Source organism: Mustela nivalis (genome assembly GCF_964662115.1).
Source record: "Mustela nivalis genome assembly, chromosome: 2".
In the NCBI taxonomy this organism is placed as follows: Eukaryota; Metazoa; Chordata; class Mammalia; order Carnivora; family Mustelidae; genus Mustela; species Mustela nivalis.
Window position 1 is genome coordinate 80,928,007 of NC_139021.1, and position 72,089 is coordinate 81,000,095.

The 72,089-nt window shown below is 39.5% G+C and overlaps 1 long non-coding RNA gene across 2 annotated transcripts; it reads left to right on the plus strand.

Moving 5' to 3' along the window:
- Positions 1–13,412: 13,412 nt before the first annotated feature.
- Positions 13,413–56,937, plus strand: LOC309858883. 2 transcript variants are annotated; one of them, XR_014308413.1, is made up of 8 exons: positions 13,413–13,509; positions 18,466–18,498; positions 18,998–19,298; positions 24,686–24,775; positions 24,863–24,938; positions 32,457–32,645; positions 56,024–56,163; positions 56,880–56,937. It is a non-coding gene; the product is annotated as an uncharacterized lncRNA (long non-coding RNA). The 2 variants fall into 2 exon arrangements; XR_014308414.1 differs by having other exon boundaries at positions 32,457–32,618.
- Positions 56,938–72,089: the final 15,152 nt, after the last annotated feature.

Consider the following 72,089-nt stretch of genomic DNA (forward strand, 5'->3'; position numbering starts at 1 on the left):
GCTGATCTCTTGCTACCTGATGTCAGCTCAGCCTGGTATTTCACCATCTTGACTCCTCCCTCTGCACATGATACTTTCTTAAAGAGAGAGGTATATATGTATATACAGTGATTATTTTAGTGAATCAGCCTGCTAATTTTTTTCCCTTTTTAAAAGATTTTATTTATTTATTTGACAGAGAGAGAGAGAAAGAGCACAAGCAGGGACAGTGGCAGGCAGAAAACGAGGGGGCAGCAAGCTCCCCACAGAGCAGGTGAACCCTGATATGGGACTCAATCCCAGGACTCCTAGACCATGACCTGAGCCCAAGGCAGTTGCTTACCCAACTGAGCCACCCAGGTGCCCTGCCTGCTAATTTTTTCTAACTGAGCATTGCATTTCACTTAATAAAAACAACTTTTTTTATACCTAGTTTGTTAAAAATAATTCTACAATCTACTCTAATTATTGGAAGGTTTCTAATTGCTTTAAACTTCTCACACATCCCCAGTAATATTTAATAATCCTTTGGTAAATTTCATCTGGTTCTGCTTTTATGTTTTGCAAATGGGTTTTACTTTGCTTTGCTACACTTCTAAAAGGTAATTCTCTCTAGATAATCAAGTTAAGTAGATGAATTTTGGTATAAAATACAACCAGAATTCTTATATAGAGAACTGGGCAAGTATAATGAATTATTTTTTATGGAGCTATACAACTAATCAAATGTTTATAAAAATATGAATCTAGAAAATACTGGGGGCAGATAATTTTGAGGTTAACATTTCATATTACTGTAACTATTCATTCTTAAATGATAATTCCTGATAAATATGAACACTGCTCTTTAAAGTCTTTCTTCAAAGCTGCAAGATCTTCTACACAGATCTTTGCTTTTCAATCAGAGGAAAGAGTTTGAGAGAAGGGGAGGGAAGGCTAGTGGCTAGGCAGCCCCAGAGAAGGCATGGTGTGCCCTGACTCAGCAGAGTTGAAGAAAACGAGGAAGTTTGTTTGCTTGTTTGCTCTTTGGAGGAGTACATACACAAATATACGAATACACGTTTATAAAAGGAAACATGGCTCTGTTGTGGAGGAAATTGGGAAATTTTCATTACCTGAATTCTGAACTAACTAACTAACTAAATAAATGGGAATAAAAATCTCAGGGCTAAAAGAAGGAAGTTTTTTCTTTTTGATAAACTGGGGGTTAGAGAATGATCCGCCTGGACCACTCCAAAGCATTTATTTATATGTGAGGCACTTGTAAAGAGAGTCTAAGATGAGAAGGAATGTGTTATAAATGAGAATCTTTTTAAACCTGAGTAATTTTTTTTAAAGATTTTATTTATTTATTTGACAGAGAGAGAGACAGTGAGAGAGGGAACACAAGCAGGGGGAGTGGGAGAGGGAGAAGCAGGCTTCCTGCTGAGCAGGGAGCCCAAGGCAGGGCTTGATCCCAGGATGCTGGGATCATGACCTGAGCTGAAGGCAGATGCTTAATGGCTGAGTCACCCAGATGCCCATAAACCTGAGTATTTTTAACCCATAAAATGGGGTAACAAAATCTTCTCACCTTTTTCCTAGAAGATACAAATAAATAAAATTTGTAAAGAATCCCTACCTCCCAGAGCTCCATTGACGTTCCTTCCCTCTGTCTATTCCACATCCATGTGCCCTTGAACACCACTTTGTGAGTCAAAGAGTTCTTGCAATTTGGGATAGCATACTAGATCACCACATGTAATGAAAAACTTCACCTCTGTGAAACAGGAGTGTGTGTGTGTTACCTGTGGTTGAATATCCAGGTATATCATCATGGAGTTCATGAATTTGAAGGCAGCGATTGAGAGTTTGCACTGGGTTGATATCAATTCAGTACACTAGAGCTAACAGCTGCCAGAGGACCTGCTTTTTGAATATTTCATGATGATGAAACTTTATTTGCAAGAGAAATTAATGTTTATCCCCCCTCACTCTCCACTTGCCCCCACCAAATTCTGTTTGCATAAGCTTCCAAGTATTGAGGCCTTGGGCTTGCTCTCCAACAGTGTTTCCTGACGGTGGTCACTTCCTCTGCTAATTTATGTGTTATAATTACTCTCTGATCACTGGAGACAATTTCTCAAAGCTGCTGCTTTACTGAGATTAGGGCTCCTATATATTCCAGGAACAGAAATTCTTTTAGAAAAGTTTATTTAAAAAATATTAGATAGAGAACAGCTCTAGCTTGAAAGTAGATTTTAGGCTTGAAATGTATTCCATAAAGGCACACAGAAGCAATTCAGAAGGAGGCAATCCAGAAGAAGCCACTGGAATGGTTCATTAAAATATCTCTGCATTGCTTTAAATCACTGAATTTGTGAATATTTCCTACTGTAGAATTTTAAAACTCTATCTACATTTTACTCTGTCAGTATGAAATCAGTATGTTGAATCCATCATAATCAAAACCAAGGAAAAGACAAAATAGGTATGAGGTAAGTCAGTTTCTCTTCCTCGTGGCCAGGGGCCATGATGGTATTTATATTCTCTGTTGAACAGAGAATTCCAAATATCCTTTCTTAAGTGAAAACTCAATGTGAAGCCTTCTGTTTTATATTAAGAGTTCATGTGAAAATGAAAATTAGGTGCTAATTTGTGTTAGCAAATTTCTTTCCTTAAAAATAAAGCAATTAGAATCTCTGTCTCTTCCTTTCACCCATTTCTCAAATATACCACATCTGTACATGGACTCTCACCTTTTGCTTGCCACTGTGGACAGAGACTCTGGCCACTTCCCTAATAACTATATATTTTAATGCTTGTCTTCTCACAATTGGTTCTGGAAGCCAGAAGCCAGAGAGATCTTTTAAAAAATAATTCTAAATTAGATGAATTCACTTACATCCTTAAATTGCTTCCAAGGCTACCAACCTCAGTTAGAATAATATCCAAATCCTTGCCTTGACTTACGATTCTCACCATGAGTTGCCTTTGGCCTCCACTTAACCTGCCATTCTTCCTACCTTGGCCATCTTCTGTGTCCTTATCTCGAATTTACTTACCTAGTTATCTGCCCACAGCGGCTTTAGCTTCTGTCTGCCTGGAACATTTTTTCCCCTTATCTTTAGGTGGCCATGTCCTCATGGTTCAGATCTGACCTTAACATCTTCTTCAAAGAAAATGTTCCTGACCTCTCTAAACTAGACACCCTCTTTATGTTTATCATGTTAGCCTGTTTTAATTCTTGGCATAGTGTATAGATATTTTCTTGTTTGTTTATTTATTGTCTGCCTCTCCCTCATTTCATTGGGGATATTGTTTGGTTAATTCAAGCTGTATCACCAGCATCGAGAACAGAGCACAGAAATCACACATGTTCAGTAAATCTTTGTTGAATAAATGACTGAATGGAAGTCTAACTATAACAATCTAAATATTGAAATTCTTACAGATTGATTATTATTTTCTTTCAAAATGTAGTTGCTCAAAAATAAAGCCAGTTTTGATAAATAGTATAAAATTAGAATGCTATTGGGAATGCATTTTAGTTATATAAATGGGAGCATTTTTCCTCATTTTTTTTCTTGTGTATATTCATGAACATTATTTTTTACTGATCCCAACTGAGAATTCCACATCAAGTCTATTTTCATTTTCTTGTTTTTGGAGATGTAAGTGCCAAGTAAACTTGTTCAAATCAGTAAGTAAAAGGTCACAGAAGTTGTTTTAAGAGTAGTGTCACAGTCTTTGATTATAAGACAAAAATTTCTGTGCTCTACCATCAAATACATTTTTTTGATGATTGATCATCTAAAATTATAAAGTGTCCTTCTGTTTCATTGAAGGGAGATATTTGGAGGCCACCAGACTAGCAACAGAGTCATTTACTTTCTCAGTCCAGACTCTATCATGAGGACCTGCCACCCTTGGGTTCGATCTAAGGTAGGTTCTTTGTGCAAATCACAGGCACAGGTGAAAGGTAGGCCTCTTGTCTGTAAGGTGGGTGAAAGAGGGTTGTGAAGAAGGGGCTCACAAAATGGAGCTGATATGGCCTCAAGGATATTCTTTAAAGGGGCAGAGTACATCTGGGAATAGTAACAGAGCAGGTGGAGGTGGACCTATGATGCTCTTGCAGTCTGGGGCCAGCACACCCAGTTAGAAGCTCACAGGCTTATAGCACAGGGAACTGAGGTCCAGAAAGGCAGGTGCCAAGACGCAGTTGTTAAAGGGGGAGCTAGGAGGATGCTGAAGGCAAGGTTTGATATTCCCTCTTTGTGCTTGTTACTAGTCCTGCATGCCTTCACAGGCACAAACCGCCTCCCCTCTTTAGCATTTCTCTCCCATTTGCCCTATTCCCTCCCTACAACTCCAGATTTCCTTACCATAGAAACGTTTTTAGTATGCTGTATCTCAAAAACACTATGGGATAATTAATCACAGACTTTGGTCAGGGGAGCCATCACTGTTTTTCTCTCAAAAACAACAGGAACAAAAAAGGAACTTAACTTTCAAAACATGTTTGAAGGAAGGCTTCTTTTCCCCTACAATTTTTTTTTTTAAGACTTGCAAGAGAAAAGAGGATTGTTTGGGCAAAGAAATGAGATAGCTTTTCTGACAGCCTTGGAATAAATTGGTAGCTTCCTTCATAACCTTTGAAAATAATTCACAAACTCCACGCCTGCTCAGAGTTCCCAGGACAAACCATGTAATAACCGGGGGCCCTGCAGCGGTCTGTAGCAGGCCAATGTCAGCTCAGATGCTCTGACAAACCACAGTTCACCACATTCTGTCTACTGGCAGATGATCCCCAACAGATAACCACAGTGAATACTTCCCCGTGTCACCGCGATCAACCCCCATGGTCTCAGAGATAAATCACAGAAGAAAGGCAGGCTGAAAGCAATGTCAGCCAGCCTAAAGAAAAGCACCATTAAGGGTTTTCCCCTGGCCTTTTGGATGCTGACAAGTATTTTTCTGGGATTGAACACAAGAACATGTTCATTATGAGAAAGTACCAGCATCTTTAAGGACCTAATAGCTTCCAGGAGCAGTATGGTTATATGTTGCATGTCCTTTGAAAAATGTCTCTTTGTCTTTCTGGAGGTCATTTGAATTAGCTTTTTGTGTTAGTAATGATAATTACTACAGAGTTGTCAAATTCTGCATCGCTCAAGAAGATCAGAATGACGTGTTCTCCAGGCTTTTTCCCCTGACCTTGCTGCTGACCTGTGTTCCCTCCAGCACCCAGGCACCCTGTTTTCCTCCTGAGTCCAGAGTATAACTTCCTGCAAGTAGGCTCCCCCAGGCGCTCTACAAAGACTGACTTCATTGTAGACTCTTCCTTCAGTGATTTCTGGTTTTGTTTGCTTTTTTCATGGTGTTTCCTTACTGAGTTTGAATACCCTCCAGATTGTCTTGCCTGAGAGGGAAAAAACAACACCTGCTGTATTGAATTATACTCTTCACCAGCAGCTGGCTTCTCTCCCCTTTTCTCCAAGCATGTTGCCTTCAGCCCCTGTCCTTTTTAATTCAAATAGGCTCTCCTGGAAAATAGCCCTCCCATGAGTCTGCATTCCCCTGGCTGTCCTGGGGTCCCAGGGATCCCAGGGATCGCTGCTGCATGGCACCTGGGCCTGCCTGCCATCCTTTCCATTTTTGTTTTCATAGAAATTGCCTGTTCTGTGCCTGCAGAGCTCTTGCAGAGCTGTGGAGCTGAGACCCAAGACACACCCATTAAGCACAAGGATCCCCTCCCTGTGAAACTTGGAGCATCTTTCACAAAAGGGATTGGAGACCTGGGTGCCTGGGTGGCTCAGTTGGTTAAGTGTCTGCTTTCAGCTCAAGTCATGATCCTAGGGTCCTGGGATCCAGCCCAGGACCCTTGAGCAGCAAGTCCTCATCAGGGAGACTGCTTCTCCCTCTCCCTCCCCCTCTTCCTGCTTTTCCTGCTCATATTCTTTCTCACACACACTCTCTCTCTCAAATAAATAAAATCTTAAAAAAAAAAAAAAAAAGTGGGGAGGGATTAGAGACCTGTGGTCCTAGAAATGGCCCTGGGAGTGGGGCAGAGATCCCAGAATCTCTCTAAGGAGTCTGCAGCTCTAGAACATGAGGGTGTTTTAGCATCACTTTTGCTTCACTTGGAAACCAACTAACTGTACTAGCTGTGGACATGCATTTTTATTAGAAAAAAAAATTAGAACATCAATAGCTCATGGCTAAAAACACAACAATTTGGTTTTACATATGTAAATATAAGTATAAATGAAAACAATTCCTTCATTTCCTACTCTACTTCCACTTTTCTGAAATCACCACACTTTAGCTAAGTCTTTCTGGTAGGCGTGTATTCTTCCCAGGTTTCTACTGATATTTTATAGGGTGAGAGATGACTTTAAATTAAAAACAGAATTATGCCTCACATACTACTTTTCAATGTGCTTTTTTCATGGTGATTGTGGATATTGCATCATGTAAATATATTGAATATACAAATATAAAAAATTATATATATAATTTATTTTTTAAGTAGTTATATAGAATTCCAATGTAAATGGTATTTGTATGCCCAGATTTCATTCTCTTTATTGAGGAAAGAGTAATCACATAAACCATTTGTTGCTTTTGGGTTAAATTGCTGCTTGTTTCAAACAATTCCTGTGTCTAGTCTCTTCTGTTTGTTGAATGGATGATTGAATTATCCAGAGTGTATCAGAATTCAGTTTAACTTAAATGTGAGGCAGTTTCAACATTGGAATTCATTTTTATTTTTTTATTTTTATTTTCATTTTCTTTATTTATTTTGAGAGAGAGCGCACGCATGCACAAGTGACAGGGGAGGGGCAGAGGGGAAGAATCTTAACGAGACTCCACGTCCAGAACAGAGCCTATTGTGGGACTTAATCTCACAACCCTGAGACCATGGTCTGAGCCAAAATCAAGAATGGGATGCTTAACAGATTCAGCTACCCGGGCGTGCCCGAAGCTCAATTTAAAATAAGGAAAAGACAATGGATTCTGAAAAACAATCTGAGGGTTTTGAAGGGGTAGGGGGTGGGAGGTTGGGGGAACCAGGTGGTGGGTATTAGAGAGAGCACAGATTGCATGGAGCACTGGGTGTGGTGCAAAAACAATGAATACTGTTACACTGAAAAGAAATAAATAAATTTAAAATAAATAAATAAATAAATAAATAAAATAAAATAAGGAAACCAACCTTCTCCTAGCACCGTAGAATCTAAGGATTAGACTTCACTTGAAAGTTCACCTGAAGAGCTGCTTGTTCCTGGTCAAATCTTCCCTCCATCACTCTGCAAAAAGGCCACTAAGGCTCCATTTGCATGTGGTGAGTGACAGGGAAATCATTACTCCCAGAAGCAATACATTCTTTCAAGACAATGTGAGATAATGGAAGAAAGTATGGGTTTGGTGGTCACTGCACCCGCTGGACTCCCTTCTTTTTTAGATATGAAACAAGTTACCAAAATGTCTCTAGACCAGCTTCATATTATGAAGCTTATGTTAAAACTAAATGCTCAGACTGAAAGCTCTGCTCTTGATATGGAAAGCTTCTGGAGTTTAGAAAATCCCTTTCCCTCTCTACAGAGCCGATTTCAGTTCTCTTGCCTCTCTATGGACCAGATCAAGTCTAATAATCAACTCAGAACAAAGTAAGGGCACTTTCCTCTAGGTTCTGTTGTCCCTCTCCTTGAAGAAATGGATGGACTTCATTTAATGAGAAAGGAATCTTAGGACAACAAAATTTGCAGGGACTAAAAATACTTTGGAAAATATTTTTCAAAAATTCAAAAATATTACCCTCCTCCTCTGTGTTTGGGTGAGCTGGGCTACCGATGCTCTTCAAAGGGGACCTCTGTATTGAGGTGCCCCAGATCTCTGTTTCCAGACCACATTTATTTTTGAGGCTCAACCTCATAATGTAAGCTGTTAACTAGTTATCTTTATGGAGATTCATCAATTCTACACATTTGCTGATCACCTCTTCTATGCTGGACTGATGCTAGAAATGAAAAGATAGATAAAATATTGTCCTTTGTTAGAAGATAAACTGAAGCATATTCATATTATCAATTGTAAGAATGTATTTGAAAAAAAAAAAAAACCCAATTCAATTCAGGCAGCAGCAATCCAGAATTGTGATTGTCCTTAAGGTTTTGATTTTGTGACCTTGAGGTATTTACAGACTTAGACTTGAGCTTGCTTACCTAGGCTGCCTGGGCATTAGAGCCACGTCGGTATTATGGCCTCCTTTTTAAATTAATTTAACAACTTGTTCTCAAGGCCTTCTAGAAGAAGCAGACATGTGAACGTGGAGTGATAGGATCACATGGGAAGGCCGGGATGCTGGAGCAGATGAAGCTTACTTCGACCAAGACTTAATGGAGTTAGCAGTCATGCCTTGGTGAGCAGGCAGGGTAAGAAGTGAGGATTAGTGGCTGTGTCTTGGAAAGATGAGAAGTAAAAGAAAGAGCATTCCAGGCATAGTGATCCAATCCAAGACACTTGAGAGAACATCTGTTTCTAGGGATCACAGGCAGGGCAATATGAATGGTGTGCAGAGCATAAGCAGGCAGTGATGAGAGATGAACGCAGAGTAGTTTTTTATTGCTGCCATAACAGATTACCTCAAACAACATTTTCCAACCAGGCCAATTTCCTATCTCCCAGCTCTGTCAGTCAGGTCAGTGTGCCTCAGCTGTGTGCGCTACTTAAGAGTCTCACAGGGATGATATTAAAAATTGGCTGGGCCGAGCTCCTTTCCGGGGACTCTGGGGAGGAGGCCACTTCCAAGCTTAGTCAGGTTGTTGGCAGCATCCTGCTTCTTCTGTGTAAGACTGAGGGCCCCATTTCCTTGCTGGCTGTCATCCAGGGTCACCTTTAGCTCCTAAAAACCTCTCTCCAGTTCTTCTACATGATTCCCTACATCTCAGAACCAGCAATGGAACATCAAATCATTCCCATGCTTGGAATCTCTCAGAGTTCCCAACTTGCCTTCCTCTTCTTCCTCCAGGCTGAGACAACTTTCTACTTCAAGTGCTCTTGTGGTCAAACTGCTACCTCCCACCCCCACATAATCCATAATAGTCTCCCATTCTCGAGGTCCATAACTGAATCACATCTGCAAAGTTCTTTTTGTTTTGGGAATAAGAATGTTGAGCATCACTGGGAGACATTCTGCCTACCAGAATATGGGCAGCACCAAGAGATAATCTCAAGATTTGTGTGTGTGTGTGCAAGTGAGTGTGTGTGTACACTTGTACAGGAACTCTCCACCCAAGTCAGGATTACACAAGTCAAGGTTCCCAAAGTAGAGAAGCACCAAATGACATATTCTTTTCTTTCTTTTTTTTTTTTTCTTTTTGGGATTTTATTTATTTGATAGAGATCACAAGTAGGCAGAGAGGCAGGCAGAGAGAGAGGTGGAAGCAGGCTCCCTGCTGAGCAGAGAGCCCAATGTGGGGCTCAATCCCAGGACCCTGAGACCGTGATGTGAGCCGAAGGCAGAGGCATTAACCCACTGAGCCACACAGGTGCCTCAACATATTCCTTTCTTAGAGATTCGAGAACATATTTTTATGTCAAGGTCTGTGCTAAGGAAATCTGTAGCTTTTCCCTAGTGTTCTCCAAATTTGTTTTACCTTAAAATTTATTTTTCTCCTTGAATGTTCCTTATTAAGTCCCTAGGAACTGGTATCATACAGAGGAGGCTTTGGGAAACTGATTTAGAGAGGTAAATCAAGATGTTCCTCAGCCACACTTAACTATTTGCATATTGTCTTAAAGGCTGAGAGTCAGTGCCGGACTTTTTGTAGGGACTTCATCATCGAGTAGATTTTAACAAGAATCCTCTAAATACGGAGGAGAATGGGTATTAGGGAAAGAAGAGGTGCAGTAGGAGGGAGAGAAGTTGGAAGGCAGGAGTCAGATTCTAAGCAAGAAGCGGCATTAGCCGAGAATCAAATGGATAGGTAAGAAGGGAAGAAGTAGGCTTTGGAGGGTAGATTTGGTTTTTGCAAACACTTCATTTTGCGGCCAACTCTGTCCTTCACTCTCTCCCCATGTACCTTATACTCCAGAGGCTTTTAAATTCCCTACCAGGCCAAGCCTTGGCATGTCTGCCCATGTTACTACCTCTGCTCAATGCTCCCTTTTCTCTCCTCTGCCCAATACTGGCCTGTCAGCTATTGTTTCATTTGTGCCTTTTGGACAAGACATTTCTACTCCTAGAAAACTTTCCACCCAGCTACATTTATTGCCTCCATCTATCAGACTGACTAACAGTTGACTCCTTCATCCTGTTCTATGATCAATTTTCTTGTTTGTCCTCCCCTGGAGATAAGTTCTGTAAGTAAAGAGCCATGTAGCACCTTTCCGGGCACAACATACGGCCTCAATAGAGATTTACCTAATGAATGAGCAAAAGAATGAATGAAATATTATCAACTGGGTAAGAGAATTTAGGGTAGAAAAATAAGAGGTGGACATAAACTTGTGCAATTCTTTTCTAACATGAGAATCAGTTACGGGGCTGAGATCATTTTTTTTTTTTTTAAAGATTTTATTTATTTATTTGAGAGAGGGAAAGCACAATCGGGGGAGTGGCAGAGGGAGAGGGAGAAGCAGGCTCCTTGCGGAGAAGAGAGCCTGGACTGGAACCCAGGACTCTGGGATCATGACCTGAGCCCAAGGCAGACACTTAACCAACTGAGCCACCCAGGTGCCCCGGGGCTAAGATCATTCTTCAGTGAGTTTATCTTATGCATCAAAATGGGACATGGCTGGTATAAGAAAATGGAGAAAGCCTCCTTTATGCCTGACTAGTCATACAAAGTTTAAAGAGTTTTTAATTATTCCCCATTTTCTGGTTGTGACCCAGTAAATGAGACCCTTTGTCTAGTGTTACAGAGGGCAGCATTTTAAGTAAGTAGAATGATGGCAGCTATTTTGAAAGGAATGAAATTCATTTTTGGGTTTTAGGTGTGCTATGTTAGAGTTTCAAAGTCAGTTCATAATCATCTTTCACGTGATGTCAATAGACATTTGACTGAATATTTTCTGGGAAGTTTGAACATGAGCAAATCTAAAGCAGGGATTTGATTTGTAGTCAAATGGGATAGGGCGTGAGGAGGTCATTTGAAACATTTCTTACAAAAAGTTGTACCTGTTTCTGAGACTGTACCGTCCAACTCAATCAAGTTCCACACTCCCAGTTTTTTTCTGACTGAGCCATGGCACGAGGTTGACCTAATAAGTAATCTGTTCATACCTGATGGTGCACAGTTGTTGCTCCTGCTGGCATGCTGAAGTCAGGCTACTTCAGTCACAGTGTGATGTGTTCAAGGCCTGATAAGTTGGCAGACATGGGACCCTCCCCTGCCAGGCCATGCCTACAACCTCCCGATATGGTATCACACCTTTGTCTGAGGATGCCAACCTTGGCTCTCAGGGATCCATGAAGCTGGCCAGAGGGACACGAGCTGGAGTTAGATCTCATTTTAATGAAAGATAGAGATTTCTGGAATTCTTCATAAAAATAATGCCAGGAAAAACACAGTAACCCTCTTCACTGACTTGCTTCACTTTTAGCTATTTCTATGAACCTCTCTACTCATCCTCTTTTGTCTTTATATACCTTTTATCCATTGGTTTGGGATGGCTTAAATTCCAATTTTCTACACCACAGAAACAGAAAGCCACCAAAACTCCATATTAAAGCCATATTTTAGATTTTAAAATGACCAGATAGCCATTTTTTTTTAGTAGCAGTGAGGTAAACCTTAAAAGAGAGGGCAATCCTAATTAATAAATAAGGAGATAGAGGCTGCTGGTTTTGTGTGTTGCTTTGCTGCTGAGAATTACATAGTCACAAAGAGCAATCATTACCAGGGAGTTTTCCAATATGAAGACAGTTACAAACTGTTTAACATGGATGCTTTGCTTCTTCTGGCTTCAGAATAATCCTGAATGTCCTCGATTTATCCTCTTCCCATATTTCATATTTATCCTTTAAAGGATGTTAAAGTCATGGCCACAAAGTAAAAGTGACCTCTACTACTGAGTGTTCTCCAAAGACTTTCGGGCCTTTTTTCTTTTACACAGAACCTGGCGTTGAAAGGAAGTCTGAAGGTCATCAGTTTCAAGCTTTAGATGATAAGACAATGCTCTTGGAATATCCTTGTGTGATGAGTAGTTTCCAGGGTATCTCAGACACTACTACATGCCTTCTTCAATCAAAGAGGCTTTCAAAGACCACTTTAATTTCTAATCTAGACAGGTTTCCAGTAACTTAGAGGTAGAATATCCAGGTAGGTTTCCAGGTGGCAAGGGCCAGTTTGACATGGCTTGATTCACTGCCCCTCATGTGGAAGGGTTACAAGTCCTTGTCTCCCTGACATTAGGCTTGGTCACATGACTCATGATGTCCCTTTCTATGGAAAGACTGTACTAATCTAAGGCTTGAATTGAGGTTTGGTCACATGAATTGTTTTGGCTGATGAATGGGTATAAAAGTGATGAACATCCCTTTCAGGCAGAAGCTCTAAAAGATATTTGTTGACTCTGTTATCTCCCTTTGCTATAGAACTGATATTAATGTATCTCAGATATGCTGCTTCTGGAGTAAAGCTGTACCTGATAAGCAGCCATTCATGTGAATGAAGAAATAAACTTATCTTTGTTTTCCTAAACACTGAGATACTGGGGTCAGCTGTTACCACAGCATAACTTAGCCTAAGCTGACTGGTACAATCACTTAACACTGGTTGGCACCCTCTAGCAGGAACTGAAAAATAAAAATTAAGCCAACCATTGGACTGGTCAAAGAATGAGGTGGGGATGAGGAGAGCTTTAGGAATGTTGGCCCAGGAAGAAAGACTTATTTACCAAAATTTGGGATCCAAAAACATGAGCTACATGGGTAAGAAGGGGAAGATGTAAAGTCAAGGAGCTAAAGCAGAAATCCATTTATTCATGCATTCATTCCTCATTCAACAAGTGTTTATTGAGCAGTTAGAATTTTCTAGGCTATAGTCTAGTGCTGGGATGAAAGTAGTGAACAATAGAATGTGTTCATTTTGTTCACCACCATACACTCAAATGCCAAGAATAACCCTGAGACTATTTTAGGAACTTAACTATTCAACAAATAGTTTCTTAGAATGATAGGACACCTGATAGGAGTGAGATCTCATGGTGAATGCCAGACTCTGGTATCCCAAATGAAGACTTAAAGTATAACATGGTTTGATGAGCTTCCTACATTTCCCAGCGTGAGTCCCAGCCATAGTTATGATTCTATACTAGAGCTCCAGGTGCCATGAAGTCAGCAGTGGCTGGCTCCTAAGTGCTGTGCCCCTGGATGTTCCTGACAGAACCCGGAATGTATCATGTGGAGACATTCCTAGAGGAATTCCGTGTTTAAACTGATTCAGCACTCATTGAGTGGTTCTATCACAGGGGGAGAAGGGCAAGAGTATTGTTGATAGGATTTGATGCAGCTGTGTGCCTTCATTAATTATATAACCATGGGTAAGAGTAAGTTGTTGATTTTTCCTGAGTTTCCTTTTTTTTTTTTCAGTTGACCTTAATGGTATTTATGGTATAAAGTTGTTGTGAGGATCAAGTTAGATAATACATGTAATTCAGTATATTACATAGCTAGTAGTGACCACTTCCTAAGGGATAATAGTGGACAATATCCACAGTCATTGTGAGTGTCATAATTATCATTATTCCCATTTGAGTGCCCTGGTCTCCCTAGCAGCTTGACCAGGTGGCTTGGCATTATGGAATTTTGCTTGCTGTACATGGCTATATAATCTAATATAAATATGAATATGAACATAAATATAATTCAACTCTGGATTTTATCTATCATATAACTGAAACCTTATTTTCTCAATAATTTTAAATTGAGGACAGTAGCAGAAGAAAGGATTAAAGGTGACCATTTGTTATACAAAACAGACAGTCGGCTTTGGATTTCATCCTGCCCCACTTTGACAACAATAGCACTGTGCCAGGGGCTTTGGAAATATAGACTCAAAATGGATGAAGGACCTCAATGTGCGAAAGGAATCCATCAAAATCCTTGAGAAGAACACAGGCAGCAACCTCTTCGACCTCTGCCGCAGCAACATCTTCCTAGGAACAACGCAAAAGGCAAGGGAAGCAAGGGAAAAAATGAACTATTGGGATTTCATCAAGATCAAAAGCTTTTGCACAGCAAAGGAAATAGTTAACAAAATCGAAAGACAACTGACAGAATGGGAGAAGATATTTGCAAACGACATATCAGATAAAGGACTAGTGTCCAGAATCTATAAAGAACTTAGCAAACTCAACACCCAAATAACAAATAATCCAATCAAGAAATGGGCAGAGGACATGAACAGACATTTCTGCAAAGAAGACATCCAGATGGCCAACAGACACATGAAAAAGTGCTCCATATCACTCGGCATCAGGGAAATACAAATCAAAACCACAATGAGATATCACCTCACACCAGTCAGAATGGCTAAAATCAACAAGTTAGGAAATGACAGATGCTGGCGAGGATGTGGAGAAAGGGGAACCCTCCTACACTGTTGGTGGGAATGCAAGCTGGTGCAGCCACTCTGGAAAACAGCATGGAGGTTCCTCAGAATGTTGAAAATAGAACTGCCCTATGACCCAGCAATTGCACTATTGGGTATTTACCCTAAAGATTCAAATGTAGTGATCCAAAGGGGCACATGCACCCGAATGTTTATAGCAGCAATGTCCACAATAGCCAAACTATGGAAAGCACCTAGATGTCCATCCACAGATGAATGGATCAAGAAGATGTGGTATATATACACAATGGAATACTATGCAGCCATCAAAAGAAATGAAATCTTGCCATTTGCGACAACATGGATGGAACTAGAGCGTATCATGCTTAGCGAAATAAGTCAAGCAGAGAAAGACAACTATCATATGATCTCCCTGATATGAGGAAGTGGTGATGCAACATGGAGGCTTAAGTGGGTAGGAGAAGTTAAATGAAACAAGATGGGATTGGGAGGGAGACAAACCATAAGTGACTCTTAATCTCACAAAACAAACTGAGGGTTGCTGGGGGGAGGGGGGTTGGGAGTAAGGGGGTGGGGTTATGGACATTGGGGAGGGTATGTGCTTTGGTGAGTGCTGTGAAGTGTGTAAACCTGGTGATTCACAGACCTGTACCCCTGGGGATAAAAATATATGTTTATAAAAAATAAAAAATTAAAAAAAAAAAAAGAAATATAAGAATGAAGCAGATACCCTCTAGTTCCATCCATGTCATTTCAAATGACAAGATTTCATTTCTTTTGATGGCTGCGTAGAGGGTATTATGCTGAGCAAAATAAGTCAATCAGAGCAAGACAATTATCATATTATCTCCCTGATAGGAGGAATTTGAGAGTCAGGGTGCAGGGTTTAGGGGGTAGGGAAGGAAAAACATGAAACAAGATAAGATCAGGAAGGAGTCAAACCATAAAAGACCCCTAATCTCACAAAACAAACAGAGTTGCTGGGGTGGGGGGTTAGGAATAGGGTGGTTGAGTTATGAACATTGGGGAGGTTAGGTGATATGGTGAGTGCTGTGAAATGTGTAAGCCTGACGATTCACAGACCTGTACACCTGGGGCAAATAACACATTATATTTTAATAAAAATAATTAAGAAAAAAAAAGAAAAAGAAAAGAAAAGAATGAAGCACATAGGCACTGACCTCCAAGAATATTCATTGCAATAAAAGAAATGAGACATAGACATTAAATAAAATAGGAATTATAAATATCATTAAAAGGGGGTAGTAATACAATCTGTAGTTCAGAGGAAATAGATTACATCCAAGTAGGAAGGCCTCATGGATGGAGTGGCCAGAGAGGTGGGATTTGATGTAGGAAATATTGGGGTACGGAGCCAACAGCCAAGAAAGAATTCTTGAGACATGTTCAGTGAAAAAAGGTGGTTTTATGGAAGGACAGGGACAGGACCCATGAGCAGAAAGAGCTGCACTGGAGTCAGGAGGAGTGGCCCGCGGTATGCTTTCAAGTTGGGAGAGGGTTAGGGATATCGAAGGTCTTTAGGGAATTTTGGAAGCAAGGTTTCTAGGATTTTGAGGGAGCTAGCTATTGTTGGGAAAAGGTCATTTGTTACTGTCTAATAAAACCTTAGTCATGAGGCCCTTCAGATGTGTTTCTGTGGGCGTATGCTTGGGGGATGATTGCCAACATGTATCTTGGGGGTAGAAATAAAGGATGTTTCAAAGGAATTTTTATATGTTAAAGAAGACTTACAGGATCCTGAGAGTGGGGATAATGTCAAGCTAAGATCGCCTTTTGCCCTTAGCAAAGTATTCACATGGAGGCAGCTGAGCTCCCGGAGGAAGGTCGCTCTGCCTGTTTCCAGGACTTCTCAATGGGTTGTAGGCAGCCAGGAAATTAATTTTTTTCTCTTTTCCCTTTGTTTCCTATATCAGGATTCATTTTGAGTAAGTGAAAATGGACCTGCAGTTGGGGAAGAAAGAACAGCTTAGGTCAATTCGTGGAGAGACTTTGTGACAGACAGCACACCCCTGGAAATAGACCCTGAGATGGAGATCTGTGTGCTTTATTTTACATTCACTGGGGTGTGTTTATAGGGGCATCTCTAAGGGAGCTGGGAGTGAGAAAAGCAGAACTGGCAGAAGAAGTAGTCTAATGGGGAGTAATGTAGCTACAACAGAGGCCAACCCAATGCTGACGTGACAAAGAAGGAAAGGTAAAGAGGAAGTATAAGAAGGGACAGAGAAGGGCAGGAGAAGTAAAACAGAAGAGCCTCCTTTAAATCAGTGGAGAGGATTTCCAGAGGCACACGTGGCTGCTCCACAGATATTTGTTAGATAAATGGACTGTGAAAAAAATGACCAAATAAACAAGGTGAATCCTTTCAGTCACAAGCCTTTTGTTCTCTGAGGGCCAACAGATCTGAGTTTATTTCCCCCACAAGTTAGTTCACTGACAGCAAAGAAGTAGAGTCTTCCTAGGTGCCCAACTCTGAAGAATGATATTCTCTAGCCATCTGTCCTCCTCAGGTAAATGTTAAAATGGGAACTCTTTCTAGAACTCTGTCAGAATTCCCAAAATATCGGGAAGCCTACTGAAGCTCTAGTGGTCTGGTTCTTTCTTCTTGGTGTATCTCCTAGCTTCTGGGAGAAGGTGGTCCCCTAGAAGGGACGGTAGGCCAGCTGATGGTTGGGATGTTTGCTGAGAAGAAGGGATATTACTTTCTGAGGTGCTGCCAAACTATGGGCCTCCTGAGGGGAGGTACCTACACTTCATCACATGCTTGAGGATCCAGAGCTGTGCAGGCATGTAACACAAAATGAATCTCTGTCCACCTGAGCCCAGTCACCTGTGTAATATGAGACACTCCTTATTAGCTGTACAAGCTGCTTCAAGGCACCAGCCATACCCACTAGTCCCAAAAGTTATATAGCACATTTCAGTCTAGACCTGGAACTTCAGTGAAAGTATGGAATTTTATAGGTAACTAATGACTTCATGATTTTAAACAATTGTATAAAGAAATTTCCTTAAGACTAAGATGACCCACTTGATAGACTACCCAAAACAGACAGGTGGGTTTTCCAATCTGCTAGAATCTCTGAGTTGTTCTTCTCATACATCTGGAGCTCTGGAAAATATAGCAATTTCCACTCCAACCATACTTATTGAACTAGGGAATTAACATAGGTCTTGGGAATTGAGCTGAGAGGGCTACGATTTAACTTAAGAAATCAATATCCCCTACGTGGCCCCCATAAAGACATTTGAAAATCATACCAGTGGTTTAGGTACTGATTTGATCCTGTTTGAGGCCCAAGAAGGAACTCACTGGGAGAGAATTATAAAGGTCAGATCTTCATTTGACTGATTTTAGAGAAAGTTGTAAGTATCCTAGACTATCTTCCTAGAGGTTGTATGAAGTAAGTTTCAATAGAGGATAATGACTATAAGATATTAATAGCATCTCTTTTCTTTGTAGTTTGTGTAGAGTAGGTCTAACTACATTGATCAATCCTCTCATTGTAAAGTAGATATTGGTATAGAGGTAGGTACTTCCTTTTATTTTTTTGCATATTCAACCTGTTACTCTTATGGTGAAAGGCGCTAGAAGTCCTTACAGAGGAATGACTTTCTGTACAGACTGACTGAGTTAGTAGCCATTCGTATAAAAAGGAGGAGAATCCACATAAAAAATCTCATTCTTAGTTTCTCTTAAAAGGTGAGTTCTAGAAACTAGGCTGTATTCCTTAGTGGTCATATCTGGTTGGAGCTGAGTAAATGGCTTCTCCTTTAGCTGGTTTGTTACAGTCCTCATAACTGAGGTTTCTCTCATTCCAAGTTCTCAAGCATGTGTGAAAATAAATACAGTGTTCTCTCTGCTTGTTTCCGTTCTTACTTTTTGTTTTATTTTGTTTTTCCCAAGGAAGAAGAGCAAAGGGAGAGTGGATACCACAAGGTAACTAACTCCCTGTCACATCTCCTCCAGTTATTTTATATTAAGATATTAATATGTTTAATATTAGTAATTATTTACGTTAATATTGAGATGTATTGATTCTTACATAATTAGGTCATCAGATGCATCTTGTTTGATTTTCATGTTATCATATTAAAAAATCTATGACTGAGTAATTTCCCATAGTATGCAGGTACCATTACTCAGTTAACCATCTGGATCTTTTGTTTCTTGTCTGTTTGCCCTTCTGGGGTCAGTAGCTACCGATTATCTATGGGGATCTCCTACAGACTTCCAGTAGGGTAAACTCACCTTTCCATCCTCCAATCCAAGGTTCAGAGTTGTCAAGGATTGCATCCTGGCCAATCAGTGCTTTGGCTTCCCCTGGCCTCAGTGGTGGGTTGGAGAATGGATATGTCACCATCAAAGTCAGAGAATGATGAGGAGATATCTGCTGAAGCTTCTGGAACTGAAAGGGGTAAATCCTTTTCCTTTGCAGTGTCCCTGGGAAGGTGTCACTGAAACTCACATCTCTACTTGGCCACTGTATGAAGTACAGGACAAGGAGACCCACACCTACCCCCTGCACACAGGGCACAGGGATGAATGACAGAAGAAACCAGGCCCTAGCAATTTCATGCAAGTCCTGCTCAAGTCTTTTGTGAGATCAGTCCACCTTGGGACTTTTCTGGTATTAGGGATAATTAATTTCATTTTGGGTAAGCCAGTTTGGTTCGGGCATTCTGTCACTTATGACACATAATTGGAAGGGATCGATTCAAAGTGACGAGAAATGGAAGGTGAGGAATTAGTAATATCTTCCCTTGCATTTCTGAGTTTCTAAGAGAATGGTATCTCTTTTCTTGCAAAACCTATGCATTTCTACAAACATGTTGTCTGAGATGGCAAAGCAGACTTTCTGCCCAAGTGAAATAATCAGAAATTCTTTAAATGATAAGAAAAGGAGTAATTGTGTTGCAAGGTCTGCATGGCTGGAACAACTCCATGTCACACTCCTCCTTTTTTTGTAATCCAAAGGGCATGGTGAAGGTCAGCTACAAGAGGAAGACATAATGAGAAATTTAAAATGATCTTCTGCCTTTTAAGAACCAGCAAGTGGGTTTTCTTCCTTCCCCTTCTGCTCCCCCCCACCCCCGACAAATAGTGTATTCTCACTACACACAGAGTCTGGGGCTTGGCTTTCGTCACACGCTGACAGGTTTCTGTTTATCTTAAGTGAGAAATGGACAAAAGGAAACACGAAACAGATGAATGGGCAAAAGTATGAATAAACAACTCGGGCAGCTGAGTAGCAGATGGCTGCAGGGTCCCCATGACTAAACAAATTGCAAGATTTCTGGAAGGAGATGCTTGTTAATGTTTTTCTCAAGCAAAAGTTCAAGTGATAGAATAAAAATGACCTCATCGCTGACTGTAGCCCTTCCTTTGTAAAAAAGCAAAGAAAAGGTTTGAAAGGCATTGTGTTTTTTTTTAACTTTTTTTTTTTTTTTTTTAAGATTTTACTTATTTATTTGAGAGAGAGAGCTCACATGCACTAGAGAAAGCACGGGGGTGGGGAAGGTCAGAGGGAGAAGCAGAGTCCCCACGGAGCTGAACCCCAAATGGGAGACTAGATCCCAGAACTCCAGGATCAAGACCTGAGCCAAAGGCAATTGCTTAACAACTGAGCCACCCAGGCGCCCAAAAGCGTATTACAACATCTTTAACAGACCTCTGCCAGTGCTCTCTGTTGCAAATCTGGGGTACCAGAATGCAAGAGCAAAATGACTCCGCTGGCCAACTGCATCTCCCCACCCTCCCCCTAGAAAAAGTTCTCGGAGAGTGGCTCACAAGTACATAAATTGTAATGCACTCTGTAAGAATTCCACGGTGAAGGTACAGAGCGATTACATGCACTGTGAGAATGGCCAATGCCATGGGCTTTAAGAGCCCACAGACTCGACTTTGAATCCTGAGTGGTTTTACTCTGCCTTACTTAGCTTCTTGGAGCTGCCATTTTTTCATGTAAACTTAAAATAATAATACTGCTACCTTTATTTACTCAGCGAACATTTATCCAAAGCAGTCTCTGGCCCTCAGACGCGGAAGGAAACGAGAAGGGCAAGGAAGAAACACATCCTTTCTCAGAGGCTGTGGTGAGGGTTCCTGCAGGGTTTACTGCGAAGGGCAGCTGTGGTTGGAATTTACACACCCTGGAGCCAGATTCCTGCAGGAAAATCACAGCTCTGAGCTTACTGTGTGACCCTGGGCAAGTTACTTAACTTCTTTGGGCCTCAAGTTCCTCCTTTGAAAGATGGAGCTAGTCAACAGTAGGCTATTATGAGAATTAAATGAGATCATAATATATCCCCACATCTATTAAATCCTAAAGAACAAAATAAAATAACATGCAAAGTCTCCCTATGAAGAAGAAGAAGAAGAAGAAGAAGAAGAAGAAGAAGAAGAAGAAGAAGAAGAAGAAGAGGAGGAGGAGGAGGAGGAGGAGGAGGAGGAAGAGGAGGAGGAGGATGAGGAGGATAAGAAGAAGAAAGAAAAATGCCTCATGCATTTGCTTCTGGTGGAACAGAGAGGCCCCACACATGTTATATGTTAAAACAGCTTATAATTGAGGTTTTTGATTGGAGAGGAACCTAAATATCACCAGTTAAAAATAGTAAGATGTCTCACCTTGAATTTGATAATTTTAACTTTGAATGCAATAACTGGACTGGAAAATCTAACAGGCTTTCAATATAACTTCCATATATTTAATTACTTGATCACATAAATTCATTATTAATTTTCTCAGTGGGCCAAGCTTATGTCAACCCAGCCTCTGGTATTTTCTGCCTGAATTTTGCAATGGGACAACCCAAGAACCCAGGCTGCAGATATAGGAAAATGGCTAGCTAGGGTTGAAGGCAGGGGAAGGGGTGGGGGGCTGTATGCCGCAGAACACAAAGTCAACCAACACTCAGTACTTCTAGGAAATCCTCTATGATGGCTTTTCAGATCCTGGATAGAGGCGCATGCCGTCTTTAGGACACCCATTTTGCCAGAGCCACTGTGAGTGAGAAGCCTTGGGTGCTTTCTTTTTTGCGCATGGGCGCTGGTGCAGATTTTTCAAAAGATCCTTGTCACTTGGGTAGAGGTAATGTTGACGCAGCTGCTGCGCGGTGAGCAGCAAATCTAAGAGACAGATCCATGTCCAGATTTAAGGGCATACAGGGCATCCCCAACCACTTGCAGGGTACTATGGAAAAGAGGCTTCACAAGGCACTGCTGGTGTAGTTTATGGTGCACCTGCCCTCACACTCGGGGTGAGCAGGGCGCACTGGGAGCCCGGCGCGGCTGAGATGCAGGGCCCAGCTTCCATAGCCCATAACTACTCGGTTTCTGCCTGGGAGTCTCAGCTTTGGCTCTTACAGCGCTGGAAATATCGTGCACCAGGGGTAACTTGGACTTGTGCCTGGTGGTTAGAACTCTGTCTTTTGATATTACCATTCATTTTTAAGATCTTTTAAGAAAAGGAGAGAGCATCACGGTTGCCTCCTGTCTCTGTGCCCTTTGCCAAGGGTTCAGTATCACAGCACTATGTTAAAGATAGGCCGGCCTTGTAAGTGCTACTCAGTACAATGAAATAGCACCTTTGTGAGTGGTACTTGACCCCAGAGAATCTAACATACAGCCAGGATGCAGTTGGGAAACATAAGTCTCTTTGCTAGGAGCATAAAGTTAGCACAGAATGTGGAGGCCTGAATGACCCCCCACACCCCGCCACACACACACCTCCATCTGCACCCAGGTGCTCAGTGGCTCAGAAAGAGCATCCTCCTGGAGAGGAATGACATTGACTGCCCAGGTTCCCACAGCGCTGAGTGTCTGCAGTGTATTACAGGTATTACCTGCCAAGCTCTTATCTTATGTTCTCTTCCCAACAAAACCCTAAAACCTTGTTTATTGTCCCTGATGTTTTAAGATACGGAAAATAAGAGGACAAACTCGGGTCCAAAGCCTCCTGGCTGGTGAAGGTTAAAATTGATATTCTGACCCCAGCCCAATGCTGTTAACTTTGGCACATGCACACTTGTTACTGCCTGTCACCCTGAATTTGCTTTCAGTGACACAAGCCAAGTGAGGCACATAAAAAGACTTTAAAGTACATAATTTATTCCAAAGCCAATTTCATAATTTTATTTATTATTATTATTATTATTATTATTACTATTACTACTGTTCATTGCTGTTGTTTAATAACTGGCTTAACAAAAGATCACAAGAAAGAGCTCAATAAAATTTCTACAATAAGAAGCAGTTCCTGGTAGTGGCTCCCAAATAAGCCCCTGGCCACTGAAGTCCTCACAGTGGTTGTCAGCCGAGTCAGGGTCCCACCACACCTCTACCTCACCCCACCGCCCTGTGCTCCCAGCCAGATCTGTGACCCTGCTTCCTTCAGGGCAACAAGAAGGAACCCACAGGAAAGGACTTGAGAGAGTATGTAGCTCTTCACTCAGAGAGGTAACGACATGACTGATGACGGACATAGATTAGGTGCCTCTCACCCACGGCAGCTTCCAGTCTTACATGTGTTTTTAACTTGGCAATGAAGACAGGATGGATACTAGCAGCCCCTGCGAGTGACCGGTGATGGCTGGTGAAGAAAAGTCACGTTGATTTGCCTACGAGGACCAACTTGGTCATGAGGGACAGTTAGCGAGAGAGACACTGATTCTGGAAAACAAAAGTGGGAAAAATGATTTTGTGTTTTATTACCAAGAACTTCCTTTATCTGCGGACACAGAATAGGATGTGAAGACTGTTTCCTCTATTTTCGGTTTGCATTTGGAGACACCAGATGGAAGAGCCCATTTGGTTCTCTGGTAGGGTTTTCCTTTCAATCATTTATACCCATGTAATGAGGACCTACTCTGTGCCAAGCTCTGTGCTACCAGCTAAGGATGTTAGAGTGAGTGGTTTTTTCCCACCTGAGTCAGGCAAGTGAATTAATCCCGTTGATAATAAATATTGAGAAAATGGACAGTATTCTCTGGGACAGACCAACCAATGTTAACAGTCCACCTCAGTATTTTGGTGATTTAGCATGTCACTGCCCCTTCGGTGGAAAGAGCCCTGCTCATCATGTATGTATCATCATTATGAAACCCAAGCTCTTCTGCCCCAAGGCTTCACCTTCCTCTATGATCCTTCCCAGAGTTCTCTCCCTCCTGTTAGTGAATGGAAAGAGAGAAGGAGAATTGCCCTTAGAGGGTTTTTTGGGGCTTCCCCCCCAAATGGCATAGATTATATCAGAATTCAGACATATGGACATATCTAAATGCAAGGGAGGGTAGAAAATATAAACTTGATGTATACAAAGCTATACAGGAGAACCTGAATATTTGTGCAATCTAGAAACTCTGACATGGAGTTATGTTCAAATACCAACGTCCTAACAGTTTCCCTGTTTTAAAAGGGTGGAAGTTACATTGGCTGAGGCCTTCCCAGTTAGTCATGGACCAAATCATCTCCCTTATTCCCTGTTAACAGCCCCATTTTGTTTGTTGGGCCCTGCCCCAGGTGTTAAGCTCTCAGTCTTCCAAATTTATCATGACTGATTCTATTTGGCTAACACAAGTTCTCAGCTTTTCTTGCAACTAATGGTGGCAATGAGATGTAGATAGATATCTAATGAGGGCTTCTGAGAAAACAGTTTCTTTCTGATAAAGGGGCAGGCCTAGAAAGTAAGCTTGCTATCATGTTCTCTTCACCTTGCTTCTTGCCCTTGCGTGTGGTGATAGGAACAGAATTTGGAACTGTGACAGCCATTTTGAGACAATGAGGCAACAGCATGAGAAAAAAAAAAAAAATCATGTAACTATATGTACTCATTTGCCTGAGACAATCTCAGGTGAATCCTGCTGGCCCAGTATAATTTTTGATAATGCCCTTTTCATACTCAAAAGTGTTCTAAATTGGACAACAAATTCATGGTCAGTCCCAGAAAAATCTTGAGATGTTGAAGCTGATAGGAAACAGTGATTAACTTCAATGTTGTGGAGTGGCTGGCCCAGCTCTGGAAGATTTACCTCCTGATTTTGATTTTAAGTAAATAGCAGATGTCTCCTGTGTAAGCCTGTGTTAATCCAGTTTGCTGTTACTTTCAACTAAAAGCTTTCTTTCTTGCTAGACTTATCTTCAAATCTGGGATTTTGGAGCCAACATTAGAGCTTGACCACTAATTTCAAACTACAGCCTTTTAAAGTTCTGAAGTTTGAGGGTAAGTTTCTCTTTCTGTAATTCCTGAATTGGCATGAGAATTACTGAAATGCTGCACAGAAGGCTTATTTTGTGGTATTTCCAATAGGAACCAGAAGTGGAAGTGTCAAAACTCTCACCAGGAAGCTTGTTACGAGATGTTCTACCCAAGCTGGCACCCTCAGGTAGTTTGGAAAGTACAAATAAGAGGTATAAAAAACTCTTCAATCCATCTGATTTTCCAACTCTTTGGATTTCAACTTCTCCAAGCAGATAGTATGCTTCTCATAAATCTTGAAAGGTTTAAATTAGAACATTTTCCTTTATTTTATCGTAAATACAGAACAAATTGTCAAAGAAATGAGGACTAGAATCCAGGGGGAATATGTGACACTTTGCTGTCTATTGAATATGAGAAGACTTACTGGTCAGATCTTACTGATGAGAAAGAAGTGCCAAGTGTCTGGGAGAAATTGCAAGAGAGGTAAAAAATAAGTCACCAAAAGCATTTGAAAGTTAAGTGACAAATTTATAGATTAATTCCACTGTATGATTTATCTATGCCATGCGGTGTAGTGTCATATCACAGAGCAATCCCCCATCCTCCACCTCCCACAGGACAACAGGACCACAGGATAAACCATTGATGCCCTTAGTTCATTAACACCAACTGCTGACTAAAAGACAATTTGCATATGTTTGCAATAATCAGGTGCAATTTGAGATACGTTTCTAATATGGTCAATAGATACTTCAAAAAAAGAAAGATTTAATTGTTTTAGAGAGAGAGAAAGAGCTTGCACATGGAGTGGAGGAGGGGCAGAGGGAAAGAGAGAATCATCAGCAAACTCCATGCTGAGTATGGAGCCAGACACAGGGCTCAATCTAATGACCCTGAGACCATGACCTAAGCTGAAACCAAGAGTTGGTCGCTTAACTGACTGCGCCACCTAGGCCCCCTGTGGCTAATAGTTACTTTTTAAAAAATATTTTTCTCATAGTTTTCATTTTCCAAATAGTCATCCGCCCTGTTTCATCACAGTTGCTGTTTCTTTCAATAATCAGCGTCACTTAGATCTGAACGCATCTCATACTTTCAGGTCTCTTGCTTAACACTGTTTTTCTTTGGAGTTAACTTGACATGAATTGGTTCATTCTATTATCCTAATTAATGGATGATCTTTTACTTTTACCCAGTTAGGTCACTAATATGTCCTGCCTGACCTTCCTCTAACTAATTTTAAACACAGCTGCCAGAATGGTTTTTTCAAATGTCAATGCAATGCCAACTAACCTCTGGTTGAAACCCTGAAGTGGGTATGCATTCCGAGAAGGGTGGGGCCTCACCCCACTTCCCACGTAGCAAGGTCAACACAACTCTTTATGATCTGGTCCTTTCTTGCTTTTCAGAACTCACAGGCCCAGGCTCCTACCCCATCCTGAGTCCCTGCCCCAGCCATAAGGAACTTCTTTTAATCTCCAACTTGGGGGATGCTCTGTCTTCCCTCTTTGCATTCTGTGGGTCTGTGCTTGGTATTCCTTCTCTGTGGAATGTTCTTCCTACCCCTACAACCACAACATCCATTGATTATGCCCACTTCTCTCCCCAACCTCAGCTTCATTAGTACTTTCTCTGGAAAGGCTTCTCCAACCTGGAAATCCCTGCTGGGTGACCCTTCTAGGCATTCCCAGACTTTCCCCATTAGCACTAAGCCCACTGTATGTTGATTGCCTAATTACTGGTTTAGATTCTCTGCTAATCTAAACAGCCTATTCCACCGGTGGGCAATATAATAACTTCCATGTATAATAACCTCCAATATAGTAACCTTCATATCCTTACCCTCAAAACCATGAGTATGTGATTAGTTTGGGGGTTGCAGATGGAATTAAGGTGGAGCATCAGTTAATTTGAAGGTAAAGAGATGATTCTGGGTTGTCAAGGTGGGTCCAGTGCAATCACAAGAGTCCTTAAAAGTAGAAGGGGAGGCAGAAGAAAGAGAGAGTCATGACTATGGAGTGATGACCAGGGACATGCACCATTGCTGGCTTTGAAGATGCAGCAAGGGAGCCATGAGCCAAGGAATGTGGGCAGCCTCTAGAACCTGGAAAGGCACGGAAAAGGATTCCCCTGGAGCTGCCAAAAAAGAATGTACCCTTGCATATACCTTCATTTCAGTCCAGTGAGGCCCATTTTGAACCTCTAACCAATAGAACTGAAGATAATAAATGTGTGTTGTTTTGAGTCACTGAGTATATGGTTATTTTTTACAGCAGCAATAGAAACAATAACACAGGAAAGAAATGCTCTCTCTCTTGCTCATCATTTCAGCCCAAGGTGTGCATTAATCTCTGAAATGTGGTCAGTGGCTCAACAGCTACTCATTGGATGGGAGAATAGAATGGAAGGGCCAGGAAGGACTCTTAGGTGACACTCTGTAACAGTCAGTGTGATTCAGAGTGATGCTCACAGCCTTCCTCCCGAAATCCTGCCCATGAAGATGATTCTCCACCAGGTACTTATCTCCATGTTTGTTTTTTTGCTAGAGAGGAAGAACATTCTTCTCTCTGGAAGAGGTTAAGATGATACATACACTGACGGTAATGAGAGGGAAGAAAGAGGAGAAGCTGGGTCAAGGAGAGAAGAAAGAAAAGCTGGGTCTGGAGAAAAGCTGGGTCAGGAGAAAAGGGGAGAAACTGGGTCTGGAAAGACGAAAGGGGAGAAGCTAGGTCATGGGAGAAGGTAGGTCAAGGAGAGAAGAAAGGGGAGAAGCTGGCTCAGGAGAGAAGCTGGGTCAGAAGAGAAGAAAGGGGAGAAGCTGAGTTAGGAGAGAATCTGGGTGAGGAGAGAAGGGGAGAAAGTGGGTCAAGAATGTAGAAAGGAGAGGAGCTGGGTCAAGGGAGAAGCTGGGTCAGGAATAAAGAGGACAAACTGGGTCAGGAAAGAAGCTCTTATGAATTTAGGGCAACTGAGAGGCCTGAGTGTTGAGCATGAGGGCTTTTGATAGATATTTTTGACGATTATGAACTAGAGCTGTTTTAGTGTCTTTGTAAGACAAAAGTCTAAAATGTGATTGTTTTAAAATCAACTATGACTCTTAAATTGTGTGCCTTTAAAAATCTTTCTGCAAAGACTGGGTCATTTAGGCATTCTACAGTTGTTAGGGTTACACTACTTTTGACACAATAGCGCAATGACATAAACACACTGTTGAGTCCATTTTGGATATATGAAATTTAAGTATACTCTCTGTTGACGAAACGATATATATCTTTTTTTCTCAATCTATCGAGTTACTGGAAGCAAACCCATGAGTTCTTGGTTGATCTCATTCACTATAAGATACAGCGATATACTGGAATTTATCTGGCCCCCTTGGTATTCTTCCTAAGCAGGAGCCCCAGGGATATCAAAAAAGCACCTAAAATAATTTGGCTCAATTACTATTATACTCACAGTTACCTTACACTTTTGTTGGTTGCTTTTCTCTTACTGTAAAGTTTAAGTAAGAATAAGCTTTGCTTACTTAACATGACTTTTAATAAGAAAATATTTCATGCATTATCCATAAGGAATTTTCTTTAGAATCCAACTACCAAGAAGCTAAAAATGAAAGGAAACCCTTAAGAAAACAAAATTTCCCAAGATTTTGGAACTGTAGAAGAGTAAGGAAAATAAACTCTCATGGGTACTAAAGAGGAAACAGTTTTTTCCCTAAATTCCTAAGTTTTAGGACAAAAATAACAACTTTGAATTGCAAGCTTAGAGAAAATCAGTCATCTATTTTCTGTACATTTGCTAAATAGGACAAGAACATTGCAATAATATAGATGGCAAAGGTTGATTTTTTTTGAAGACAAAATTGACTGGCATCATTGTAGGAATGCTGACCAAATGATTCTGTTTCACATGGTAAAGCCAACAGGCACCAGATCAACTATATTCAGTCTACGTTGCTTCTCAACAGTGACACACACTGATAGGGAAATTTGAATGCATTCTGAAGTTTCTCTTCCAGCGAATAAACGTGCTGGGTTCATCCATTGATGCCTGAAACACATGGATTATAATACAAATTTTTAAACTTCACAAGCCTTGTCTTAGTAGCTTAATCCATTTTTTTTTTCCTCTTTCCAAGAGCTTAAACTACTGTACTAAGGAGTAGGTCACGAGCAACTTAGGTTTGTGTTACTCAACTTGTGGATGCTGACTTTCAAACTACATTTCCAGGGCACCTGGGTTGCTCAGATGGCTAAGTGTCTGTCTTTGGCTCAAGTCATGATCTCCGGGTCCTGGGATCGAGCCCCTCATTGGGCTCCCAACTCAAGAGGGAGCCTGCTTTTTCCTCTAACACTCCCCGTGCTTATGCTTTTGTTGTCTCTGTCTCTCTTTCTCTCAAATAAATAAATAAATCTTAAAACAAAACAAAACAAAACACTGCATTTCCTTGTAAAGATAAAGTACACACATATTCAAAATAAATTAAAACAGCAAAGAAAGAAAGCATTCTCAAAATTATAATTATAGTTTTTGTTAATGATTTGCTAATGTCTGACACTATCACTAGAATGTTCTACCCAAATGTGGATGGACATTGTATTCAATCAGCAATTGTGACAACAATTTCCTTAGTGTCCAATGCAGAGCTTGGCCTTTAATGGGCTCTCAGTAAATAATTCTTGGTTGCAACGTTAAAGGAAACCAGAACGGTCTGATACAAGTTTGAGTCTACAAAAGCAATATAAAGGGTATGGTAGGTCTAAGAAAATGAAATGAGTTGTAGTCGAAAATTTATGAGAATCCAGAATGAACACTAGGTTATGTGACTCCTGGTTTAGGGCTCTTATTTTCACCATCAATTTAAGCTGAAATTCTTTTCCTAATAATCCCCAAAGCAAAATTTTCTCATGAGAACCAGATTAAAGAGCTCTAGAGGCCTTTTTTTTTTCTCTCCCACTCCAAATTAAATGCATCCAAGCTACCTAGGACATTTTCAGGTATAACAGGTAAAGGATTAAGGATCGCCTCACTATTAGAAGATGAGGGATGGATATTATATGTGGCCTTGGTATCTCAAACAAGCAAATAAATGAATAAGGGTGGAACAGTGTAGGCCAGAACATCACTGATCTCCTTAATCACTTCTCTACCCTCATAAAAGAGTGAGTGCGAAGTGGAGAGAACAAACAAAATTACTGAACCTTGAAATTTCACACACCATCCATGCATATCCAATGATGGGGAAGCTTAGGCCACTTCTTATTAAATTCTGGAGCTTAGGGAATAAAGGGCTTCACAAAACACTCTTAATTTTGGCGTTTTATTCATACAACATCCATAGGTACCTCCAGTTATTAAATTTCCAGAGAGAAATTCAATCCAAGAAAAGAAATAAATTCTCTCCAATTAAATGAAAGGAAACTGAAGTCTAGAATTCTGTTCTCCTTGCCATCTCCTCTTACTGTGTCCTGGCCAGGGGTATCTCACAAAGATGCTCCATGTGATTTGGATGTCCTCCTGCAGCAACCACATCCTCAGCCTTCCTCGCAGGAAGTGGAGGGTGGGAAGCTCCATCAGCATCTACAAAATTGAATGAGTGCTAACATGAGCCCTTCACAGACCTCAATTGCCAATGAATTCACATGTCAATGGGATAAATTGAATACCTTGGCTCAAGCCCCACATCCACAAAATACAGACACCAAAATGCCATTCTCAACAAGTATGCCTCAACAGGCACAATCAGATATGATGTGTTTTTTTTTTTTTTTTTTAAGATTTTATTTATTTGACAGACGGAGATTACAAACAGGCAGAGAAGCAGGCAGAGAGAGAGGGAAGCAAGCTCCTTGTTGAGCAGAGAGCCCGATGCGGGGCTCGATCCCAGGACCCCAGAACCATGACCCAAGCCGAAAGCAGAGGCTTCAACCTGCTGAGCCACCCAGGTGTCCAAGATATGTTTTTGGAAGTAAATAAACATTTCAGTGCAGTTTCACATTGCTGTTGATGTAATTAGTCAAAGCCTTAACAGTGAAAGCTTAAAGAGCAAAGAGGCAATCTCCCTGATTTTAGATTTACAGGTGCCAGCTAATTTCCAAACTGGAACTCTATTGTTGTGAGAAATTTTCTTTCATGCCCTATGCATCCTAAATTCCCAGGAAAACATTCATCTTGCAAATTGACTCTGTTCTCAAGTGGGGGTATTTTCAACACTCTCATCTCGCAAAATTTAGGATTTTGGTATGGTGGAATCCTACGGGATCTCCAGTCCATCAACAGTGTTGCTTTATCTTGGCACCCTGAAGGGGGATGAAGTAAGGACTCTATCTCAACACACAGATTTTACTTCCTCTTAGGAGCACTCCTAACAGAGAAATTTCCAAGCAAATATTACCCTCCTTCTCCACGGACCCAGTGTCTTGTGATCCTCTTTCTCCTTCATCTCCAGAAAGATCATAAGACATTATGAACTATTAAACACTCTTTCTATCTTGGAATTATAGAGATCTGTCTTAAATGCAGTTTTCCCCTGATTTCTGAAGAATTATGTAAAGCAGTTCCCTGAACCAAACCTTATTTTGCTGTTTCCAAAACCTGTGCTGCCAGAGGGTCTAGCAAAATGCAATCTGTTCTCTCCAAGATGCGTTTCAAAACATTGCCATACTCTGCTTTTTTATTGTCCAGGCTCGGACTAACTTATGTTATGAAAATGGTAGTGAGATCGTTCCTTCTTGTCACTATTTTTCCTTGCAGCAGAGGACATGACTCTGATTGTTCTCCAACTCTTTTCCAGGTAAGCTCAGCTGAATTTGTAAAAATGTACCTACTTCCAAGTTTGTCCTAAACTCAATCTTCCATGTGTAAGACCAGAACCAGCCAACCAATTTTCATTCCTTCTTTCTTATCTGCCTTCTTGCCTTTTGGCTTTCCCACCTTCTCTCCATTTCCCTTTCCTTTGTGGTCTGTAATTAGTATTCCTAACATATCTACAAGAGCAGATTCTACCTTGTGGGAAGCCCCATGGTAAAATTTATGACACAGATGAGTTTGGGTCAAGAGTAACTCTGTGAAACAAAGCCTGCTCATCTTGCAGTTGCTAAAAGCAGTAATTCTCCTATGTATTATTACATTTGCAGTCTAACAATTCATCTAGGACCATACTTAAATCTGTTCTTCCTGAAAGGCTCCTTCTTCTGGCTAGCACCATTTGTCCTGAGTCTTCCCTTGAAGTCCTAATTCCATTCACTGAAGAGTAAACTTTGCTTAGATTCCAATACCAGGGAACATACCTGCCTCATTCACTGCTTTATAAACTGTGCCTATGACATGTCCATAGTAAGTTCAGTAAATATTATCTGAAAAAGTAAGTGACTAATAATGGCATCTTGAAATTCACCTTGGAGGGGCTGAAATATTCTATGCTTGTCTTTACAGCCAGTCTTTTAGTTTCTGCCCAGATCATGTACAACCTTGAAGTGTAACTGTCTTTATTTTTAAGCCCCCCCCCCAAATTGAGTCCCTATATCTGGTTTTAAAAAATTATCTCATGGTGATTTAGCCCAGGGTCAGGCTCAGTGGGGAGTTTGCCTCTCTCTTTCTCCCTCTCCCTGCTCACACTCTTGTCCTAAAATAAATAATATAAAATTTCTTAAAGAAAAAAAGGAAATGATCTAAATGATCTTATAGTGATTTCTGTCTCTAGGTTCCCACTTGTGAAGTTATTCCTGAAGTTATTCTGTCTGAAACTTCCCCTTCATTGACAATTCAACATCTCTGCACTACAATCATCTTCCCTGATCTACAATCAGCAAAGAAAAGGAACCCAGGCAGAAGAGTAAAGTGAACAGAAAAGAAGGACCAGATGGTGTGTATTTAGGGGGATTCATATAAGGTGGGTCATTAATATCAAAGGTTGCAGAGACGTAGATGAAGATTAAGTCCTGGAAACCTGATTCTAGATAGGAGCCGCAAGAGGGAGGTTTTAGATCCACGATGGGGGGTAGGAACCAGCTGTGGGGATTCAGGGACTGACTACGTGTGAACAGTGAATGCAGTTCTTCCTTCAGCAGCCATTATGGGGAAAGGAGAAGCCAGTGAGAGAGAAGAGTAGAGAACACTAGATATTGACAGAGGATTTTGAGTATAACTTTAGAAAGAAACTGAATCTAAAGAAAGGAAGAGTCGTTTTTCTCTTCAATAGCTTCCATTTGTGCTACTCTTCCCACTCCTTAATTTAGTTTCATAATTGCATTTCTTTCCCGGACTAAGCAGTTGGGACTGGGCACAAAATGACAGCTCTCACACTGACCCTTCCCTGGAGATGTCCTTCACATGATCAGCTTGACCCATTGAAGACAGTCAACTGGAGTGTGATGAGGAACGGCTGCCTTATGTTAGAAACACAATGCTTTGAGAACACAGAACAAATTAATTGCTTCTTTGCTTCAGGGAGAAAGGAGTTAGTAATTTTATATTGGCTTATGAGTTATTATTTTTTGTGTTGGAGTTTTATGCTAAAAAACTTAATATCTTCTTTTTTATTATACAAATCACTGTTAATTGTTTATTTGCACACTTAACTTTGCTTTTTCTTTTCTTTTTTTAAAAGATTTTATTTACTTATTTATTTGAGAGAGAAAAACAGAAAACATGAGAGAGAGTAAGCACGAGTTGGGGGAAGGGCAGAGGGAGAGGGAGAAACAGATTCCCCACTGAGCTGGGAGCTGAACATGGGGCTTGATCCCAGGAACCCAAGATCATGACTTGAGCCACCCAGACGCCCCTAGATTTTCTTTCTTGCAATCCTGTCAGCATGGCCCAAGACTTTACTTACAGTGAATTCCAAGCTCAAATATTGCGAAATATCATTTCCACAGCCTTTTCTTGGGCCAGTAGATTTTGTGTTAGATTTCTTATGCTTATGTTTCTTAAATTATTTAATATTTATCATTATCTTATGTAGAAGTTTTTTTCATTAGTCAATTCCTTTCCTGAATTTTCTTTTGTCCAGAATTCTACTTGTCCCTGTTAAATTTTTATGCTCCACCCTATTTTCTTTTTATTTTTAAGTATCTTTTTTTTCTCTTTGGCTTTTTAAAAACACTGCCACGTAATAAAACAAATATTGAGGTGGAATTTGAAAGGTTTCTTCTTTCACAAAAATATTTTCCAAATGTTTCCCTGTCATTGAAGATTGACCTTTGTCAAAGGGAAGAAAAAAATGAACAGTTTCTGGTTATTAAAAACAGTTCCATACAAAATTATAAATCATTGAGACTTAATTTAGACATTGTCTTCATTCATTAAACAAATATTATTGAGAGCCTTCTATGTTCAAGAATAAGGTATTTTCAGCTCCAGTTCTTAGAGTCACCATCACCTTCCATGGCTGCATACTCTGCCCTCTTCAAACAATCCTCATTCTCATATTTTCACCCCTTCTCCCTATCAAAAGCCGCTGAGGGAACAGAATCTAAAACTTACTCATACGAAGACATGAATGAGTGACAGCAACTTGAATTTATAATCCATCTCACTTTTAATTGCAAAGCAAATAAATTAAAACAAAACAAAACAAAACAAAGCCAAGACAGTATTATTTCAGAGAAATAATCAGAAGAAGGCTTTCTGTGGAAGAGAACCTGTCATCTTAACACAGGGAAATGATGCTGTGCCAGTAGCATCAGCTTTTTCCACTTGTTTTGACTTCTCAGTAAATAACTTCCAATGTGCCTAAATGATAGAGGAAATTTGCCTTACTTGACATGTATAAATTGTTATATGGTTCAAACATTATTAGAGGACCTCTACTGCATGCTTCTTACAAGATATGTAAATGATAACGTGCAAAATTTTGAAGAGATAAATGAAAAGATCAAGATGACACACCAGGGTGTAAGGAGAGAAGGCAGGTTATGTTGGGTGTACCAAATTTGCTTACATATTTCACCTCTCTCATCTCTTCCCTGAATGCTGTCACTTGTTTCATTTCTTGTCTATCTCCTTCATATTTGTTTAGGCAATAACCTTGTGTAGAAATCTTACCTGTCTGTCTCCAATAGGCTATTAAATGATTATCCTCTCTGCTCTTACTTTGGTCTCTCAAAGCACAGGTCTCTTTGTGCGTATCCTTATTTTAGTATCAATCATTCTATGTACTATTTTTTTTTTTAAGATTTTATTTATTTATTTGACAGAGAGAGATCACAGTAGACAGAGAGGCAGGCAGAGAGAGAGAGAGAGGGAAGCAGGCTCCCTGCTGAGCAGAGAGCCCGATGCGGGACTCGATCCCAGGACCCTGAGATCATGACCTGAGCCGAAGGCAGCGGCTTAACCACTGAGCCACCCAGGCGCCCCATTCTATGTACTATTAACAATATCCTTGTTTACCCCTTTTCCTTCATTCTTTGATTGTAAACATTGCTCATTCCTTTCTGAACAGTTCAGACCTTAAAAAAAAAAAAAAAGTTCCTTGAAATCTAGTGGCTGAAAAAAGTATATATTGAATAAATACTAGGATTAAATTAGGAGAGACTTCAAGAATTGCCATTAAGGTGCCCTCTATATCAAATTTATTTAATCAATTATTGTGATAGCACCTACTTTCAAAAGTTTATGATTAATTCTACAAATTGCAGTGACTTTTCAAAAGATGGAGGTGTTCCTCCAAAACCACATTCTTATGAGTGTTTTTAAAAAGAGAAGAAGCTCACAGTAAAAGAAAGCTTCTTGCAAAACTTTTGGATGATCCATAAACTCTATATCAAATGCCTCTTAGCATACAATTAATTTGGTAGTGTATTATAAGTGTCAAGGAGCAATGTTTAATTTAAACAAATTATTTTGTCACTGGGAAAGTTCCTGAAAATTCTGGCAAGTGATAAATTTATAAAATAAAATATTGCACATTTTTAGTTGTACTGACCAGGCAAATGGCTATGCAAACTTGGAAGGAAGGTATACCTAATGCATCCCCTTGAATTCTGTGATATAGATGATAAAATTTTTTGACAGTTTAAAAAGAACATGCCTTCTGTGACCATGAAATGTGTTACAAGTGGGTCAACAATCACCTTATTTTCTAGGGTAAAATCAAACTGTCTTGCCTTTCAATTTATAACACACAATTTTAGAAACTATAAACTTGTGAAGACTTCAATATGAGTTTTATAGTCTCATCTTAAAAGAGCTATAGTCTCTAAGAAATCTGTCATACCTTATGTACACTCTCCAGATATGCTCATACTTCTTCACTCAGCCCATGACATCTACTCAGTATTTTTACTTACATCAATTTGTAAACAATGTTCATCTTATTAAATTTTTCTAATTCTTCACGTATAATCACTTGCTTCTTTTTCTACATTCATTTTGAATGTACTTAATTTATATTGCTTTTTTTAATAGAATGTGTTATTTGATTTTTTGAGGACATATACCTTAGGCAAAGATTCTTACATATAAAGATTTTGCATAAGTATCTTTTACAGAGTAGATTAGTAACAAGTATAGCTGAACAAGTGAAAGTTAAAAAAAAAAAACAAAGTAAATGTCTTAATTTCTTTTTTCTCAGGAGGTATAAGATTGAGAAGTTAAAGTGTTTGGTTAAAAATCTTTTTCTTCTTCTTCTTCCCCTTCTTCTTCTTCCTCCTCCTCCTCTTCTTCCTTTTCTTCTTCTTTTTCTTTCTCTTCCTCTTCTTCATCATCATTGTTGTCATCCTCAGAAAAATAGAATCAGCAAGATCCTGCCTTTGGACTCAAACTGAAACACTGACTTTTCCTGGGTCTTAGTTTTTCCTGTCCTCAGGCCTGTAGACTCAGACTAGAATAATACCATCAAGATCCCTGGGCCTCCTGCTTGCTGACTCACCCTGCAGATATTCAAACTTATTGACCTCCATAATCACAAGAGCCAATTCTTAGTATTCAATATTTATATAAGATGGTGTAGTTCCAGTTTGAATCCAAAATCCTGAGAACCAGAACTAATGATGCAGTCCTCAGATGAAAGCCAACAGGTCTGAAACTCAGGAAGAGCCCATGTTTCTGTTTAAGTCCAAAGGCATAAAAACACCAATATCCTAGTTTGAAAGCAGGCAGGAGGAATTGAGTTTTACTTGGAGGATGGTTGAACTTTTTGTCCTACTCAGGCCTTCAACTGATAGGATGAGGCCCACCCACATCAGGAAGAGCAATCTGCTTTACTCAATCTATTGGTTTAAATGCTATCTCATCCAAAAACACACTCAAAGAAACAATCAGAAAAATATTTGCCTAATATTGAGCACCCCATGTCCTAATCAAGTTGACATAAAATCAACCATTACAATCCCCATCATTACTTAATCATCAGTAGAAGATATCATTTATTAAATTTCTGTAGAATACATTGTTGCATTTATCATTACCAGGGAAACCATAGGTTCTCCAGTAAATCATAACCTAAAATGGAATCAGCAAACTGTTTTGAAGAAAAAAAAATATATATTTATGTGACATGGTGAGAAAAGACATTCACGAACTAAATAAAAAAGTTGGCTAGATATTGAATAAAACACTGTTTGAAAGAAACGAATTCAAAATTAAATCTGAAGTCTGTTGAATATTAATCACTTTCCCAAATCTTTATGTCAGAAAATTCTTCCTCTATATTAGTTATGGTTATTTTTTTGTCTATAGGTATGTGATATCAAACTTCACAAAATTCCAAGGCCAGAAATACAATACTATAAAAAATAATAGTGTTTTAGCTAGAGCTGTGTCTTGAGACCACATTTTGAGTTAGTGCAAAGAAAAGATGTTAAACCAGGAAATACAGTTTCTACTAATGGTCATATCTGTTCCCCACTCCCTTTTGTTTGTATCTTATAGCAGAGGAGAAACAATAAAGAAGAAATTTTTAAAAATGAAAGCTCACTTGATAAAAGTACAGTGAATTTTACTGTAGAAAGTAGAACACAGACATAGAATTCCAGAAATGTAAATGATCTACTTAAATCTAGGGTTTGTGAGTGACTAACTAATATATAGTTATTATGTTGTTTTATCTGATTCAAAATATTGAAGAGCAACTACTGAGACAAAAGAAGATTCAAAGGCAGGCTTTGATATCTAATAGTTGTGAAATCTTAAGAGACCATTTTAAGCCCAGAGCTTTGGTTTTTCCCACTGTAAAATGGGGATGATGACACAAAGCTTTCATAAGTGTTGGAAAGGCAAACATTTCGTCTTTCCCAATGTGCAACTAACAGGGGTTCAGTCATCAACAGTTGTTACTCTGTAAGACTATATGCTCACTGAGTGCAGAGGTCATTTCAATATTATCATTTGTCCCAGGCATACTATATGCCTATGGTAAACATTTATTATTCAAATTAATGAATAATGTTCCAGACTTGTACAAGATAAAGATAAAGAGGGAAGAACTCTTCATGAGTAACTTATAAAATAATGACCTTTTAATACAATAGTCTTTTTTAAAAAATTTTTACTTATTTATTTCAGAGAGAGAGAGAGAGAGAGAGAACAAGTGAGAACAAGCCAGGGGGACAGGCACAGGGAGAGGGAGAAGCAGACTCCCCACTGAAAAGGGAGCCCAACACAGGGTTCAATCCCAGGACCCTGAGACTACCATGACCTGAGCCAAAGGCAGGTGCTTAACTTAATGAGCCACTCATTGTCCCAATACAGTAGTCTCATACAAGATCATGCAAAGAATGGTTAGATCAGGGAAGTATGAACAAAATAGGCTGGGTTGCACTTATCTCTGAGCATAGACCGATTCCGCACAATAATAATGTCTTTCACATTTTATTTATTTTGTGAAAGTTTATTGAACACCTGCAATGTGGTGGTAAAATATACTTTGGTGGACATATTTTAACCTCACAAATGTGTCACTATTTGTGTGTCTTGCTGGAAATCTAATGAATGGACAAAAGTCAGGTTGACTATTTATATAAGGCAGTGTCAGCAGATCTGGAGGAAATGAATGTATTTTTTTCTGCCCTGGAAATATCTTCAAAACAAGATGCTGATTTGTTTTCCTGGGATAATTTCACTCACTGTACTCAGTCTTAACTAGATAAGTCTGATCTCCTGTTGCCTCACTTACCTGACAAATTGAAATTAAAGATCCATTTTATAACCCACCCTTTCCACAAGGACTGCCACCATCATGTGATTCCATTTTCGCAATGAAAGCACAAGAGCTATGTGTAATTCTACCAGGAAACAGAGAGTCATGGCTAACCACACTCTTCTCTGGGGAGTCTGCTCCACTTCTGGTAAACGCTGTTCCACTACCACTCTGGTGCAGCTGAGGGCCACCATTTAACACTGTTCATTGTAACTGGGCACACATTGAAATCCTGCAGTAATTAGATCAAGGCAACTCCAGACTAGACTTGCCTTGGGCTCCATAAGTCAATGGGAAATCTGCCAGAGCCTCTGGCTGGCACAGTGTAAAATAGGGTCATAAAGCTTCCCAGACCAATGTCTTTCAAAGGAGGCAATTTTTTTCTTTACAGTTTTATAGGCCTCTTGGGTGTCTTGGTAGGGCATAATTCTCTGACTACTTATAATGGAAATATTTCATGCTGGATAAAGAGAGTGAATTTAATTGGGGAGAAAACATTACACAGGTGGCTTCCCTGCATACGTCCCAGGAGACGGTAACAAGTGGATTTAATACTCACTACCTCACTGGTACTTTAACAATGCAATAAGGTAAAATGATTCAGACTCTGAAATAGGCCACAAGTTAAGCTTTTTCCATATGACCCAGGAATGAGGCAAATATGTTTGTCTAATGAGGGCGACATGTGTTTTAGAAACAGCCTGTCAGAGAATGAGAAGGGAGAAAGTTTGGAAGAGAAATTTTTTGTGGGGGCAGACTGTAGAAGCCAGTTGAGGGTTAGGAATACAAGGGAGAAGAAGAAGAGCAGGACCAAGAAGGCAGCAGAGGAGGCTCGTGAACTTTTCCTCACATGGGTGCACCAAATGTGCTGTTACAGGTAGAAAAATATCCCTCTGGGAGAAATGCAGACTAGTTGAATGACTTCTATATATCAGGTAAATGAGAAAACACCCACGTTGAAATGGGTAGGAAAAGCTAAGCACACTTAAACCATAAACCCCACCACAGCACACCGACTTATAGCTGTGAAAGAAACTCCAACCTCCAGCTTCCCCATAAGGAGTTTTACTCCTGCACATCCAGTGCCCAAACTTTAAAGGCTTCCACCCAGGGGACAGACGTCCAAAATACCTAGCTCAGAGAGTAAACGGAGCTTGTGCCCAAGAGGCCACTGGACTCTCACAAAGAAGCTGTTCTTTATGGGCACATGTGTGAGCATTCATCATGGCATCTCCCCAGGGCTCAGCATGGAGGAAGCAGGCAAAAATGTGAAATGCCCATCTCCCAGTCTTTCTCTGCAAGGAGTTTGACTGGATACTTAACATGCTACTGCCTGAGGGTTTGGCTTCTAACGAGCATGTATCTAGGGGCTAGCTGTGATCTTCCTCAGAGCCTAGGAGAGCTGGTGGACATTCCCCCTTCTCCCTCTGACTCACTCAAATGATGAAAACAAGCTGCCAGCACCTCTTCAGAGGAACATGTACATGCATTTGGCACCCCAGCTTTTGTGGTCCCACCTGAATGACAGGTACCAGACTGCCAGACTGTGATAGCCAATCGGTCTTGCACACAGAACTGTAGCAAACAAAAAAGCAGTTTTAAATGGACAAACAGATGGGCACTCATGATGGCTATCCTCCTCCTCCATACTCCTCCCCCCACCAGCTCATTGTTGAGGCAAAAAACATCCATCTCCCAGTCTTCACAGGAGGGGATTTGACTGCATACTTTATGAGTTCCTGCCTGAGGGTTCAGCTTGTAATTAGCACACATAAATACTGACTGTGACCTTCTCCAGACCCAAAAGATAAAGTAGGCATTCCCCGACCTTCTCCCTCTGGCTTGTTCCAACAATAAAAACAAGTTGCCAACATATCCTTAGAAGGAGTTTATAGACACATTTAGTACCCCAACTTTTACAGCTGCCACCCAGGGGATCACCCTTCCCCCTTAATCACCTCATTCTGATAGCCAATGAGGCTTGCATTCATTCATGGGAAAATAGCAACAAATAAGTGGTTTTTTAAATGGGTATAGGAGAGCCTCCCCATTGCTCTCCTCCTGGACTCAGTGCAGAGGAAGTAGGTAAAATCACTCCTCTTCTAGTTTCTCCCTGGAAGGGACTTAACAACATACTTTCCCAGCCGTTACCTAAACATCTGGTTTCTAATCAGTCTGCATCTAGGTGTGGACTGCAATCTTCCCTTTGGGAGGTAGATCGGTCTGGGACAGCTTTCAGTTACTGGGAGCCACTAAGAACAAATATGGTGGCATAGACAATTACATATATTTGAGAGACAACCAGGAGTTTGGGCCATGCTGATTGAGGAGGTTCATTTCCTGTACAGGACCAGTACGTAAACATGGGGAGCGGTTGTTGTTTTATCTAATGTGCAGAAATCAATACAGAGAGTCAAGAAAAATGAAGAAACAAGGGACGAATCAAAAGACCAAGATAAATCTCTGAAAACTATTCTTAATGAAATGGAGATAAGTGATTTAGCAAAAAAAAGTTCAAAATAATAGTCATAGAAATGCTTACCAAGGTCAAAAGAACACTGTATGATAAAATGAAAATTTCATCAAAGATAAAATATCAAAAATACCAAAGAAATCATAGAGCTAAAGAATACAATAATGGAACTGAAAAATTCAGTTGAGGGAGTCAAAAGCAGACTGGATCAAGTGATTAGAGCCTCAGCAAACTAAAAAAGGGGCAGTGAAACTCATTAGAGGAGCAAAAAAGAAAAAAAGAATAAAAAACAGTAAAGATAGCTTAGCAAACTTAGGATCATCATTAAGTTGATTTATATGTGTATTGAAGGAGTTTCAGCAAGGAGACAGAGAAAGAGGGAAAAACCTCATACAAAAAAATAATGACTGAAAACTTTCCTAACCTGAGGAAAGAAACAGACATCCAGAACTAAAAAGCACAGAAAGTACAAAATAAAATGACTAAGTAAATCTACACAGAGATATATGAAAATTAATTGTAAAAGGAGAGAATCTTGAAAACAGTAAGACAAAAGCTACTTAAGTACAAGGAAATTCCCATAAGATTATAAGCAGACTTTTCAGCAAACATTTTGCAAGCTAGAGGGGACTATCATGATATATTCACAATGTTGGGAGAAAAGACTCTACCAATCAAGAATATTTTACCCAGCAAAGTGGTGATTCAGAATTTAAGGAGAGATGGTGAGTTTCCTAGATGAACAAAAGCCAAAGGAGTTCATCACCACTAGCCAAAGGAGTTCATCACCACCACCATCTTACAAGAAATTTTAAAGAGAATTCTTTAAGCCTAAACAAAAGGATGCTGATTAGTAACATGACAACATATGTAAGTATAAAACTCTCTGGTAAAGGTAAAAATATAGTTAAATTCAGAATATTCTGATATTGTAATGATGATAGGTAAATCACTTACAATTCTAGTATAAAGGTTAAAAAACAAAATGTCTAAAAATTAACTATAACTAAAATAATTTGTTAATGCATACACAGCATAAAAAGCCATTACTATTAAATTGGGGGGTATATTAATGTAGAACTTTTGTATTTATTTAAAGTTAAGTTGTTAACAGCTTAAAATAGACTATTACAACTATAAGATGCTTATGTACGTTTCATAGTAACTACAAAGCATAAACTTTTCCTTTTTATCGTAGAGGCACAAAAGATAAAAAGAAAGCATACTGCTACAAAAAATTATCAGATCACTGAAGAGAGTAAAAAAGGAATAAAGGAAAAAAGACACTATAAGAACCAGTAAATAATTAACAAAATGGCAATAGTTAAGTCCATACCTGTCAATAATTATTTGAAATGCAAATAGACCAAATTCTTTAATCAAAAGAATTTCAGGGCGCCTGGGTGGCTCAGTGGGTTAAGCCCCTGACTTCGGCTCAGGTCATGATCTCAGGGGTCCTGGGATCAAGTCCCTCGTCAGGCTCTTTGCTCGGTGAGGAGCCTGCTTCCCTCTCTCTCTCTCTCTCTGCCTACTTGTGATCTCTCTGTGTCAAATAAATAAATAAATAAAATCTTAAAAAAAAAAAAGAATTTCAGTGGCTAGGTGAATAAAAAAATAGGACACAAATACATTTACCTCTAAGAGTCTCATTGCAGCTTTAAGGACACACATAGATAGTGAAATGATAGAAAAAAAGTGTCCCAAGCAAATGGAAACCGACAAAAAATATGGATAGCTATACTTATATCTGAGAAAATAAAACTGAAACCAAAAACGGTAACAGAGACAAAGAAGGGCAGTATGTAATCATAAAGGGGTCAATGCATAGAGAATATAACTGTTGTAAATATTTTGGTGTCCAGCATTGGAACACTAAATATATGACACAAATATTACAGTCCTGAAGGGAGAAATAGATAATAATGTAAATATAGTAAGGGGTTTGATATCTCACTTTCAAAAATGAATAGATCATCCAGATAGAAACTCAAAAAGAAAATAATGGACTTAAGCTACACTTTAAGTGAGCTAAACCTCAGGGACATATATAGAATATTTTATCCAACAGTGACAGAATACATGCTTTTTTCTAGCACACTTGGTACATTCTCCAGGAGAGATTATGTTTATTGTGATGCCACAATAAAATATTAACAAATTGAAGAAGACAAATTATATCAAACATCTCTTCTGACCACATTGGTATCAAACTAGAGATCAATTATAAAAAAACACTAGAAACATCACAAGTATGTGCAGAGTAGACAACATGCTCCCAAACAACAAATGGGTTAAAGATGAAATAAAAAGGGATGGAAAGAAAAATTATGAGATAAATGAAAATGGAAATACAATAACCCAAAACTTATGGGATGTGACAAAAGCAGTTCTAAGAGGGAATTTCATAACCATAAATGTCTACATTAAGAAAAATGAAAGCTCTCAAACAACCAAACTTAATATCTAAAGGAAGTAGAAAAAAAGCAGAGCAAATGAAGTCCAAAGTTATTAGAAGGAAGGAAATAAATCAGAGTGGAAATAAATAATATAGAAATTTAGAAGTTAGTAGAAAAGATAAATAAAGCTAAGAGCTGGTTTTTTGAAGACATAAACAAAATTAACAAATCTTTAGCTAGACTGAGAAGAGAGAAGGCTCAGGTAAATAAAATAAAAAATGAAAGAAGAACCATGGTAATTGATGCCACAGAAAGACTAAGAATGATAAGAAACTACTGTGAACAATTATATACCAACCAATTAGATAACCTAGAGAAATGGGTGAGTTTCTAGACCCAGACAACCTGTCAAGACTGAATCACAAAGAAAGAGAAAACCTTATTAGGTCAATTACTTATAGAGATGAATTAGTAATCAAAACCTCCCAACAAACAGAAGTCCAGGACCAGATGGCTTTGTTAGTGGATTCTGCCAAAACTTTAAAGGACAATAAAAACCAATTCTTTTCCAACTCTTCCAAAAAATTGAAGAAGAGAGGCACTTCCAAGCCCATTTCGCAATGCCATCATTACCCTATCAAAGCCAGATAAGGACACTAAAATGAAAAAATTACAGCCCAATACCCTTGATGAACATGTATACCAAAACCCTCAATAAATATTGGCTAACCAAATTCAAAAGTACGTAAAAAGAATCATATATCTTAATCAAATGAGATTTATTTTAGGGATCCAAGGGTAGTTGAGCATCTGCGACTCAATCAATGGGATACACCACATTAACCAAATGAATGATAGAAATCACATCACTATTGCAATAGATGCAGAAGAAGCATTTGACAATATTCAACTTCTTTTCATGATAAAAACTCTCAAAAAATTGAGCATATTAGAAATGCTTCCTGACCACAGTGGTATCAAATTAGAAATCAATTATAGGAAGGGAACTGGAAAAATCACAAATATGTGGAGATTAAGCAACATGATCCCAAATAGCAAATGGATCAAAGAAACATAAAAAGGCCATATATGACAAACCTATTGCTAATGTCGTACTCCATGATAAAATACTAAAAGCATTTCTCTAAGAACAGAAACAAGAAAAAGAGGTCCACTCTCACCACTTTTATTCAATATAGTACTGGAAGTTCTCACCAGAGCAATTAGTGGGGAAAAAAAGAAATAAAAAGGATCCAAATCCGAAAAGAGAAAAAAATTGTCTCTGTTGCAGATAACATATTATATGGAAAAAAACTTCTAAAGACTCCACCCCAAAACTGTTAAAACTAAAAAATTCAGTAAAGTTGTGGACGCAAAATCAATATGCAAAAAAAACCAGTTCCATTTTATATACTAAAAATTAACTGTCCAAAGGAGATATTAAGAAAAAATATCTCATTTTCAATAGCATGAAAAATAATAAAATACTTGAATAAATTTCACCAAGGTGGTGAAAGATCTGTACTCTGAAAACTACAGAACATCAATGAAAGAAACAAATGGAAAGATATTCCATTTTCATGGATTAGAAGAATTAATATTCTTGACATGTTCATGCTACCCAAAATAATCCACAGATTCAATGTAATTTATCAAAATTCCAGTGTTATTTTTCACAGAAAAAAAATCCTAAAATTCATACATAATCACAAAAGACTCCAAATAGCTAAAGCAATTTTGAGAAAGAAGAACAAAGCTGGAGGCATCATACTTCCTGATTTCAAACTATATTACAAAGTATGATAATTAACACAATATGGTACTAGCATAAACAGAGACACATAGATCAATAGAACAGAATAGAGAGCCCAGAAATAAATCCTTGCATATCTATTCAATTAATTTTCAGCAACAGTGCCAAGAATGCACTGTGAACAAAAGATAGTCTCTTCAATAAATGTTGTCAGGAAAACAGGGTATTTACATGCAAAAGAATGAAACTGAACTCCTATTTTATAGCACTGACAAAAATTAACTGAATTAAAGACTTAAGCATAAGACCCGATATCATGAGACTCCAGCAGAAAACAGGGAAGATGTTCCTTGACTTTAGTTGTGACAATGTTTTTTTTTGTTTGTTTGTTTTGTTTTTTTAGATTTGACACCAAAAGCAAAGGCAAAAAAAGAAACAAACAAGAAAACAAGGGGACTACATCAAACTAAAAAGCTCCCATACAGCAAAGAAAACCTTCAAAAAATAAAAAGGCAACCTATAGGTTAGGACAAAATACTTGCAAACCACATATCCAACAGAGAGTTAATATTCAAAATGTGCAAGGAATTCATATAGTTCAGTAGTAAGGTAACCAAATAACCCAATTTTTAAAAAATGGGCAAAAGAACTGAATAGACATTTTTTCAGAAGAAGACTACAAATGGCTCATGGACACATGAAAAGTGCTCAGTTGGGTGCCTGGGTGGCTCAGTGGGTTAAGCCGCTGCCTTCGGCTCAGGTCATGATCTCAGGGTCCTGGGATCGAGTCCCACATCGGGCTCTCTGCTCAGCAGGGGGCCTGCTTCCCTTCCTCTCTCTCTGCCTACTTCTCTGCCTACTTGTAATTTCTGTCTGTCAAATAAATAAATAAAATCTTTTTTTAAAAAAAGTGCTCAGTATCACAAATCATCAGAGAAATGCAAATCAAAACTTCAGTGAGATGTAACCTCACACCTGCCAGGATATCTATTATCTAAAAGACAAGAAATAACAAATGCTGGCAAGGATATAGAGAGAAGGGTATCTTTCTACATGGTTGGTAGGAATGTAAACTGGTTAGCCACTAAAGAAAATAGTAGGGAAGTTTTTCAAGAAATTAAAAATAGAGCTATTATATGTTATAACAATCTCATTTCTGGGTATATATCCAAAGGAAAGGAGATCATTGCTCAAAGACAAATCTATACTCCCATGTTGATTGCAACATTATTAACAATAATCGTCATGTGGAAATACTTAAGTATCTATCAACAGATGAATGGATAAAAATTGTGGTCATCTATCTATCATCTATCTATCTACCTATCTATCTATCTAATGGGATATTATTTAGCCTTATAAATGAAGAAAATACTAAATGTGAGACCCAAAATCATAAAAATCCTCAAAGAGAGCACAGGTTGTAATGTTTCTGACATTGACTATAGCACCATTTTTCTAGATATGTCTCCTGAGGCAAAGGAAATAACAGCAAAAATAAACGATTGGGACTACATCAAAATAAAAAGCTTCTGCACAGCAAAGGAAACAATCACCAAAACTAAACAACAATCTAATGAATGGGAGAAGATATTTGCAAATGACATATCCAATAATGGGTTAGCATCCAAAATATACAAAAATATATTAAAAATATATAAAAAATTCAACACATACACACACACACACAAATCCAATTTAAAAATGGGCAGAAGAAATGAGCAGATATTTCTCTGAAGAAGACATCCAGATGGCTAACAGACACACGACAAGACACTCAACATCACTCATCATCAGGGAAATGCAGATCAAAACTCCAATGAGATATCACTTCACACATGTCAGAATGTTTAAAATCAAAACCACAAGAAGCAACAAGTGTTGGTGAGGATGTGGACCAAAAGGCACTCATGCACTGTTGGTGGGAATGCAAACTGGGGCAGCCATTGTGGAAAACAGTATGGAAGTCCCTCAGAAAGTTAAAAATAGAACTACCCTAAGATCCAGTAATTGCATTACTGGATATTTACCCCCAAAATTAAAAGAGATACTTGCATCTCTATATAGCAGCATTATTTACAATAGCTGAACTATGGAAGCAGCCCCAATGTCCATTGACAAATTGGATAAAGAATTGGATAAAGAATTGACAAATTCGGAGAGGAGGAGTCAAGATGGCGGAGAAGTAGCAAGCTGAGACTGCTTTAGCTAGCCGGAGATCAGCTAGATAGCTTATCTAAAGATTGCAAACACCTGAAAATCCATCGGCAGACCGAAGAGAAGAAGAACAGCAATTCTGGAAACAGAAAAACAACCACTTTCTGAAAGGTAGGACTGGCGGAGAAGTGAATCCAAAGCGACGGGAAGATAGACCCCGGGGGGAGGGGCCGGCTCCCGGCAAGCGGCGGAGCAACCGCGCACAAAATCAGGACTTTTAAAAGTCTGTTCCGCTGAGGGACATCGCTCCAGAGGCTAAACCGGGGCGAAGCCCACGCGGGGTCAGCGTGGCCTCAGGTCCCGCAGGGTCACAGAAGGATCGGGGGTGTCTGAGTGTCGCAGAGCTTGCGGGTATTGGAACGGGAAAGCCGGCTGCAGAAACAGAGCCGACAGTAAGCTCGCAGCTCGGGGTGACCTTGAACCGATCGCAGGCTCGGTAAGCTCGGAGCGCGGCCGGAGGTCAGGCAGACAAGAGTGACTGGGCGCTGTTCTCTGAGGGCGCACTGAGGAGTGGGGCCCTGGGCTCTCGGCTCCTCCAGGCCGGAGACCAGGAGGCCGCCATTTGTATTCCCGTCCTCCGGAACTCTACGGAAAGCGCTCAGGGAACAAAAGCTCCTGAAAGCAAACCCGAGCGGATTACTCACCCGGGCCCGGGTAAGGGAGGTGTAATTCCGCCTGGGGCAAAGACACTTGAGAATCACTACAACAGGCCCCTCCCCCAGAAGATCAACAAGAAATCCAGCCGAGACCAAGTTCACCTATCAAGAAGTGCGGTTTCAACACCAAGGAGAGCAGCAGAATTCCAGAGGAGGAGAAAGCCAAGCACGGAACTCATGGCTTTTTTCCTGTGATGTTTTTTTAGTCTTGCAGTTAATTTAATTTTTTCTTTTTCATTTTTTTTTTTCTTTTTCTTCTCGCCTTCGGGTAAAATTTTTTTTTTTTTAACTGTTAGCTTTTTCTTTTTTAATGATTTTTTACTAGTCTATCTAATATATATATTTTTTCTTTTTTACATTTTTCTCAGGTGTTTTCTTTTTTAAAAAAAAAATTTTTTTTCTTTTCTTTTTTTTTTCTTTCTTTCTTTTTGAACCTCTTTTTATCCCCTTTCTCCCCACTCACGATTTTGGATCTCTTCTAATTTAGTTAAAGCATATTTTCCTGGGGTTGTTGCCACCCTTTTAGTATTTTACTTGCCCCTTCATTTTCTCTTATCTGGACAAAATGACAAGACGTAAAAATTCAACGCAAAAAAAAGAACAAGAGGCAGTACCGAAGGCTAGGGACCTAATCAGTACAGACATTGGTAATATGTCAGATCTAGAGTTCAGAATGACAATTCTCAAGGTTCTAGCCGGGCTCGAAAAAGGCATGGAAGATATTAGAGAAACCCTCTCGAGAGATATAAAAGCCCTTTCTGGAGAAATAAAAGAACTAAAATATAACCAAGTTGAAATCAAAAAAGCTATTAATGAGGTACAATCAAAAATGGAGGCTCTAACTGCTAGGATAAATGAGGCAGAAGAAAGAATTAGTGATATAGAAGACCAAATGACAGAGAATAAAGAAGCTGAGCAAAAGAGGGACAAACAGCTACTGGACCACGAGGGGAGAATTCGAGAATTAAGTGACACCATAAGACGAAACAACATTAGAATAATTGGGATTCCAGAAGAAGAAGAAAGAGAGAAGGGAGCAGAAGGTATACTGGAGAGAATTATTGGGGAGAATTTCCCCAATATGGCAAAGGGAACGAGCATCAAAATTCAGGAGGTTCAGAGAACGCCCCTCAAAATCAATAAGAGTAGGCCCACACCCCGTCACCTAATAGTAAAATTTACAAGTCTCAGTGACAAAGAGAAAATCCTGAAAGCAGCCCGGGAAAAGAAGTCTGTAACATACAATGGTAAAAATATTAGATTGGCAGCTGACTTATCCACAGAGACCTGGCAGGCCAGAAAGAGCTGGCATGATATTTTTAGAGCACTAAACGAGAAAAACATGCAGCCCAGAATACTATATCCAGCTAGGCTATCATTGAAAATAGAAGGAGAGATTAAAAGCTTCCAGGACAAACAACAACTGAAAGAATTTGCAAATACCAAACCAGCTCTACAGGAAATATTGAAAGGGGTCCTCTAAGCAAAGAGAGAGCCTACAAGTGGTAGATCAGAAAGGAACAGAGACCATATACAGTAACAGTCACCTTACAGGCAATACAATGGCACTAAATTCATATCTCTCAATAGTTACCCTGAATGTGAATGGGCTAAATGCCCCTGTCAAAAGACACAGGGTATCAGAATGGATAAAAAAACAAAACCCATCTATATGTTGCCTCCAAGAAACTCATTTTAAGCCCGAAGACACCTCCAGATTTAAAGTGAGGGGGTGGAAAAGAATTTACCATGCTAATGGACATCAGAAGAAAGCAGGAGTGGCAATCCTTAGATCAGATCAATTAGATTTTAAGCCAAAGACTATAATAAGAGATGAGGAAGGACACTATATCATACTCAAAGGGTCTGTCCAACAAGAAGATTTAACAATTTTAAATATCTATGCCCCCAACGTGGGAGCAGCCAACTATATAAACCAATTAATAACAAAATCAAAGAAACACATCAACAACAATACAATAATAGTAGGGGACTTTAACACTCCCCTCACTGAAATGGACAGGTCATCCAAGCAAAAGATCAGCAAGGAAATAAAGGCCTTAAACGACACACTGGACCAGATGGACATCACAGATATATTCAGAACATTTCATCCCAAAGCAACAGAATACACATTCTTCTCTAGTGCACATGGAACATTCTCCAGAATAGATCACATCCTCGGTCCTAAATCAGGACTCAACCGGTATCAAAAGATTGGGATCATTCCCTGCATATTTTCAGACCACAATGCTCTAAAGCTAGAACTCAACCACAAAAGGAAGTTTGGAAAGAACCCAAATACATGGAGACTAAACAGTATCCTTCTAAAGAATGAATGGGTCAAACGGGAAATTAAAGAAGAATTGAAAAAAATCATGGAAACAAATGATAATGAAAATACAACGGTTCAAAATCTGTGGGACACAATAAAGGCAGTCCTGAGAGGAAAATATATAGCGGTACAAGCCTTTCTCAAGAAACAAGAAAGGTCTCAGGTACACAACCTAACCCTACACCTAAAGGAGCTGGAGAAAGAACAAGAAAGAAACCCTAAGCCCAGCAGGAGAAGAGAAATCATAAAGATCAGAGCAGAAATCAATGAAATAGAAACCAAAAAAACAATAGAACAAATCAACGAAAGTAGGAGCTGGTTCTTTGAAAGAATTAATAAAATTGATAAACCCCTGGCCCGACTTATCAAAAAGAAAAGAGAAAGGACCCAAATAAATAAAATCATGAATGAAAGAGGAGAGATCACAACTAACACCAAAGAAATACAAACTATTATAAGAACATACTATGAGCAACTCTACGGCAATAAATTTGACAATCTGGAAGAAATGGATGCATTCCTAGAATCATATAAACTACCACAACTGAACCAGGAAGAAATAGAAAGCCTGAACAGACCCATAACCAGTAAGGAGATTGAAACAGTCATTAAAAATCTCCAAACAAACAAAAGCTCAGGGCCAGATGGCTTCCCGGGGGAATTCTACCAAACATTTAAAGAAGAACTAATTCCTATTCTCCTGAAACTGTTCCAAACAATAGAAATGGAAGGAAAACTTCCAAACTCATTTTATGAGGCCAGCATCACCTTGATCCCAAAACCAGACAAGGATCCCACCAAAAAAGAGAGCTATAGACCGATATCCTTGATGAACACAGATGCGAAAATACTCAACAAAATACTAGCCAATAGGATTCAACAGTACATTAAAAAGATTATTCACCACGACCAAGTGGGATTTATTCCAGGGCTGCAAGGTTGGTTCAACATCCGCAAATCAGTCAATGTGATAGAACACATCAATAAAAGAAAGAACAAGAACCATATGATACTCTCAATAGATGCTGAAAAAGCATTTGACAAAGTACAGCATCCCTTCCTGATCAAAACTCTTCAAAGTGTAGGGATAGAGGGCACATACCTCAATATCATCAAAGCCATCTATGAAAAACCCACCGCAAATATCATTCTCAATGGAGAAAAACTGAAAGGTTTTCCACTAAGGTCAGGAACACGGCAGGGATGTCCATTATAACCACTGCTATTCAACATAGTACTAGAGGTCCTAGCCTCAGCAATCAGACAACAAAAGGAAATTAAAGGCATCCAAATCGGCAAAGAAGAAGTCAAATTATCACTCTTCGCAGATGATATGATACTATATGTGGAAAACCCAAAAGACTCCACTCCAAAACTGCTAGAACTTATACAGGAATTCAGTAAAGTGTCAGGATATAAAATCAATGCACAGAAATCAGTTGCATTTCTCTACACCAACAGCAAGACAGAAGAAAGAGATATTAAGGAGTCCATCCCATTTACAATTGCATCCAAAACCATAAGATACCTAGGAATAAACCTAACCAAAGAGACACAGAATCTATACTCAGAAAACTATAAAGTACTCATGAAAGAAATTGAGGAAGACACAAAGAAATGGAAAAATGTTCCATGCTCCTGGATTGGAAGAATAAATATTGTGAAAATGTCTATGCTACCTAAAGCAATCTACACATTTAATGCAATTCCTATCAAAGTACCATCCATCTTTTTCAAAGAAATGGAACAAATAATGCTAAAATTTATATGGAACCAGAAAAGACCTCGAATAGCCAAAGGGATATTGAAAAAGAAAGCCAACGTTGGTGGCATCACAATTCCGGACTTCAAGCTCTATTACAAAGCTGTCATCATCAAGACAGCATGGTACTGGCACAAAAACAGACACATAGATCAATGGAACAGAATAGAGAGCCCAGAAATAGACCCTCAAATCTATGGTCAACTCATCTTCGACAAAGCAGGAACGAATGTCCAATGGAAAAAAGACAGCCTCTTCAATAAATGGTGCTGGGAAAATTGGACAGCCACATGTAGAAAAATGAAATTGGATCATTTCCTTACACCACACACAAAAATAGACTCAAAATGGATGAAGGACCTCAATGTGCGAAAGGAATCCATCAAAATCCTTGAGGAGAACACAGGCAGCAACCTCTTCGACCTCTGCCGCAGCAACATCTTCCTAGGAACAGCGCAAAAGGCAAGGGAAGCATGGGAAAAAATGAACTATTGGGATTTCATCAAGATCAAAAGCTTTTGCACAGCAAAGGAAACAGTTAACAAAATCAAAAGACAACTGACAGAATGGGAGAAGATATTTGCAAACGACATATCAGATAAAGGACTAGTGTCCAGAATCTATAAAGAACTTAGCAAACTCAACACCCAAAGAACAAATAATCCAATCAAGAAATGGGCAGAGGACATGAACAGACATTTCTGCAAAGAAGACATCCAGATGGCCAACAGACACATGAAAAAGTGCTCCATATCACTCGGCATCAGGGAAATACAATTCAAAACCACAATGAGATATCACCTCACACCAGTCAGAATGGCTAAAATCAACAAGTCAGGAAATGACAGATGCTGGCGAGGATGTGGAGAAAGGGGAACCCTCCTACACTGTTGGTGGGAATGCAAGCTGGTGCAGCCACTCTGGAAAACAGCATGGAGGTTCCTCAGAATGTTGAAAATAGAACTGCCCTATGACCCAGCAATTGCACTATTGGGTATTTACCCTAAAGATACAAATGTAGTGATCCTAAGGGGCACATGCACCCGAATGTTTATAGCAGCAATGTCCACAATAGCCAAACTATGGAAAGAACCTAGATGTCCATCCACAGATGAATGGATCAAGAAGATGTGGTATATATACACAATGGAATACTATGCAGCCATCAAAAGAAATGAAATCTTGCCATTTGCGACAACATGGATGGAACTAGAGCGTATCATGCTTAGCGAAATAAGTCAAGAGAGAAAGACAACTATCATATGATCTCCCTGATATGAGGAAGTGGTGATGCAACATGGAGGCTTAAGTGGGTAGGAGAAGAATAAATGAAACAAGATGGGATTGGGAGGGAGACAAACCATAAGTGACTCTTAATCTCACAAAACAAACTGAGGGTTGCTGGCGGGAGGGGGTTTGGGAGAAGGTGGTGGGATTGTGGACATTGGGGAGGGTATGTGCTTTGGTGAGTGCTGTGAAGTGTGTAAACCTGGTGATTCACAGACCTGTACCCCTGGGGATAAAAATATATGTTTATAAAAAATAAAAGTTAAAAAAAATAAAAAAAAAAAAGAAACCTTCAATCCAAAAAAAAAAAAAAAAAAGAATTGACAAATTCGATAAAGAATGTACACACACACACACACACACATATCTTCATGGTGGAATATTATTCAGCATAAAAAACAATGAAATCCAGGGCACCTGGTGGCTCAGTAGGTTGAGCTACCAACTTGATTTTGGCTCAGGTCATGATCTCAGGGTCTAGACATTGAACTCTGCCTCAGGCTCCATGCTCAGTGGCGAGTCTGTTTGTCCCACACCTCATGCCACCCCCCTCCTTCCCCAGCTCTCTCACACACACTCCCTCTAAAATAAATACATATATAAAATCTTTAAAAAAAAGAATGAAATCTTGCCATTTTCAATGACACGGATGGAGCTAGAGACTATAATGCTATGTAAATAAGGCAGTCAAAGAAAAATACCATATGATTTCAGTCATATAAGAAATTTAAGAAATAAAACAAATAAGCAAAAGAGAAAAAAATAAAAGAGAGACAAAGCAAGGACCAGACTATTAATTATAGAAAACAAACTGATGGTTTCCAGAAGACGGGTGGGTGAGAGGATGGGTGAAATGGGTGATGGGGATTAGGGACTGCCCTGGTCATGATGTGCACTGGGTGTTGTATGGAATTGTTGAATCACTCTATTACACACCTGAAACTAATATAACTGCTCGTTATACTGGAATTAAAATAAAATAATAGCATAAAATAAAATGAAAATAAATGAAGTTAATATTGCCATTTCTAACAACATGGTTGAAGCTAGAATGCATTAGACCAGGTGAAATAAGCCAGAAAGAGAAAAACAAATACTGCATCATTTCACTTATATATGCGGGATCTAAAAAAAAAAAAAAGTTGAACCCATGGAAACAGAGAATAAAGTATTAGTTTCCCTGTACTGGATGGGAAAAATGGAGAGAGTCTAGTAAAAGGGTACAGGCTAGCTATTGCCAGTATAAGATAAATAAGATCTGGGGATCTAATGGTGACTAGTTTTAATAACACTATAATGTGTAATTAGAATTTGCTAAGAGAATAGAACTTAAATGTTCTCATCAAAAAAAAAAATAAAAGGTGGGGCACCTGGGCAGCTCAGTGGGTTAAAGCCTCTGCCTTCGGCTCAAGTCATGATCCCAGGGTCCTGGGATTGAGCCCAGCATCAGGCTCTCTGCTCAGCAGGGAGCCTGCTTCCTCCTCTCTCTCTGCCTGCCTCCCTGCCTACTTGTGATCTCGTCTGTCAAATAAATAAATAAAATCTTTAAAAATAAATAAACAAATAGATAAAGGGTAAATATGTGAGGTGATAGGAGTGTTAAATTAACTCAGTAGCGGAAATCCCTTCACATTCCGTGTGTATATCAAGTCATTTGTGCACTATAAATATATTAAGATTTATTTGTCAATTATATCTCAGTAAAATTAACAGAATAGCAAAAGTACTAGTTAAAGACGTAGAAGAGGAAGAGAAGAGGTAAAAATAAAGATCATATTCTCATTTACATGGTGTGCTGTTTAAAGATGTCTTTATCGCTGTTAATACAATCAATAAAAGCACAAGTATATTATTTGAAGCTACAAATGTCATCTCCAAGATACGGAAGTAGGGAACAAAAATAGATATGGGCAAGAGCAGCAATAGCGGTAAGCAAGTTAACTCTGAGTGTGATTTTTAAATCATGGGTATGTATTCTATTATAAAATTGTTCAAATATCCTTTTGAAAATAAATAGTGGGGAAAAAGGGAATAGAAGGAGAGCCTGAAAGCAGAGAGAAGGTAAGTGAACACATTTCTGTCTTAGGAGAGCTCAGAGATCATTCTTACAGGTGGGAAGCCGGGCTCAGCTTACCTTTTAAAATCTTTGTTTTTAAGTCATTCACTTATACACACTACTTAAAAGTTCTGTGAAAACGGGTGCTAAGTGATAATACATGTAATTCCTCGTTTTAGAAAGATTTTCTTCCGCAGATGAGGCTGGTCATGATAGAAGCGTACTTAGAAGCTTGCTCTTGGCTGAAAGAGATGAGGCTCCCTACTTAGGACAGAGGAAGGAAATGGGGCACCAGGAAGCCAGTGGACACTGCCAGCTGCCCAATACCGCCTCCACGGTATGTGACACTGCTAACACAAAATGGGAACAACGGATTAATCGGCATCATGAAGAGACTGGGAATATTTATTCCAAGCGTTGCCTCTTTGTCCAGATATTTTCCATCTTCAGTTATATCAGGGATCCGCAACTGCTCATCGACACTTTAATTCCTGTACTAACTGGGTTTAACAACCAGTCGTGTTCAGATAGAATTTAACACCACCAACAAAAACCCAAAGACTATCAATTAACAATTTAATCAATATATGGAAGTAAGTTTTACTGTGCAAAAGCAGTCGTGGAATGTTCTTCAAGACTTTCCTTGGGAATGAATCTCACATCCTGTACTTCTCCAGAAGGACATCCAGGCAGCAGCAGCCTCGGCCACCTACCCACCTCCCCCAACCCTTCCAACCTCACTGCACATCAGGAAGTTGACTTAGTAGCCAGAACTCTCATGGAGAGTAAGAGAAGCAGCCCTAAAATTTTTATCTTTGTCTTACTAGCCAGGATGAGAAGTCTTTCTGGAGCTTAAAGCTCCAAGACATATCTGCCACCTGCCTATATCCCTAAAGGACCTAAATTATTCCTCTGGTTTAAAGTGTATATATTTCTGGTGACCTTTCCAGAATGTATTTACCTTGAACAATTGTAATGTGAATCAAGCTTCTAGTTTGGAAAACAAAAAGCCATTTATACTTTTGTTTTCTTTCCTTTTTTTTTTTTTTCCAGATTTTATTTATTTGAGAGAGAGAATACACATGGGGCAGGGGGTAGGGGCAGAAGAAGATGATCCCAGGGCCCTGCGATCATAACCTAAGCCAAAGTCAGATGCTTAAGACTGAGCCACCCAGCCTCCCCTTATTTACAGTTTTCTTGATGACTAGTAATGTAATACGATCCTCTGTCCAGAAAAGGAATAGGTAAGAATCAAATTCTGTACCTTCTTGGCATCTATTAAAGGTAATTTGAGTGCCTGACTTCTCAGTTAACCAATCATCAAGGCTTCCTTTTTGCGGATGTTGTTTAAATGTATCTGCAAAAGATCCAACATTCTACATAGGTGTTAATTAAGTTTTCTGTTCTTCCCTGAACTGCAGGCACCAAGAGATATTGGTCAACAGGCCCTTTGCTTCAAAGTTCTTTTGGTTAATGAAACATCATCTTGAATCAGTCTGTCTGAGGCTTACAAGAAGTAAGTATGGGTAAAGAAAATTCTATAATAAATTCTATAATTCTATAGAGTAAAAGGTGTTACCATATATCCCCATTGACCCATGGTTCCTTGTGTTTGTTTTTAATCCAGTGCAAAACGAGTGATCCCCGTAGTTACTATATAACTTGTAAATTTCCAGATGAGAGGAGGGAAGTGACAGATTCAGCTCAATTTTATTTTCCTACCATATTCCCTCGTAAGGAAGAAAAAGTTCTACTTAGAAGAAATCATCATCTCAGGATAAAGTTAACCAAAACCTTAGAGAGGCAAAACAAAGCATTCCACATTTATCATCAGAAAATAATACTGAACTCTTCTGAAAATTGCTTTGACTAATTGTTTGTGTTTATGTAAGTTATTACTAAAAACAACGTATGCTTAGAGTTGAGTTTAAATGTCAGTGTAAGCTTTATGGTAATCGTAGAAAAACGTGGAACCGTCTTCAAGGATATTCATTGCAGCACTGTTTATAATAACAAAAGAGTAGAACCATTCTCAACTTTCAACAAGGGACTGATTCAAATTTAAATGCATCTTTATAAGAGAATGCCATATAGTGGTAAAGAGGGTTGTGGGTGGGCCAATATTTACTGACAAGATGGCCGGACGTGTTGCTGACCAGATACGTCTGTATGTGTCACACACATAAGATACAGAGCATGATACGAAGCAATTGAACTTACGGTAGCACGTATATGTGGGTATGGGTTTTTGTAAAGAAGACGGGGCCTAGGAGTACAAAATGGAGACATGTTAGCGGGGAAGGAGAGAGAAGAACCCTTCCATTCCAGAAACAATTCCATCTGCAGGGGCAGCAGTATTCTGAGCTGCAAAACAGTGAGGCTTTTTCCAATTCGTTGTGTCTCTTTGGCTCTGGAATTGAGGGTTGTGCATGGTCTTCTTTTGACCACTCATGTCAGATACGTCATGCAGCAGCCCACGTTGGGTTTTTCCCTTTATCAGTTCAAGGATCAAAGTGGTAAGTCTGTCTTTATAAAAAATACTCTTTCAGCAAAAGTACAGTTTTTCCTTTCACTGGAGTACTTACCTGCGCCAGCACAATCATCTCTGTTAACTCAAAGTGAGCGACTCTAATTAAGGAAGTTACTTTCAAATTTTAAATATCTTTATATGTACCTGTTGGGAGATCATTCTCCATGGGTCTTTTGAGGTTCTGTGTGTCTTGTAAGAAGAGATACTGACTGTATTTGTTGCAGACTCTTTCAAACTGTACAGTGAACAGCCTCAGAATATAGAGAGTATGTCTCCCCCAGGCAAAAGGCAGGTTTCTTTACTCTCCACCGTAAGAAAGACATTGTTGCCCTCCAGGGCAAAGTATAGACAGGCTTACTGCCCATTATAAAAGATTCTCCCGTTATGTAGCCCCCTGCAGGTGCAGGATGAAGGTGTGAAGCCTTTTGTATAGCATGAGAACTGATGAAAATGCCGATACTTGGTCTACGCTATTACTGTAACTGTTTTTGTCTCTGATGCACGGGTCTCATGCCATCTGCCAGTATCCATGAATCTGGAAGGCTAACCTGTTAGCTGGAAAGTAGGGTAAAATTTCAGACCCTTCACAGTTATCGACCAAGGTACTGAAGTTACAAGTGTCTCCATTAGGACATTTAATCACATATTTTGAAGTAAGTTTATTGAATGTCAAACACTAACCTTGGATGTATTGATTTCTGACATTTCTTCTTGAAGTAAGTAATTTTGATTGACTTGATCACAAACTGGCTTAAGGTACTTATCAGAGTATCAACTAACCTTAAAAAGACATTAGGAAAGACTTGTCCTTTCAAAGTTATTTTAATTATAATGATGGATAATCTACCAGAACGGTTTTCTGACAAATCAACAGAAACAGGGACTTTGTATTGATCAATTTACCAAAGGTTCATATTGCCAGTGAATTCGAAGCAATTTAAATAGGAAGAGAGGAGAACTGGGTCAATATGAGTGGTCAAGTTAGATTGCATTCCATAAGCAATGAAATGTCTTTGGTTTGTTTTCCAGTAAATAATCAATTATCAGAAACAGTATTTCTCAAGGATATCTCAGGCTTGAGTAGACTTTTGGTTAATAGTCTCATTTTCTTCCTTATGAACTTGTATACAACTTGGAGAAATCATTCTCTCTATAATTCCACATAATCCATGTTAAGTACCTCAGTTATTATGTCAGTGCAGAGGTGCGATACACCTCCTTTCCAGAGCCTTGCATCATAGATTTCACACAGAAGGAGCTGCTATAATCATAGTACAGAGTACTCAGGTCTGCAGGGTGAGGAGGTGGGAGCAGGGACGTCTGAGAAGCCTTTCGGGAAAAGGTAAGACCCAGCATAGACAGGTGTCTGTGTACAACTTCAGTGAGTGAGGTGTGGATCCAAGCCTGTCAAGACAGAGTCAGGGCACAACATGGTGGTTGTCAAGGACACAATGAGGAACATGTGTTCGCTGGAGTGTGTAGGGCTTCAGGGATACTTCTATCTTGAAAGAGGATGATTAGTCAAGTTCAGTCAAGAAATGAGTCATTGGGGGAATGTTTTCATTGCCAAGATCTTTGAAGCTAGAGAGTGGAGGAAATCAGCAAGGGAGAGTGTGTAGGGTATTAAACAAGCTAACCTCTTCACTGTGAAAAGGGCCCAGAAGGAAGAAGAACCTGCCCGGGAGACCTGAAGACCCAACTACACAAGCAGGTGATGCATTCGTGGACACAAAATAGTGTGGGAGTGCCAGAGTGCAATTCAACCTGGCTTGAAAACACTGTGCAACCTCAGCCAAAACCTTTACTCAGCTTCAGTTTTCTGTGCTGTCCACTGAAGAAAGACTCTCTGGGACCCACCAAGCTTCCCACCATCTCTGAATCCCTAATCTTATTCCCCATTAATAGTGAACAGAGAATCTGAGGCAAGACCGGGCAATCTACTAAGGAATTGCTGGGGCGAAGACGGGAGGCATTACAAACGCTGTACCCTCATGCACTTCTTTTTGTCTCTGGGTTTATTCCAATTTTAGATCTATCCCGAAATTAAGTGTTGGCACTGTTAAAAAAGCAGTAGCCACCCTGACACAGTAGAAATATCAAAGCACAATCTATAGTCACAGAATCTGTATTTTAGAAGACGTGCGAAGTTCATTTGCATTGTTCTGTGTCAGATCCTCTCCTAGAATGCATAGTAAAAGCTAGAGCAGCATTGGTACCACTGGCATTCCTACTAATAAAGTCAACAGGAGAAATGACAGTTGGATACATGTAACATGGTATGAGAAATCCAATTTGCATCCTCAAATCCGTTAATTCATATGTTCCAGAGTTAAGATAATAATAGGCTGGAGAATTTCAAGTTTGCTTTGATAGATGAAACGTTTGCTGGAATGGTTTTAAAAAAAATTCAGTCTGTGTCTGTGTGCCAGGCAGGATCTCTCACATTATAAAAACAAAGCTTTTGCCAAACTGTTTTATCCCTGGAAGTAAAGCGAACTAAAAATCCAACAATGGCAATATCTTAATTAAGGAGGAAGCATAGCACAGTTCAGGCTGTTTTCCAAGATGATCTAATATTTTTATCCCCACAATTTTTTTTTTTAAGAACCATCCTCATGGTTTAAGGCCTGGGTTTATACATTTACATAGTCTATTATTGATGATATTTTATATCTTTAAAAAATATTATAACCAATTGGAAATATTTTTCCTTTAAGCCAATTAATTTGGGGATGAAACACAGGCAGAGAGCTGGCTATGAGCCGAGCACTATAGTAGATGCTTCATGGTGCTTAGCTGATACTGTCTTCACAGCAGCCCTGTGAAGAATGCATGAGGAAACTAATGATCAAAACTGTAAGGATTTCGCCAAGTTGGCTTACTAGTAAAATTGAGTATCCTTCTCTTTGACACAAAGGAAATCATTCTTTTTTACAGATAACCTCTGAACATGACATTAAGTAAACTTCAAGGGACTCTTCCCTTTTTGATAGCGTGTTAACCAGAGGACTGTCCTCTTTGTCATAGTCAGGAAGGTGATAGATGGAGCATGGGACAGAAAGTGTGGGGGACTTGCCACCTCTGTCAGCTCAGCCTCCCATCCCATCTGGGTATCTGCATATGCCTCCCCAGTGAGGGGCCACAGTCCTCCAGCTGACTGCCTTCTATGGTTCTCATTTTTTTCATTAGTGTCTAAATTACTTGTCAATTTTAAATGCTAACAGCCTTTTTCCCCCAATGATGATAATTGTTAGAAGACCAAGAGATGTTTTTCTTTTCTTTCTTTCCCTTGGTTGCTGTTGTTGTCGTTGTTAATTAAGGAGTTTTAAGCTTGAACTAATGGGTTGGATGCATAGATAATAAGTTGAGGATTCTGACTCAATTTTAGGTCATCACCTTGATGACTTCAAAGTTGTCGGATTTTACAACTTCAGTTCTGATGTTAGACATACAGAAGAGTCAAATGCAGCTTCGTCTGTACATTCCCTGCTGGTTGCTGGCTTCTGTGACCTAAGTATGAATCTCATTACTTGTGCGGGCAAGGCTCCACCGCTTGTTTTTTTTCTTTTTTAATCCATAACAACTCCTGAATTTGCATGCATTCACATTTCTTGGATGTCACAGCTGAGTTTCTTTCCAATTTCTGTGAAGATTAGTGGAATAAGAATTGCAAATGTGTGAAGTCCTACCAGTTTAAATTAGCCATAATGAAGTTGGCCTTCTCCAGGGTAAAATTATGAGATTTGGGTAGCCAATCTTACAGGTTTTCAGAGGCAATCCCAGATGGGATATAATTAGCTGGAGGCAGGAATTATTATTTTTCTATATTTAATCAAAGTCACACCACTATTGATGGTCCAAAAAGTTATCATTAGAATGTGAAGCGATTGAGTTCTGAAAAGAATAGCTGTGTAATGAACCAGAAGCTGGGCCACCAGAGATGGGCTTCTTACTGAGATGCCAACATCGGTCATGCCAGTGGTGGGAGCAGGGGGTGTTCTCGCTTGATGTATCATGGCAAGGACTTCTATATATCTGCTTACAGAATTATGTTACTTCATCCAGTATCTCTGAGAAATCTGCCTTCCAGTTCTTTGCAGAAACTACCAATCTATTCATGTATCCTGTCTTCTCATAAATCCCTGTCTACTCCCCACCACTTGAGCAACTTACTTCCTTTTCTATATCACTTTTGCTTGAATTCATCTTAGCCTCCCATTTGTCTGAAATGGAAACTCCTGACTATAGAACACACAATTTTGTTCTCTTAATGTGTAGTGCTTCTTTCTTGATTTGTCCCTGTCCCCTCTCTGGTCCAGGCTCTCACCAGACTGAGGAGTCACAGGATGTGCCCAGTGTTCTTCCAAAGATTGCCTCCACCACCATGTAGGATCTTTGGTTCCAACAACAATATATGGTCGGTTGACACACTTACAAGAGAACTTCTGTGTTGAGAAATGCACTTCTTGTGGTTTTTGGTGACAAGTGTGCACTATTATCAATTAATCAAGTAATTGAAAAACCAAAAGAGCAGCAACAACTTCAAGTTGTAGATTATAACATTTAGCATAGTAGGTGTCTTCTTTGCTTCTTGATTTGTACTAATTCACATGAATGTGTCACCCAGTTACCACTTGAACCATTTCAGTCTGAGAAATACTTTGTTTAGCATTGCTTGAATTCTGCACGATTTCAAATTAGTGAAAAATAAGGCTTATTTCTACGTTTCTGAAGATTCTGTCATTCAGTGACTTTAGTTTGGACGAGTTTAGATGAACTTTTATCATTTAAAGCCTACCTTTTCATCACTATAATCATATCACTGATGGAACTGAGAGCTCCAGGTGAGATCCATCCATCCTAAAGACAAGGTCATGACCACAAAGCTTTTGTCAACTCCAAGCCATCCCCATTCCCTTGGAGATGTTTTGAAAGTAGGCACAGATCCACAAGACTAGATTTGACGGGCTCAGTGTCTGCAACACACATTTACTTTCCAGGTGTGCAAGACAGTCAAAATGACTCTGATGAACTACCTTCCTTAAACAAAAGTGTTCAGGGAGGGAGTCGGGAAAAAGGTTCCAGGCAAATGGGGAGGAAGTGTGGAGGTGAGCAGCATGGGCTCACACAAGGCAGGAGGCTTGGTATGGAGGGACACTGACATGGATCCAGCTGGAGAAGGATAAAGCAGACAGGAAATCACTCTAGAAATACCTCAACAAGCAACCATAGGTGTCAACAGCTTCTATTATATGGACTATATCATAGTATTTTGATGAGTATTTGTTGAGTGGGGAAGTCATAGAGATTTCAAGGTAATGATGATTTCCAGAAAAGAACAGGCAGAATGCTTTATTTCAGATACTCACACATGGAAAACCGCATGAATTATAAGGTGTGGAGGAGGCTCATAGGCATATGTATAGCTAAGGCAAATACTTCATCTCGAAATATCTATTTAAACTCATTAAAAAAGGAATCGGCAATATTGTCAGAGCACATATAAATAAGGCTCGTAATGAGCAGGCTGGATGGAATCGTTCCTGAGGGAGTGGGAAGTACTCAGAGCTTGAGCAGTGAATCGGCTTCACAGAACCCAGTACTCGCTCATCATCAGAGTATCAAAAAGTCTGCACTGTAGGAGGGCTGTCCCGATGCACTCGTGCCCGACAGTAAAGCAGCAGACCGCAGGGGATGAAGCCTTGCTCTCCCTTCTCTGGGATGCTCTAAACCAAGCAGGACTCTGGGCCTGAGGCTTTGGCCTTGCTCAGCTCATAATGTGGACTCTTTCCAGGTCTTCCGGAGGCAAACAATAGCCAAGGGCTCACACATTTTTAGCTAACAGATTGGTATTAAGTAGAAGAGAGTCAAGTAAGTATCTGCCCCATGGCTTGGACAGTAGATGGTTCTTAAAGAGAGGCATTGATTAGGAAACTGTCTTCTGGCTTGTGAGTGATAGCCAGCTTCTAGGAGTGGTACATCACTGCTGATGGAGGGGTGAGTGGTGTGAGGAGTGCCGCCAAAACGTTTGGGCCAGCACCCCTGTGAAGAGCACTTCTAAGGTTATCACACTTGCTGAATATTCTTTGTACCAACTCGCATGGAGATTGCAAGCACAAGACACTAATTTACTTCCCAAATGGTATTTTGTGGAACCTGTAAGTGACTACTGAAATGAAAGGTTTATGGATTAAATAAAATTTGGGAAGCAGGGCATATTAACATCCCTTCTTGGCCAGTCACTGACTTTCACATTGACAGTAATTTTGTTCAAAGCTCAGAAGGGTGATATAGCAAAGAAACCAACTTAACAAGGAATTCCTTGTCTATTTCTATCAGAGTTGCATTTTTAACAGCATCTGCAGTTGATTCCTCTTGGCTTATCTACTAGCCAACTTCTCTCTGTATCACCACCCACTTCACACAAACATGCCCTTAAGCCTAAGAGTGGGCTTCCAACAGTCATGTTTATACAGTTGAGCTAAGGAATTTGTTGAGATTGGTAAGACAGGCAAGAGGATAATGCTTAAGTTCAGAAGTATGTGCTTAAAGCCCACACCTACAAGCTGCTTCTCCATCCTCTGTTTCTCGTGCCCTTACAGCATCCCCTACCAATCAGCTAATTAGGGAGAAAAACAGTCAAAACTAACTTCTTGAGGGCCATTTGCCAAATATGGAAAGAGGAGCTATGACAACTGTCTGTTCTCAGGACCTCTCTGTCCACAGGATGGAACTGGACACATAGGCAAGCCTCTGGGCTCACCCAGACCCTAGATTCTTGGTTTTCCCTGTTATCTCCTGCCTCCTGGTGCTGCTGCTGTATAAGAATAAGGTGAGCATGAGTTTTCCCAAAGCAGAGCCCTCCACTCCCCTGACCCAGCTCTGCTGGCTTTGAGGTTCTTTCAGTGCCCATCAGTAGTCAATGGGCCTTTGACAAAAACTGTGGGCATAGCTGCCATTGCAGAAATGAACCAGACTCATACAGCCTCAACAGATACTCCTAATAAGATATGAAAGAAACTCCAGAGCTGGGGGTTGTCAAGTTTTTTATGACATGTCTTGGGAAAGGAAAAAGCTGGCCCCCAGACAGAGGAGAGTAAGAATGTGTTCAAGGAACAGAGGGAGGAACCCAGAGCCTGGTGCCAGACCCTTCCTGAAATCACTTTCAGATGTTTGGGCTCCTGGGAACCCCCATATCTTTTATTTTTTGTGAGTCCAGACAAACTGAAGCTGGTTTTGGTTTCTTGGGCAATTGTCTTAACCAGTATGCCACCAGTTGCCATCATAGGGATCCATGGCTCCACAGCAGCTTACTTTGTAAGACCAGATACTCTGGAAGCTTACCAGGAATTTAAGGGACAAGTATAGGGATGGTACAATCTATCCTTTGTCTGTTTCACTGCACACTTAACTCCTAACATTATTCAAAATTGAACTTCAAACTATTCCATTACCTCCATAGTGATGTATGAAGACCACCAAACGCTAGGTGATTCGGTGTGAGGATATGAAGAAAGTAAGGCGTGATTTTTAAAAGGTAAGGGCTCACAGTCTTGGGATAAAGGACTAGATAAGCAAAGACTGATATCAGCAGGGCAGGGAGCATGTCTAAGAAAAAAGTCGAAGAGATGATAGTCAGAATTCAGCCATTAACTTTCAAAATATTTTTGTACATTGTTTTTCCTAGATCTGGGCTGCACAAATTATTAAAAACAAAACAAAACAAAACACCAGACAAGGAAAACATAAAGAATGCTAAGTATATGAAAACAGACCATGCTTTCCACAGAGGTACCCCCAATTCTATGCAGTCACGGGCCTTCACCAATTGAAGATCTTGTACAAGAAATAAATGACCGATGATACTGCAGTGATCTTCCTGGGCATTGCTAGTCTCAGCCTCTGGCAACAGTTCTAGCAGAGCGTAGCAACCAAGCAATTCAAACTGAGAAGCCACAGAACAAAATCAATCATCGCTGAGGGGATTAACCTCAGACATAACCTGTGGAAGAGAGAGTCAGAGAGCAAAAGGTTTCTGTACTGGATAACAGAAATCTGAACAGATGCGTTTAAAAAAAAAAAAAAAATCATCCTCAATTATTGTTATTGTGTCTCCAGCAAAGATGTCTGTGGACGAAACAAAATATAAGGCGAAGTATGGTTAAGTGCCATTTGAGTCAAGATGTCATTGTATCGCTATGTGTTAAATTTGCCATAGTTGTTCACTGTTACACTTATGCACTGCTGCAACACAAACCACCTTCAAACTGTGGAGTAAACAAGAACAGTTATGATGATGATGATGATGATGATGATTCATTCTCAAGATCTGGGGCAAAAGCTAAAAGCTTCCTTGCTCACGTGGCTGGTACATGGCTGAAAGACAAGGGTAGCTGGGATTCTTCTAAGAGAAATTACCAGAAGCTGCATGACCTTTTCTAGTCCAGGCTTGAAAGTCCTGCAATGTTGGGGCTCCTGAGCGGCTCAGGTGGTTAAGCCTCTGCCTTTGACTCAAGTCATGAATCCAGGGTCCTGGGATAGAGTCCCACGTCCAGTCTGGCTCCCTGCTCAGTAAGGAGTCTGCTTGTCCCTCTTCCCCTCCTCTCCTCTACCCCCTTATGAGCATGTTGTCTTGCAAATTAATAAATAGAATCTTTAAAAAAAAAAAAAAAGTAATGCAGTGTCACTTCCCCCAAATTATATTTATAGAGTCACAATGGCCCATTCAGTTTCAAGGGCCCGGCACAGATACTCCAGCCCTTAATGGGAAGGAGTATCCTTGAATTTATAGATATGTTTTGAAGCTACCACATTCCAGCTATCTGAAAAATACTTAGCCTGTGGAAAGCTTCCCCCCTCCTTCTAAGAAATATTTTGTAAACATGTAGTGTTTTGGAGTAATTCTAATTTTGCTTAAAGCTCTGCTTGCACATATATCTAGCCGCATGAACAGGAGCAATTTATATAACTTTTCTGAGACTCTGTTTGTTTGGCACCAAAATAAGGATAATTTTTAGGAATGGTAGGAGAATCAAACAAATAATGCAAATAAAGGACTAAGTATAGTACATTTCTTATAGTGGGTGTTTAATCAAGTAATAACAACAAATCTCAAGTTCAAGCATCCCAATTCAAGACACCGCCTCTTGTTTTCTTGCTTCCTCTAAGCTCCCTTGATTCCAACAGTTAACATATGATTCATGATCCTGTCACTTTTTTACCGAGGTGTTTATAAATGTGTGAAATAGTACTGTATTGATAACTGAGGCCCTCACCGGAGGAGGAAGGATGAGGGAAGAGGGACACTCAATTGTCACCCTGTATCTTCATGGACACTTGGAATTTTTAGCCTCGTAAGTCAATTTTTTTTAAAGATTTTATTTATTTATTTGACAGACAGATCACAAGTAGGCAGAAAGGCAGGCAGAGAGAGAGGAGGAAGCACGGTCCCCACTGAGCAGAGAGCCTGATGCGGGCCTCGATCCCAGGACCGTGAGATCATGACCTGAGCCGAAGGCAGAGGCTTTAACCCACTAAGCCACCCAGGTGCCCTAGCCTAGTAAGTCAATTTTTAACCTATTTTTTACCTATTCTCGAAAGCAAATAAAAATATATTTATAAAATTATAATTGTAAAGAAAGCATTAGCCTAATTAATAAGATAGGAATCTTTTTTGTGTGATCATAATATCTTTAATTTCAGCAAAAATAATTGCTAACATACTGATTATTGCTTATTCTGTAGGCTATTCAAACTATAATTTTAAAAAAGTTTGCTTTCCCCTTTACAATTGACTCATATTTTAATCAAGTTATTTCTTTTTAATTATTTAATTTAGCCTCAATGGCCCCAGCCAGCTCCTTCTACTAATTCCAAGTAAAAGCAATTGCAGAAAATAAGGCTTCTTAGAATTCCTAAACTTCCCTAAATAGGCCATCAATCCCTTGTTGATCTCCACAGGTAAGCTGTATGGATTTCCTATTAGGAGACTTTTTTATTACCATGAAGAAAATAGAGGCTATCAATAAAATAATTTAAGCTATCTGTGTCTTTGTTCTTTGAATTTTGATAAACCCTTTGCTGGAGACTTGACTAACTCATATATTTAGTGATTTCACATGGTAAGAGTAGCTTTAGAATGTGTTAAGAACCCTCTACGGCAGTCTTACTTAGTCCTTCTAAGGGAGAATTCTCTCTCGCTTGGGCTGACTGTGAGCTGGACATTGATCCCCTGCCCTCAGACTGGGACTTACATCATCTGTTCTTCTGGTTCTTAGGCCTTTGCACTCTGACGCAACTACACCACTGGTTGATCTCCATCTTGCTGATGGCAGATCGTGGGACTTCTTAGCCTCCACAGTCACATCAGCCAACTCATCATAATAAAACTCCCCCTCTACTTGGTTCTGTTTCTTCAGAGAACCCTGACTAATACAACTCCTTTAAACATCTTGACTCCTCCAAGTATGTTGTTTTCAAATGAGCTATTACTCCTCCAAGTATGGATGTCTAGCCTTGGGTCTATCTACAAAGATCTGCTACCTTCATGTTCTGCATTTAGTTACCATTTCGTAGTTAGCCCTTCTCTCCTAGAGAACCCTCAGGGACCATCAAGTTTCTATAAATGAGGCTTCTTTCCACACTTAAGCAGTATAACTTGTTTTTGTATAAAAATTTGCATTTCCCTTCCCCAAAGATAATGTCTTAAAGACATAATGTCTTTTTTCCCCTTTGAAAAAAATTTCTATTTCCCACTGCAAGGAACATTTAATATTCCTAGTTCCTGTGAAATGTCTTCCACAGATTTACTTCAGGGTAAATGAGTTTTGGCATGAACTTCAAACTTTAATAGAGTGTGTTTAGAGGATGAATCTTCCAAAGTAATTTAATCCCAAAGGATTTTTCAATCCCAAATGTTTTAGCTATTGTGTTTAGATTAATCCAAACAACTCTCAAAATGTAAACCTATTCCCCTTCTTCCTGCACTTCCACATTGACTTCAACGTAATTAACCTTATTCTGTTTTACAGTTACAATTGATATGTTTACCGAGAGCCTCAGAATGTATGCATTTCCAGGGTACTGTAAAATTAAATATTGGACACTAAAAAGTCTTTGGTCATCTCTTGCTGATTCAATCTTGGAAACAAATAAAATTCAGATATCAATTGATTTCATTAATCAGTAGTTCTTATGAATAAAGGCACATATTGTGTCACATGTGAGTCACCTTTAGCTCATTTGAAAATTAATTGCACAAGGTCAAAGTCAACAAGGACCACCAACAATAGCAGGAGTCCCTATGTGGTGTGTCATAATGGATAAAAATGATTATACTCCATTTGCCAACTGCTTTAGTAAATGCAACTCTGACACTGGAGAAATATTCTCTGCTCTGTCCATCTGTTACTCAAATTGCAGTAAAGTAGTTTAAGGACAAGTCTTTGGGGTTCACATTTCCAGAGATACTTTTTTTTTCCTCAATTTACACCAGCAAGTGAATGATTGAAAAGAATGTTGATAAAATTGAATATAAAAAGAAGTAATATAATAGATGACTCACTAGTGGGAGCATTTTATAGGTTATTCCAACTCATCCATGTCCCTTTTAGGTAGAAGCAGCTAGTTCTGGGCAACTATCAACTATTAAATAGCATCCCTGCAGGAAGTCCCCCACCCCCACCCGCATGCCTTTTCCGGTTCCTCCTCTCTCACTGCCATGGGGTCAGCAGTCTGGTTATTTACTACTGGAGACTTCCACTTCTCCTCATATTCCTCCTCCTCTATTCTGCAAGGTCAAGGACCCCAACAACTTGAAGAAGCAGTAGTTTCACTTCTTTGTTTAACTACCTAATTTCTAGGGGTGTTGCCTGAGATTCAAAATTCTTCCACTATCCCTCTTTCCTTCTCTTTGCCCATCTCAAAGGAAGGGCCACTTTTGTGGTTTTTAAATGTGTGTTAGGTGTGTATACAAGACCATGTCCTCAGCAGAGCAGTACTTGGTTACTTCCCCTGGATAGCAGGGACTCTTGGCCTCAAGGCCTCTCATTACAACTAAAATCAAGCAATGGATGTGGCCCAAGGTGAGCATCAAGTCACAAAGCAGAGGTTTGAGTTGCAGGTCTAGCCTGTTACGCAGATAACTGTGTATTAAAAGATGAATGGAGTGTAAGAAAAGAAGAAAAAGAGGGGAGGGAGTAGAAGCACTTCCAAAATTCTGGAGTGAGGGTCTTTGAAAATAACAAACTCTTACTCAAAACTCTGGAAATTGATGAAATGTTTGCAAAAAATCCAAGGAGCCCTTATTAATGAAAAATGGCTGAACCGGGGTTAGAGCAAGAAGTTTGTGGTATCTTAACTTGCCATGTTCCCATCTTCTTCTCCCAACTCGGGAGTGGTCTTGAAGCCAATGGCCTTATAATCATGGTGGCCATGAAAATCAGTAGCCTAGCAGCCCCTGGAAAGGGTAAGGATAGGTCAGACTCCCTCAAAAGCTCTACCTCAAGATAATTGCCAGCTGTTTTTTTCCTACAAGTAACAGTCATCAAAACACTGTGGTAGGGGCGCCTGGGTGGCTCAATGGGTTAAAGCCTCTGCCTTCGGCTCAGGTCGTGATCTCAGGGTCCTGGGATCGAATCCCACATCGGGCTCTCTGCTCAGCAGGGAGCCTGCTTCCCCCTCTCTCTCTGTCTGCCTCTCTGCCTACTTGTGATCTCTTTCTGTCAAATAAATAAATAAAATCTTAAAAAAAAAAAAAAACCACTGTGGTACTGGCATAAGGATAAACATTCAGATCAATAGGATAGATCAGAGAGTCCAAAAGTAAACCTGTACATCTATGGGCAGTTGATTTCCAGCAAGGAGGTCAAGACCATTCACTAGGAAAAGGATAGTCTCTTTAACAAACACATGACAACTGCATATCCATGAAAAAAATATGAATTTGGATCTCTACCTCACATCATATACAAAAGTTATCATCATATACAAAAATTATCTCAAAATGAATCTGTAACTTAAATATAAATGCTAAAACTATAAAACTCTTAGAAAAATAATGAAGTAAATCTTTGTGGTCTTGGACTAGCAATGGTTTATTAGATATGACTTAGATATGATATTAGATATTAGATATGACAAGTGACAAAATTAAAAACAAATACATTAAACTTTATCTAAATGTCATACTTTTGTGCTTTGAAGAGTTCCACTAAGAATGAAAAGAAAACCTGCAGAATGCATGAAAATATTTGCAAATCACCTATTTTATAAGGGACTTATATTGAGAATATATAAAGAACACTTTCAAATCAATAATGAAAAGACAAATGACCCAAATGGAAAATGGGCAAAAGATTTGAATAAATAATAAATTCCATAAATTGAATATATCCTCTAAAGAATACATACAAATGACCTCCAAGTATATCAAAAGATGTTCAACATCACTAATCATTAGAAAATGCGAATCAAAACCACAAGATACTGCTTCATACATACTAGAAGTGTTACAGTCCAACAGTCAGAAAAAAATAGCTGCTCATAAAAATGTGGAGAGATTGGAAACCTCATATATTGCTGTTAAGTACGTAATATGGTGCAGCTTATTTTCTTAAAATGTTTCTTAAAATGTCCAGCGGTTTCTTAAAATGTCAAATATAGTTACCCTTATGACTCAAATTTCACTTCCAGGCATGTACCCAAGAGAATGGAAAACGTATGTCCAGGCGAAA